The sequence below is a fragment of the Nicotiana attenuata genome, chromosome 10 (assembly GCF_001879085.1).
Source record: "Nicotiana attenuata strain UT chromosome 10, NIATTr2, whole genome shotgun sequence".
In the NCBI taxonomy this organism is placed as follows: domain Eukaryota; kingdom Viridiplantae; phylum Streptophyta; class Magnoliopsida; order Solanales; family Solanaceae; genus Nicotiana; species Nicotiana attenuata.
This window is the reverse complement of record NC_031998.1, coordinates 20,739,275-20,808,523: the sequence shown is the minus strand read 5'-3', so window position 1 is coordinate 20,808,523 and position 69,249 is coordinate 20,739,275. Positions and strand designations below refer to the sequence as shown.

The window sequence follows — 69,249 nt, the reverse complement described above, 5'->3', positions numbered from 1 at the left end:
GATATAGTGATGAAAAATTGGATAACCGGCTCAACAGAAACAAAATCCACAAGTGGATATGTTTTTACTGTTGGTGGAGGAGCAGTATCTTGGAAGTCTTCCAAACAAACGTGCATCGCTCGCTCTACAATGGAATCAGAGTTTATAGCTTTGGATAAAGCCGGTGAAGAAGCTGAATGGCTTCGAAATTTCTTAGAAGACATTCCGTTCTGGCCAAAACCTTTGGCTCCTATTTGCATACGTTGCGATAGTGAGGCTGCAATAGGACGGGCAGGGAGCGTTATGTATAACGGAAAGTCTCGTCATATACGACGAAGACATAACACCGTTAGACAACTACTTTCTAGTGGAATTATCACTATTGATTATGTAAGATCAAAGGATAATGTGGCGGATCCGCTTACAAAAGGCTTAACTAGAGAGGGAGTTGAGAAATCATCTAAGGGAATGGGACTATGGCCGAGGACAAGTCAACATGGCGGTAACTCTGCCTAGAATTTTGGATGTTCCGAGATCTAGGTTTAAGGAGCTCAAACAAAGTTGTAATTGACCAGTTCAACATTGTCAAAATAAAATCTTTGGTCCATTCTCGTGATGAAGACAATGTTCAGTAACAAGGATAGAACTTTACACGTTCTTTAATGATTACCTAAGTTTGATGAGGTATTTATCAAATAGTGTCAATCTAAAGGATTACACGTTTAGGAATCACCTATGTAAGTGTGAAGTGGAAGCCGCTTCAATGAGAATTCTGTAAGGCCAATTCTCTACGCACTTATAAAACCAGGCGGTGTTCATGGCTAAAACGAACACAACAATAAGAATCAAAAGACGGTTAAGGGTTGGTTGTGTGACATATGGTTGTCTAGGTATACACTAAAGTTCGACGGTTCAAAGATATCAAATCTACCGATTGACCGAGTATATCCGACATATGTTCACTATACGGAAAGTTCAAAGGGAAACCTACTTATCCAGATGCAATTAATCCTTACTTGCAAAATCACATAGCTTTCATCTATGATCTTTCTTGATACAGCCATTCCCATTCATGTAGGGGATTGTTGGACTTTAAGCCATTGGGCTTTAAAGTAGAAGAAGTGTGAATTGGAAATGGAGGGAAATAAAATGGAGGGAAATTGAAAATTTGAAGAAGTGAACTTTTGTCTTGCACTTTGTCCCTCATTGGTGAGGGACAACCACATTTGTGTGCTTATATATAGAATCACTTCTTAAAGCTCTTAAAAAGAGTTGAAGAGAATGAACCCTCGCGCCGTCGTCGTCGCTCGCTCGGCTCGGCTTCGGATTTGGATTTGTCAAATGATCGATTGATAAGATTATTTTTGGACAAAATTTATTTAATTATTTAATAATTAATTAAATGCCAAATCACTGCTGAAAATATGCCAGAACCCTGTTGAAGGTTCAGAGGGCCTCTCTGACCGCGGTTCTGCCGCGACCGCGGTAGAACCGCGGCAGGCCGATTCAGAGAGCCTCTCTGACCGCGGTTCTGCCACGACCGCGGTAGAACCGCGGCAGGCAGCGTATTCTTCTGAAAAGGCACCTTTTCCAGACACCTCTTCTGATAATTGCCTATAAATTCTGAGACAAGGCTCCATTTTCTAAACACGAAAAACAATCCAGAACTTCTTTCTTTCTGAATATACTGCATCCTAATTCGCAGTCTCTCTCTCTCAAATTCGTAAGTGTGATTTTGCTCCGTTCTTTGAGTTCGTTGGTATCCTGCAGTTTGTATTGCCACTGTTGCAGGAAGGTTTATTCCGTTTTATCCTAGGAGGATTTAATCCATTACCTTGGCAACGTGTGAGGGGGTTAAAATTCCTTAAGGACACACAAGAAAATTGTGGACTCGGAATATTTCTTAAACGCTTCTATTTTTCCAGTTTCTTTTATTTTTCTAACAGTTTTTTTTTTCTGAATTTGTGTTTTAACACAGTAACGCTCACATAACTAACAGTGGCTTGTTGAAGGAGTCCAACTCAAATACAATAATGAACACTAGCAGTACATTAACATGCCCCTTTAAGCTGACATGATTGAGAATAAATGTGAAGCTTGTCACGGAGAACTGAAAACCGATGAGACGATAAACTTTTAGAGAGAATGTCTACAAGTTATATGTTAGTAGATATATAGCGAACCCAAATAGAACCAGCTGCAACATGTTCCCGAATAAAGTAAAAATTAATCTCCAAATATTTGGTACGATCGTGATAAACAGGATCAGTAGACAAATATAAAGCACTTATGTTATCACATAGTACCAAAGTGGCTCAGAAATAGAATTACCCAATTTACGAAGCTAATGTTGAATCCATGTTAATTCCACTATGGTATGAGCTAAGGCTCGATGTTCGGCTTCTGGACTAGAGCGGGAGACAATAGATTGCTTCTTACAACTCCAAGATATAAGATTTGGACCCAAAAAATGACAAAACCAATAGTTAATCAACAGGTGTCCGACACCAAGTCCAATCAGCTTCAAAGTAGGCCGTTAGAAAAAAAAATGAGGAAGAACGTAGGTTAAGGCCAAGGGTTATCATACCAACAAGGTAGCGAAGGATCTGTTTAACAACAATAAAATGAATGGTACGAGGAGCACTCATGAATTAAAATACATTATTTATATCATGCCTAGTAATAGTGAAATACTATAAGGCACCTACAAGACTACGATAATGCGAAGGATCTAGAAAACAAATCACACTCATGTGCAGATGGTCGAGAACTAGATGTAGGAGATAGAACATGTTTACAATCAAGTAAAGATGCACAAGAAAGAAGATCACGAGCACATTTAGCTTGAGATAAATGGAGACATTTAGAAGTTTTTGTAATATGAACACCTAAAGAGTAATGAAGAGGGCCGAGATCCTTCATTGGAAATTAAGATTTAGCTCTGATACCAAGATATGAACCCAGCGCACACCCTTTATGGGTTGTATTCATCTTTATATAGTGATACAAAGTACAAGCAGTATTCCTGCAGATATCTACTTAATCTTGTTGGAAGAGTCCAACTCAAATACAATAACTAATAATAGCTTGTTGGAAGAGTCCAACTCCAATACTAACAAACAGTGGCAGTACATTTACATTTACTTCATATCGAGTTATGGGATGAATTCATAACCTTTCTTGATACTTTGAGTTAAAGAGCGCCCAACTATCACCCAATGCGCTCTCAGGAGTCTTGAAATGGTGGAATAAAAACTCTCGTCAAATACAAGTGTTTTTAATTACTCTATTGAAGATTCATTCAGGGTTCGCTCTTTCATCGACCAACACTATGACTTCAATTTTGACGTTACAAGGTTTAAAGTCAAAACTCAAGAACTTTGTTCTCCAACACTATGGCACTAGATTTGGTGCTTTAGGCCTTAAGTGACTATACATTTTAACACATCAAATTTTTGGTAAATTGATCTTAACTTTGCTTAAAATGCCCATATAATAAATCGTTTGAATCAATGGAAACTAAACTTCGGCGAATACAACTATCCTTCAGAGGTCATGACCAAATTCACATCAATATACGAGGTAAGTGTAACGATCCGACCGGTCATTTAGAGCTTTAGCATTCCGTTCAATGGTTTGAAATCTTGAGTACTTTCACATGATGTATTACGACTTACCTGTATGGTTGGTTTTGATTATGAAATACATAAATAAAGGGATAAGTCATGTTAGTTTGGTAGTTAAATAGTTACAAGTAAATAGCCTTAATTCCATATGTAGTAGGAGTAGGACATGTATTATATATAAATAGAACTCATTGTATCATTGTTAGAACATGTGAATAAAATATTCTCCCGTGCTTCCTCACATGGTATCAGAGCCGTGGTGGTGAGACACATCCGGGAACGAGAATAAAGAGCCAGAAGTCACCGTGCCTCAATTTTCCGGCGACTTTTCAACGCTGTTTGCGTCATCTCTCTCTCCGTTAGTGTTGTGCAAAATCCAACACTACCACAAGATCCGTCATCGTCCGGCAACCAAACCCTAGTAAAATCTCCGACAGAAGCCTCCTCACGTGCCCTCAGAAGCAAGGGTTCTGGCGTGCGCGTAAGCTCACGCGCCGGCGAGTACAGCCACTTCCGGCCATTTTTTGACAAAAAAAAATTCAGAAGAGTTAGGTCGCCTACTAATTCCAACCCCAGCCACATTGTTTTTGTTTGATTCTGACCACTTTGAGTTTTCCGGCGAGTACACTGATTTTTTCCGGCAGCTATAGTATTTTTCGGCTAAAATAGTGTCTCCTTCATCTGTTTCAGCAAGTTTTCAATTGATTCTTTCTGTTATTTGGCGATAATTTTATAGACCTTTCTTCAATCCGACTATGTCTTTGTGAGTTGATACTTTCGGGTTTAAAAACCCGGGTTCTAGCAGTTCCGGTGTTATTATTACCTCAGAACCTTTAATGGGAAGTTCAAACTACTTAGTTTGGGCTTCGTTTGTCGAGTTGTGGTGTAAAGGTCAAGGTGTTCAAGATCATTTAATCAAGAATTCTAGCGAAGGAGATGAAAAGGCCAAAGCACTTTGGGAGAAGATCGATGCTCAATTATGCAGTATTCTGTGGCAATATATTGATTCCAAGTTGATGCCCTAGTTTCGTCCATTCCAGACATATTATTTGGTTTGGGAAAAGGCTCGCACTTTATACACTAATGACATATCTCATTTCTATGATGTGATATCGCGGATGACAAATTTAAAGAAACAAGAATTAAATATGTCTACTTACTTGGGACAAGTACAGGCAGTCATGGAGGAATTTGAGAAGTTGATGCCAGTTTCTGCTAGTGTTGAAAAGCAACAAGAGCAGCGACAGAAGATGTTTCTATTCTTACTCTCGCTGGACTTCCTAATGATCTTGACTCAATGCGTGATCAGATTTTGCCTAGTCCGACTGTCCCCACAGTTGATGAATTATTCTCTCGATTACTTCGCCTTGCTGCAACACCAAGTCACCCAATGATCTCATCACAGACACTTGACTTATCTGTTCTAGCATCCCAGACAGTGGACAATCGGGCATCTCAAACTATGAAAATAGACGAGGAGGAGGTTGTTTTGGAAGATCTAGACCCAAGTGCTCTTATTGTCATAAACTTGGACACACTCATGACGTGTGCTATTCTTTACATGGTCGTCCACCCAAAAATGCTTATGTTGCTCAGACAGAGACTACAGGTAACGAGGGATTTTCTTTATCTGAAGGGGAATATAATGAGTTCCTTCATTATCGAGCAAGTAAGCAAACATCTCCACAAGTAGCATTTATTGCTCAAACTGATACTTCTGTTGCTGGTAATTCTTTTGCTTGTATTTCGCAGTCTCCATGGGTCGTGGACTCAGGCGCTTCTGATCATATCTCTGGTAATAAATCACTTTTTTCAAATATTGTGTATTCACGGTCTCTTCCCACTGTTACTTTAGCCAATGGGTCTCAAACTAAAGCAAAAGGAGTTGGACAAGCTAATCCCTTACCCTCTGTCACTCTAGATTCCGTTCTTTATGTCCTTGGTTGTCCTTTTAGTCTTGCATCTGTTAGTCGTTTGACTCATGCCCTCCATTGTAGTATATATTTTATTGATAATTCTTTATTATGCAGGACCGCAGTACGGGACAGACGATTGGCACAGGACTTGAATAGAAGGCCTTTACTACCTTAACTCACTCAAATCCTCCAAGGCATGTCTAATTACAGATCCTCCAGATCTAATTCACAGACGTTTAGGACATCCAAGTTTATCCAAGCTTCAGAAGATGGTGCCTAGTTTGTCTAGTTTATCTACATTAGATTGTGAATCGTGTCAGCTCGGGAAACATACCCGAGCCTCCTTTCCTCGTAGTATTGAGAGTCATGCAGAGTCTAATTATTTTAGTTCATTCTGATATATGGGGTCCTAGTAGAGTCAGTTCAACCTTGGGATTTCGTTATTTTGTTAGTTTCATTGATGATTATTCAAGATGTACTTGGCTTTTCTTAATGAAAGATCGTTCTGAGTTGTTTTCTATATTACAGAATTTTTGTGCTAGAATCAAAAATCAATTTGGTGTTTCTATTAGCAATTTCGCAGTGATAATGCCTTAGAATATTCATCTTCTCAAAATCAGCAGTTTATGACTTCTCAAGTAATTATTCATCAGACCTCTTGTACTTATACCCCTCAGCAAAATGGGGTTGCAAAGAGAAAGAATAGGCACCTCATTGAAACTGCTCGCACACTTCTCATTAAATCTCATGTTCCGTTGCGTTTTTGGGGCGATGTAGTTCTCACAGCTTGTTATTTGGTTAATCGGATGCCTTCATCTCCCATCCAGAATCAGATTCCTTATTCAGTATTATTTCCTAGTCACCCTACTCTCTTCCCCCTCATGTTTTTGGTAGCACTTGTTTCGTTCATAACTTAGCCCCAGGGAAAGATAAGTTAGCTCTCCGTGCTCTCAAGTGTGTCTTCCTTGGTTATTCACGTATTCAGAAAGGATATCGTTGTTACTCACCTGATCTTCGTAGGTACATTATGTCGATGACATCACATTTTTTGAGTCTAAACCTTTCTTTATCTCTTCTGAAAACCTTGATATATCTGAGGTCTTACCTATACCAACCTTTGAGGAGTTTACTATAGCTCCTCATTCACCTTCCGCCACAGAAGTCTTACCCATTCCAACCGATGTGGAGTCTAGTGTGGCTCCTCCTAGATCCCCAGCCATAGGAACACCATTCTTGACTTATCATTACCGTCTGCGCTCAACATCAGGCCCAGCTGATTCACGTCCTGCACATGACCCTGCTCCTACTGCAGACTTGTCTCTCCCTAGCACACTGATTGAACTTTGGAAAGATATACGGACCACACTTAATCCTAATCCCCATTATGTTGGTTTAAGTTATCATCGTCTGTCATCACCTTATTATGCTTTTATATCTTCTTTGTCCTCTTTTTCCATCCCTAAGTCTACAGGTGAAGCATTGTCTCATCTAGGATGACGACAGGCTATGATTAACGAGATGTCTGCTTTACATACGAGTGGTACTTGGGAGCTCGTTCCTCTTCCTCCAGGTAAATCTACTGTTGGTTGTCGTTGGGCGTATGCAGTCAAGGTTGGTCCAGATGGCAAGGTTGATCGACTTAAGGCTCGTCTTGTTTCCAAGGGATATACTCAAATATTTGGGCTCGATTACAGTGATACCTTCCCTCCCGTGGCTAAGATAACATTAGTCCACCTTTTTCTATCCATGGTTGTTGTTCGCCATTGGCCTCTCTATCAGCTGGACATTAAGAATGTTTTTCTCCAAGGTGACTTTGAGGGGGAAGTTTATATGGAGCAAGCACTTGGGATTGTTGCTCAGGGGAAGTCTCGTGGCCTTGTATGTCACTTGTGTCGGTCACTTTATGGTCTAAAGCAGTCTCCTCGAGCCTGGTTTGGTAAGTTCAGCACAGTTATCCAGGAGTTTGGCATGACTCGTAGTGAAGCTGATCACTCTGTATTTTACCGGCATTCTGATTCAAGTCTCTATATTTATCTGGTGGTCTATGTTGACGATATTGTTATTAGCGGCAATGATCATGATGATATTACTAAATAGAAGCAACATCTCTTTCAACACTTTCACACTAAGGATCCGGGCAGACTAAAGTATTTCCTAGGTATTGAGGTCGCTCAGTCTAGCTCAGGTATTGTGATCTCACAGTGGAAGTATGCCTTACACATTCTTGAGGAGACAGGAATGACAAGTGGTAGACCGATTGACACTCCAATGGATCCGAATTCTAAACTTCTGTCGGTACAGCGGGAGCCTCTTAGCGATCCTGCAAGATATAGGCATCTGGTTGGTAAATTAAATTATCTTACAGACCTGACATTTCCTTTCATGTGAGCGTTGTAAGTCATTTTATGGATTCTCCCTGTAATGGTCATTGGGAAGCAGTTGTCCGCATTCTTCGGTATATAAAATCAACTCCAGGCAAAAGGTTATTTTTTGAGGATCGAGGCCATGAGCAGATCGTTGGATACTCAGATGCTGATTGGGCAGGATCACCTTCTGATAGACGTTCTACGTCTGGATATTGTGTTTTAGTATGAGGCAATTTGGTGTCTTGGAAGAGCAAGAAACATAATATAGTTGCTCGGTCGAGTGCAGAAGTAGAATATGAGCAATAGTTATGGCAACATGTGAGCTAATTTGGATCAAACAATTACTCAAGGAGTTGAAATTTGGTGAAATCAGCCAGATGGAACTTGTATTGCATCAAATTCGGTGTCCCATGAGAGGACTAAACACATTGAGATTGATTGTCACTTCGTTAGAGAGAAGATACTCTTAGGAGATATTGCTACAAAATTTGTGAAGTCGAATTATCAGCTTGCTGATATTTTCACCAAGTCCCTCACTGGTCCTCATATTAGTTATATATGTAACAAGCTCGGTACACATGATTTATATGCACCAGCTTGAGGGGGAGTGCTAGTTTGGTAGTTAAATAGTTACATGTAAATAGCCCTAATCCCATATGTAGTAGGAGTAGCACATGTATTATATATAAATAGGACTCATTGTATCATTGTTAGAACATGTGAATAAAATATTCTCCCGTGCTTTCTCACAAGTCCTTTGGCTTAGCAAGCAGAACCTTATTCAAAGCCATTAGCAGAAGTTATAATAACTTTTAAAGAGACATGCATGCTATCAAATAAGTGCACTTAAACTCAAAGTATCATATATAAGCTAATAAGATAAGCTCAGAGCTCATAACTCAAAACTGGTACTGTTCTCAATTTTCACAACTCTTTAGCTCAAAATGGTTATCTTACTCTTTTATGACTAAGGGAGGCATCTGCTAAGTTCTGTGTTTCTATCCTGATCAGTTAAGGCAGCTAATCATTCATACTGTATAGGAAAGTAATTCACTTTGAGTTATACACACATATAGAAATGCCCAAGCTTTAAATTATAGTAGTAGTAAGTATCTAAGTTGCTCGGACACGGATGCGGGTGTCCGACACGGGTGCAGATCTAGTGGTCAGATCTTTCGAGATGTAAATTCTAAGATTCAGGGATACGGATCCTAGTACAGACATAGGTGCGGAGATCCAACTAAAAATAATTCAAAAAAATAAAAATGTAAAAAAATCTCTAAATTATGATAAATTTTGTGGAATACTTACGTATAGCTTGTAAAGTGTGAATTTCTCTTTTTTTTTCTCAAGTTGTAGATAGGTAAAAGATTGATTTCCCAGATAAGGTATGCTATTTTCTTCAAATTTACCCTAGTTTTGGTTCTGATTCGGGAATTAAATTGTATCTCGTCTCAAATTTTTCCGTTTGTCATGGCCAAAGTACCCAAAATTGTCCGGTACGGATCCCATACCCACACCCATACTAGTGTCTTGCCGACATGGGATGCGGCCCCTCAACTTCCGTGTCGGAGCAACTTAGGTAAGTCTCAGTCAAAAACATGCTTATAAGATATAATAATAAGATTGCTCACTTGTGATAAAAACTTCTGAACTTAAGTTCGAAATCCATCATGTATGGATAAAACATTCATTGGCATTTCTTCAAACACGTACCATCCATTCATATAAAAGTTTGTCCCTACATTCTTTACAAAGCTTACTCATATGCAAGGCCAAACTTGATTGGAACATCAATTCATTTCAAGATAATGACAAGTGTACAAAACTCATGGTGATTTGGTCAGAATTTTCTATCGTAGAGTTATTACTCGCTTCAACTCCAGTTGGATCAACTATGACATTTCGTCGGATGCTGTATTTGCAAATATTTAGGTTAAGGAAATTGATATTTAATAACTCTATAATAAAGTTAGTGCTTAAATAGGAGTAAGCATGTCTAAAAAAAAAATGGAAAAAGAAGATAATTAGTTGAAGTATAATTCAAGAATGTACTAAAAGTGTACAACTAAGATCATAAAGAACAATGCTAAGGTTTTTTCAACCCAGTAGCAGAGGTCTTTATGAGGAACAGCAGCTAAAGATTAGCAATCTATTGAACCTATAATTTTCAAAGGTGAAGCTTACATGAAATATATACTTGTAGGTATTCCTCCTCCGCACTTTTGGATTCTTGACCTTACCATGATCAGTCTTCCTCGTCCTCCTCTCCTTCAGTTGTATGTTCTTCATCCTAAAGAAGAGTGTAGTTAAGTTAATAACAACAATAACAAGATGAATAAATGAAATAGAAACAAACAAGATTTCCTGATTAATATTAACTAATAATACTCAAGTAAATATAATAAGCATTGTGAAACAAAGAGAGTTAGCTGTGAATTCTTACAAATTCTTGCAACTCCTCTTCTTCCTTTGCTATTTGTTCTGCTACTTCTTTCATTTTCTTTGCACGCTGAAGAGAAGTTGCACGAAAGAAGACCCAAGATAAGACAAATATAAATGAAATAGAAACTGACACGATAACTGGATTAATTTATTTCATGTAATCGGTAATAATAAAACTCAAATGAATGTACGAATTATGAAACAAAGAGTGCAAGCTAGGTTAATCCACAAGGGGTATTTGTCATGGAGAAAAGGGATGCTTATGAAATTGAAGCAATACAATTCATTACTAATATCTCTATCCCTTTTTCTACAGTACTGAAGTTCACTGCATTCTTTTAATAGTTAGAATTTTAAAAGGGTGAAAATCATTTTGATCCCCCAACTTCACCTTAAAATTAAACTCCTCCTCTAACATTAAACAATAGACATTCTGCTCCTCGAAAATTAAATATATTTTTAAAATGCCTATTTTATCCTCAATCTTATCGGCCTTGATCTTACGATACTTTTCTTAATCTATGTTATAAATTTACCTATAGTGAAAATAATTCTTATTCAAAATTTTAAAAAATGAAAAAAGATAATCAATCATATATAATTTATTGAAATTTAATAATGAAAGATATGGGCACAATTAAAATATTATAATAATAGATCTTATTAATATCAATCAAATATTAACTATATTATGTTTTGTATATTTTCACTAACTCATATGTTCTGTATATTTTCACTAACTCATTACTAGTTTGTTATAGTTTGAATAAGTCTCCTAATGTTTTGGAACATATCTAGTAGTAGTTATTAGTTCCTATTATGTGGGAGCTTCTTTAGCAGATAGTTGCCTACACTTTAGCTTTAGTTGGTTGTAGTTCATGTATTTAAAAGCCTACTGCCAGATTCGATAAGATAATCCTTTGAGCTCTTTCTCATCTAAATCTTATATGGTACCAGAGTTTCAATAAGCTCCACCGAGTTAGATCCATTTCATTTCCTTTAAGCTTTCTCATCTATGGCTCCAGTTACCAACTCTAGTGATGTTGCTGCTGCCAGCCAGCAACCTCTGACACCACTAATGTGGTACAATTTAATCTTGTTGCTCAGTTACCTATTAAACTACAAGGTAACCTCAATTTTCCAACATGGAAAGCACAACTTGTGATGCTACTAAATGGGCATCAACTCATGGGACATCTTGATGGAACCACAACTGCTCCATCGCGTACTATTACCCAATATGATCATACTGTCGCAAATCCCAATGATTAGATCTAGTTTTCTCATGATCAATTGAATCAACAAGCAATGACGGCATCGGTCGATCCCACCATTGCCCCAACTGTTGCCACATCACCATCTGCTAACAAAGTGTGGCAACTCCTTCACACGGCTTACGCCAACAAAAGTCATACTCGCATCTTTAGTTTGCGGGATCAACTGCAAAATACCAAGAAGGCTTCTAAAACCATTGCAGAGTACTTACAGGAGGTTCGTTCTCTCTCTGATGCTCTCAAAGTTGTTGGTTCACCTGTCAATGACAATGAACTAATTGTCAAAAATCTAAGTGGCCTTGGCCCCGAGTACCGTGAAATCTCTGCTGCCATATGCGCACGAGACTCTTCTTTGAGTTTTGAAGAATTATTTCACAAGCTCACAGATTTGGAAAAATCATCCTCTATGATCACAGCTGTTGTTGCCCAGAAATCTAACACCCCTCCTCAATTCAACAGGATCAATCCTCGTTTCAACAATAAGCCATGGAAACCGCCTCAGTCTCGATAATGGAATTCCAACAATCAACAATCGAATTCCAACAATCAGCAAAACAGGAGACAATTTAAGCAATCTGTCAAATGTCAATTGTGCCAAAAGTTTGGTCACGCAGTAGATGTTTGTCGCTCCAAGTCGCACAATTGTCTTGAAGCTCAGGCTAACTTTGTGTCTGGCCTGCAATTGACCGGAAACTCTTGGGTCCTAGACTCTGATGCAACTCACTATGTCACTACCGAGCCTCACAACCTTGAAGAGTATATGGGAACAGAAGAAATATCCATGGGTGACAGTAAAACCATTCTCATTACTCACACTGGTTCAACTCTAATTAAAGTATCTAAAACTACTTTTAAGCTTTCTGACACACTTTGTGCTCCATCAATTGAAAAGAACCTCATTTCTGTTGCTAAGTTTTGTCAAGATAACCTCACATCTATTGAATTTTTTCCTTTCACTTTCGTTGTGAAGGACCTGCATAAAGCAAAAATGGACTCTATGAGTGGCCGAGTCTGCTATCCAAGAAACCATCCATTCACCTTGCCTCCACAAAAGCCCCACTTCAACTTTCGCACTGTTGATAGGGTCATCCCAATATAGAATTTTAACTTTTATTCTGAAGAAATTTTCTTTACCTGTTACTAGCAAAGAAAAGTTTGAATTTTGTAATGCTTGTTCGTCTAATAAAGCGCATCGTTTGCCATTCCAACGACTCACTTTGTCCAGTAATATTCTTCTCAAGATTGTCTTTAGTGATTTATGGGGACCATCACCCGTTTTATCGCTCTACAAAAAGTTATATTACTGCATTTTTGTTGATCAATACACCAAATGTAATACACCCTTAAAAAATAAAAGTGAGGTTGCGTCAATATTCACCAAGCTTTATTCTTTAGTAGAAAATTTCTTCAATTTATACAGACGGAGGGGGTGAGTTCATCGATCTTCAGCCCTATCTTCAAAAACATGGCATTGAACACTTAATTTCACCTCCATACACACCACAACGTGTTGCCATAGATGAACATCGACATGCCATATTCTTCAAACGGCTAAAATCCTTCTTCATGAAACAGCCTTACCACATGAACTATGGTCTTTTGCCTGTCATTATGTTGTCTACCTTATTAATCGACTTCCCACTTCTATCCTAAATAATGAGTCACCCTACCAAATATTATTTGGTCTCTAACTATAACACCCTACGAATTTTTAGTTGTCTCTGTTACCGTGGCTCAAACCTAATACCAAAAATAAACTTGAACCCCGGTCCACCCCTTGTGTGTATTTAGGTATGTCGCAAACGCAGTATGCTCATATCTGCTTTGACCCACTCCAGTCCAAAATTTTCATAAGTCGTGATGTCCAATTTTTTTGAAAAAGAATTTCCTTATAAAAAGATGTTCATCCAATTACGAAAAAATACTTCACAATTACGTTGGGAAGTTGTTGACTCCAAAGAGGACAGTCCAACAACAGTTCAATCTCCTCCCCACTCTATTCCATCACTTATCCCACTCCCTATAGAGTCCAACTCTCAAAATACTACTTATTCCAGTAGCGACGCTCACTCTAACAGCACCAACCAAGTACCAACAGTTGTAGAGACATCAGGTAATACCCAACTCCCTGCTCTTTCTTCTTCCCAACTCCATGCTCCTTCTTCTTCACAACTCCCTGCCCCTTCTTCTTCGTACAACACTGCTACAAATAAAACCTTTGCTCACATATCAGAGACGCAAAACACAGCTAGCAACATGCCATCCCAGCAACCACTCCCGACCATCAGAGAAGCCACTTGTCCACCCATATAAGTTCCAAATTCCACAAACCCATCAGTAATTGATCCCTCCCCTAAAATACCTGTTGCCCCGAATTCCACCACCACCACCAAATCGAATTATAACTAGGTCCCACTACAATATCTTCAAGCCAAAAAGCAACTATCTTTTCTGACTCATTTGGCTCCTACTCCTGTAACTTTCAAATAAGCCGATAAACATGAAGAGTGGAGACAAGCAATGAAAGTAGAGTATGATGCTTTGATAAAAATCAGACATGGGAACTGGTACCGCGAGACACGTCCAAAAGTGTTGTGGACTGCAAATGGTTGTATCGGATCAAGAGAAACACAGATGGTTCTATAGACCGTTTCAAAGCTCGTCTAGTTGCTAAAGGGTTTACCCAGCGCCCTGGCTTAGACTTTCATGAGACATTCAGTCCTGTTGTTAAACTGACAACGGTCAGGTTGGTGCTATCTATAGCTGTGCAACACAATTGGTCCATCAACTTGATATCAATAATGCTTTCCTACAAGGAAAACTGGATGAAGAAGTTTTCATGTCTCAACCCCGAGCTTTTACTAATCCGCAATTTCCGACTCATGTTTGCAAATTGAAGGAGGCTATTTATGGCCTCAAACAAGCCCCCAGGGCTTGGTATAATGCTCTGCGTGAACATCTGTTGAAAATGCATTTTGTTAAAACAGAATCCGACACCTCTTTATTTGTGTGGAAGCATGTGGCTGAAACTATTTATGTGATTGTCTATGTCGATGACATCATAATCACTGGAAACCATCCACAAGTGATTAAATTTGTCATCAGTTCCTTGGCAGAAAGACTTTCGATGCAGTGTTTAGAAAAGCGTGCGCTTCGTCGCTTTAAGCGTGAAGCGACGCGACGCGACCCAGTATCGCTTCTAGCTGCCTGAGGCGACTCGATCTGTGGAAGTGCACGCTTCAATGGAGAAAGCGACGAAGCGACGGAAGCGAAGAAGCGATCGCTTCTGTATAAAAAGCGCAGAGGGCCAGTTTTAAAAAAAAAAATTTGGGTCTGTTTTTCTATTATACATAACAGACCCCTAAATCGACAAAAATACTCTTCCCCTTCGACAAAACAGTAACATCGAGAAAACAGTCACAACACCTAGGGTTTTACCTGCTGAAGCTGAAGATCGAGAAAACAGAGACGGCATTTCCGACCCTTTCTCTCTCACTCGAGCTCGACCCATTCTCCTTTCTCACTCGCGGCTCGGCCAGTCCAGGACCCAGGTAATTTCTTCTTCTCCTTTCTTCTTCAGTTCTTCTCGTTTTTTTCTTTTTTCTTTCTTCTTCTTCTTCTTCTTCTTCTTTCTTTCTTTCTTTCTTTCTCCAATCCAAAACAGAGTAACCATTTTTCTCTTTCTTTTTCCTTTTCATTTTAGTGTATATTTAAGCATATAAATTTAATTACTATATGTATTTCATTTTATTATTATATTTCAGCATATAAAATTAATTATATATACGTTATATTTTCAGTTTATTTGATTAATTTTATATGTACTTCATTTTAGAAAATTTATTATTATTTAAATATATTATATGTATTTTCAGTTTATTTGATTATGTATTTTCTTATATCTTAATAGGGACTTCAAAATGTCTCAAAGTTCTAAAGAGAAAGACCCGGCTTGGCGATATGGCGATAGAGTTAATGAGAAGAATACAAATGTTGTATGCTAGTTTTGTAACAAGACGACAACAGGTGGAATTTATCGCTTTAAATACCATCTTATTGGTGGCGATAGAAATGTCATAAGTTGTCCGAAATGCCCACCGGAGGTGAGGGAAGAAATAACGAATTTTGTTGAGAAAAAGAAAGGAGCAAAAAAATCAAACGAGTCATCAACCAATGGTGACCAATCTTGATGATGATGATGATGACATTGAAGAATTGTCACTTCCAACAAAACGGGGAAGAGATGCAATCTCTTCAAGCCATGGATCATCGACTAAAGGACCTATAGATTGCTATTTCCCAAAGAAGCCGGAAGCAAAGATTGGTGGAAAAGATGTACAAAAAATTGCTAAGACATTATGAGGGATCGTGCAGTTAGAGCTTTTGCACGATGGGTCTATGATGCTGGGCTCCCCTTCAATTGTGTCAACTATGACACTTTTGGAGACTTTATTGAGGCCGTTGGTCAATACGGACTTGGAATGACGCCTCCCACTTATCATGAAATAAGCGGTCCTTATCTAAATAAGGAAGTGGAGGAGACTAATAAAATTGTTGAAGAGCATAAAGTTGTGTGGAACAAGTATGGCTGCTCCATTATGATGGATAAGTGAACGGCAAGAACTAGGAAACTGATTATTAATGTGTTGGTGAATTCTCCCAGGGGAAGTTTGTTTCTTGAGTCCATTGATGCTAGCGGCTCATCCACTGACCACATCAAAATGTTCACCTTGTTTTAGAACACCATCGAAAAGATTGGCCCAAGCAAAGTTGTTCAAGTGGTCACTGATAATGCAAGTGAAAATGTGAAAGCGGGTGGCATGATTGAAGGAGCGTACAAGAATGTCTATTGGACTCCATGTGCGGCTCATTGTATCAACTTGATGTTCGGGTACATTTTCAAGGAAAAACCCTTCTCTATAGTTTTTGGCCAGGGCATTAGGGTACATTCTTATATTTCTCAGCGGCCCTTGTTATTGAATATGATGAGAAGATTTACCATGCAAAAAATTTGGTGAAACCAGGCAAGACAAGGTTCGCCACTGCTTTCTTCACTTTGCATAGTATCCACTTGCAAAAAGGCAATTTGAGAAAGTTGGTCACTTCAGAGGAATGGAGCAAGAGTAAATTTGCAAAGGGAAGTGCGGGGAAAGAGGTTGCACGCATTATTCTTTCTTATTCTTTTTGGAATAATGTCCTTCATGCTCTTAAAATTGGTGGCCCTTTGATTAAAGTACTCCGTTTGGTGGATGGGGAGCAAAAACCACCAATGGGCTACCTCTATGAAGCTATGGATAGGGCCAAGGAAGCTATTCAAGCATCATTCACTGATGAGCAGACCTTTGCATGCAGCTGGACTAATTGTGAACCCGTCACTCTTTTATGATCAGCATGAGAATAATGCAAGATGGAATGAGCAACTTCATAGACCTTTGCATGCAGCTGGACTAATTGTGAACCCGTCACTCTTTTATGATCAGCATGAGAATAATTCATTGGCTAAAGAAGTGTGGACAGGATTCCATCAGGTTGTTATCAAGTTTGACCCCAGATGAAGACTTGCAAGAAAAGATAGTAGATCAGCTTGCTACTTACAACGCAGCTGAAGGACTTTTTAAGCTCCAACTTGCTATTAAACAAAGAAAGACGAAGTCGCCAGGTGACCAAGTGTTTCTATATTTTATAGCTCTAACTTTAATATATTTTTTATACTTATTAACTCTTGAACAGTTTTTTTGACTTCTATAGTTGAGTGGTGGGACCAATATGGTGTAGAGACTCCGGAGTTACAGACTTTCGCCATCAAAGTCCTAAGTTTAACTTGTAGCTCATCCGGATGTGAAAGGAACTGGAGTGTTTTCGAACACGTGAGAAATAAAAAGAATTATTTCGTGTTTTGAGATAAAGTAAATTATATCTCAATTGTCCAAACTCCTACTAATTAGTTGACACATCTTGTTTGCAGACTCATACAAAGAAGAGGAATCGACTAACCTTGAAGCGCCTCCATAATCTAGTGTTCATAAAATACAATAGAGCATTAAGGCGTAGCTACAACCACCGCAATATAATTGATCCAATTCTTTTGGACAATATTGATGAGGCTAATGAGTGGCTAACCGAAGTCCTCGAAAATTGTGAAGGTGAAGAAGTATTTGAAGGCGACTCTAATTTCACTTGGTGTGATGTTGCGGTTGGTGGTTGAATTGGGGAGAATCCTTATGGTTTAAGGAGATATACTCCAAGTTCAAGCTCAATTAGGAAGGGAAAAAGTGTGGCTACTACAAGTCAATCCCTATCCCTAATTGATGAAGATGAAAGTGATCATGAATAGGAGGGGGAAGAAGAAGATGACGAGCAATATGAAGATAATAGAGGAATTCAAGATTTTGACAATCTTGAAGAAGAAGAAGAAGAAGAGTAGAAGAATAAGATGTTGATTCTAGTAATTTAGTAGCTTTGATTTTGCTCGTCCTATGGTTTGTGGATGATTTGGTGGTACCTAGTACCTACTTTTAAGTTTTTAAATTGAAGTTTTTGATTATTTATAATTTTACATTATGTTTTTTAAGAATTGTGCTTCACTTTAATAAAGCGTGCGCTTCGCTTTTGAAGCGAGGCGAGCCCTTGTCACTTTTTTGCGCTTCGCGCTCTCAAAAACACTGTTTCATTGAAGGATCTTGGTTATTTAAACTACTTCTTGGATGTTGAAGTTAAGAAAGCATCAGATGGTCTCATTCTTTCTCAATCAAAATACATTCGGGCCTTCCTTCCAAACTGGATATGGACAATTGCAAAGGTATTTCTACTCACATGTGTTCCAGTGTACCACTTCGACTAGGTAATGGTTCTCCACCTACTGATGCCACGCGTTACCGGTGCACCCTGGGAAAGTTGTAGTATTTGTCCATCACTCGGCCTGACATCTCTTATGTAGTCAATAATATGTCGCAATTTATGCATGCGCCGACTGGTGATCACTGGAAAGTGGTTAAAAGAGTACTACAGTATCTCAAAGAAACAGCGAGTTCAGGACTTCGCATCCTTCGCAGCTCTGACTCTAATTTGTACATGTATGTTGATGCGGACTGGGCAGGCGATCAGAATGACAGAATCTCTACATCAGGTTACATCCTTTTCTTTGGACCAAATCTACTTAGTTGGTCATCAACAAAGCAACATGTTGTGGCTCGCTCATCCACCGAGGCAGAGTACAAATCAGTGGCCAATGCACTTTCGTAGCTCACTTGGGTGCGAAACTTACTGCATGAGTTACATGTTACCATTTCAAAGACGCCAACAATCTATTGTGACAATGTTGGAGTAACGTATTTATCTCAAAACCCAGTGTTTCATACCCGTATGAAACATGTTGCTGTAGATTGTGCATATGTCCGTGACCAGGTTCAAGCTCAGCAAGTTCATGTTACTCATATTCATGCTTGTGATCAACTTGCTGATACCTTCACCAAGCCACTACCTAAATCAGCATTTACTAGGTGTTGTTCCAAGTTAGGCATTATTGCACCATGCCTAACTTGAGGGGGTGTATTACCTATATTATGTTCTGTATATTTTCACTAACTCATATATTCTGTATATTTTCACTAACTCATTTACTAGTTTGTTATAGCTTGAATAAGTCTCTTGATGTTTTGGAGCATATCTAGGAGTAGTTATTAGTTCCTATTATGTGGGAGCTTCTTTAGCAGATAGTTGCCTACAGTTTAGCTTTAATTGGTTGTAGTTCATGTCTTTAAAAGCCTGTTGCTAGATTTAATAAGATAATCCTTTGAGCTCTTTCTCATCTAAATCTTATAAGGAGGAGCACAATGTCTATTGTTTAATGTTGGAGGAGTTTGATTTTTAAGGCATATTTGGGGGATCAAAATGATTTTCACCCAATTTTTAAAATAGTGACAATTATAAAGAAAAATTTAAATTTAAAAAAAAAGGGATTTCTGTTTGAAAGGGAAATTTTGCCACATAAATAGAGGCATGCATGTACCGAAAGGACAAAGGAAAACATCATTATATTTGATGGTAATATACCAATGTAAGGAATTGTAAAACGAACCTGTTCCTCAAATCCTTGGCATATGGAGTTATTTATGTCATTCACGGGAAAGGATTTATCATCTATTTGAAGTTCATCTAATCTTGGTGTGCTTATGTATCCTTGAGCAAATATCTGCATTTCACTACAATAGTTGATCGTCACAGTTTTCAGTGAGAGCAATTGTAGATCATGTTTTCTTTGGCTAAAGCTTCCCAACTTTGGTAACTCTTGTAGTTCTAAAACTTCCAATTTAGGAAAGAGATGTTTCATGCTCATTCCTTCTCCTCCTTCATCTTCTACAATTACGGCTTCAATACTGAAGCAACAACGTATCTTTAGCTTCTTCAAATTCACCAAGGCCCCGATTGAAAAAGAAGAAAACACGTATTTGATCTCGTGGCAGCCTTGAATAAATAAATTTTGTAGTTCACTGAAGTATTGTGTGTTTGAAAGTTGGTGGTACCATAACTTACTCTCTAAATTCAGGAGTACCATACTCTCCAACCCTCCAAATGAAACCTATTAAATCAATTTCAACAGCCATATTGTGATCGGGTTAATATTCCAGTAGACATTGAAGAAATTAAATCGTGCAACAAGATATAATAGTACAGGGAGTTTGCTAATATGCAATATTTCAACGAAGAGGGAAAATTGTCTATCAAGTACCAAGTGGAATAAACTTTTAATAAGTTCTGCACTCCTCACATACCAAATGATAAGGTATATATACAACTAATTGAAAATGACATTCAAGGCTAAGCGATGATTAATCAAATGCTGCAGTTTCAGAGCAATTTCAACAAAATACAGCAAAATAAATAAGTAAATAAGAGCCAACATTTGATGATGTGGATCTAGCAAAGTTCTTGCCCTTGAGGAAAGACAGTCTCAGATGGGATGCACCTCTATTTGGTTGGACTACCTATTCTAAAACCACTAATGGATTTTCAATGATCATTCTCTATCTCATATTACATTTACTTCTCAATTAAATAGTAATTTATTGAACTTCTGATACATGTGAAAAAAAGGCTTATGCTTTAGAAATTTGACCAACAGAAAGTCTTAAATCTTTTCTTCTGGAGTAAACTGAAGTTTCATAGAATCTGCATGCTAAAGCTAGAATGTTATATCTTTGCGCAACATACAAAAGTAAAGGTTATTTATTAGCTAAACAGTGCTCTTTCAAAGTAAAATGCCTATTTATTTTACACATAGGTCATTACTTTCAATTGCCAATTTTAGGGGTGGCAAACAGGGGGTCGGGTTGGATATGGGACGGGTCAGAAACGGGTAATGAAAAAACGGATAAATTATCCGACCTGACCCATATTTAATACAGATAAAGAGCGGGTTAACCGGCGGATAATATGGGTAACCATATTATCCATGCCTTCATGAATATGATCACTTTTGGGAGAATTTCTAGTCTCCCAAACTTGAGGAACCCCCAATTGAGGCTTTACAAATGTAAAAGTTAAATTCATTAACTATCCATTAGTTATCCATTTTCTAAATGGATAATATGGTTCTTATCCATATCTGACCTGTATTTAAAAAGTTATTATCCAACCCATTTTTTAGTGGATAATATGGGTGGTTAACTGTTTTCTTTTAACCATTTTGCCACCCCTAGCCAATTTGTATAGGAAAAAATAAATAAAGATTTAATACCTGGAATAGTATAAATAAAAGCTCTAAAAAAGGCATGTTTACGCACCTTACTTCCAAATAGGTAATGCATGTCACTGGATTGATCTCCATCTGTGGGAATCACAAAACCTTTTAAGTTGTTCGAGGCACTAATGTATATTTCATTCAAATTTGGGAAGTCAATGTTGTTAGCCCCCTTGCAAAAACTTACCATTGCCGGTAAATAGCTAAGTTTCAACTTCCGCAACATCGGAAACTGGATGTCACAGATCTGACTTTGATCAGCTCCTTCCACCTCATTCTCCTCTAAAACAAATACGTGTTTCATCTCATTACAAACAACAAATGACATATTTTCAACTTGCTGTGCAAAAGTCCTGGCCACAGCTAGTGAAGAGAAATGAAGTAGTCTCTTGCAGAAGCCTACATATACTGCTTTCAAGTTATAACCAAATGGAACCTTTTGCATATTTTGTGAAACAACAGACCTTAAATCTGGCAGGTCTGAGAGAATTAGACTTGTCAAATGAGGAAATAGGGAGGTTTCAGAAACCTTTTCTCCTTGTTCTTCTTCATCCTTTGCACTTGGAGCATCATCATTCACAACATCCATAAACAAACAAGGAGCCACATTCTTGCATTTCGACATACTTAAAGAGTCAAGTTTTCTGAAGCAGCATCGGGAAAGTAATTGGTTGTGAAAGAGCATTGCGTCATCCAAATCGTAGAGTTCCAGATGCCTTAAACTTCTCAATGTGTCCTACCAAATAATCATCTTTTACTGATTAAGTAGTTATAAGCAATCATGCTGGATAAATAAGAAGAAAAAAGACATGAACATGAGTGCTGATGTTATGAAGTTAAAAGATAGAGAGAGAATGTGAAGCAGACATTTCTTGAAAGCTCAAGTTTCTTACCCCCAAAGAATTCCAATTTGTAGATGGAGACAGATTCCTGCTATTATGACATTGATAAGGTATATATGGATAAATAACCTGATTTCAGTACTTGTACTACTACTAAAATATGATCTCTAGATTTGTAAGACATTCTTTTTTTTTCCCTTTGTGTCTATACTAGACGCCCAAATGATTGGAAATAGGTAAGTATCCACTTTAATCCTTACAATATTTTATCCACTAACTAAGAGGCAACAAGCAGCACTTACTTCTACCAAAAAATTTAAGTTATAGACGAAAAAGAGCCGATGTTTTGGGGATAAAAGGAAATTAATGTAAAAGTAATACAGTTGATAAGAAACTGGGCGTAAGTTGTGCACCTCTTTTCTGAAAAGGGATTGCTTGTTCGCACTATGGTTGGGTTCTGTTGAAAGGCTGTCATCATTGGGAAAGAATCCTCTGATGTTAGGTAATTTGCTGATAGTCAGGGTATGTAAGCTAGGGAGCTGGATGCCGTGAATCTCATTGCAGAAACAATTTAGTGCTTCTAAATTGTAAAGCTCTATTTTCTCCAATCTGGGGAACTTGACCTTATCAATCTGGATTCCACGTCCACCACCCAGATTTTCTTCCCCTAGGAGGAACACTTGTTCCAACTTCTTACAGCCCCACATTTCTAGAATTGTAAGAAGTGGCAAAGCCTCCGGCACTGATGGCATCGAGAGGAAATAAACAATATCCGTACAACTACGAATTTTATTGTATTCAAGGTTAGCAAAACAATCATATCGGCCTGGAGTTTTCCTGAGATTGATCAAACCCGATGTATTTGCAATATATATAACTTCATGACAGCTGTTGATTTCTAACCTCTTCACATGCTGGAAACTTTCTCTAGCCAACAAATCAATTATTTGCTTTGCCAGACTTTCTTCCAACACCAAGTGTTCAACACCCACTACAATTTTTTGAATCCAATCCACTACATGTTTTGCATTTAATACACATTGTATCGTCTTAGAGTACTGATTAGGAGGAATAGAGGACATAAGACGATTATCCGGCGTTATGCGTATGAAATATTCTTTCAGGTCCCAGAAGACTTGTATCTTTTGGGATAGCCTTGTCAGAGATGATATCAACTCTTAGCGAGGTCAAATTCTGCATCGCCTTCAATTCAACAAGTGAAACATTTCTCATCTCGTTCAACTTTGTTTCCCACTTCCCATCTAACTCTATGACAACCCATCATGTCAAGTTCTTCTAACTCAACAAAATTTGATAGAGTGCCTGGTGCAATACTTGTAATGGATTTACAACAGTTTAAATCCAACACTTGAGCTTCTCTAGCCTTCTTAATTCAGCTGGAAAAACAGTAAATCTTGAATATCTCAAGCTCAGAATCTCAAGGTTAACTAGCTCACCTATCATTGATATATTCTCCATCTCGCAATCAATCAATCTTAGCATGCGCAAATTCTTCAGCAATCCAATTGATGAAGGCAACAGCGAAAATTTCATGCGAGATATTTCGATTGTTTTAAGCGCTCTCGACCCTTGAAAAATACCATCATGCAGAGAGACAGACGTTTTCCATGTTTCTAATTCTAAGAGCTCCAATCTTGGGCAATTTAATGTTTTTGGATGCTTTACAGTTGTAGTTAAGCGTACTGAAATGCAGGTCACCTCTTCATGGTGAATATCCCTCGGCCACTCTTTTAGCTTAAAATCATGGTTTATCCCAAAAAGATGTTGTTCTCTAGATGTAATATATATGGCTATATCTCGAAAAGCATCATGCATTATGACCGAGCTATCGTCCTTGCCCTTTTGTAGCAGGAAATAGTTTGTGAGCTTATAAACTAAGAAGTTCACCCTTATCTTAGCTTCTTTAAGACTATTAACGTCTATGAACATGCCCAAACTCATTCCACGTATGGCAAGAATTTCCAGAGGTATAGAGTAGTCTTCTGGGAATAAACAACAATGTAAATATAACTTCCTCGCTTCATCACTCTCTATATGATCGTAAGAAAGCTTCAAAGATTTAAATACATCTCCCAATCCTGTGATGTTGTTTGGCAGGACTGATCTTAGTTGTGCAAGTCCACCTATCCAATTTTCCTGACTTTTGTCCTTCAATGTACTTGCAACAGTTAATATTGCAAGGGGTAATCCCCCACATTCCTTTGCAATTTCTTGTGCAATTTTATTCAGGACAGGATCGTTGATTCTGTCACCAACATTTCTTCTAAAGAGATCCCATGATTCTTTTTTGGACAATGACTTTATTGTGAAAATCTTTATCCCCTTCAAAAGCAAATAAGAGCATACTTCGTGGCTTCTCGATGTTACTATGACCTTACAACCTTCGTGCTCCTTTCCCAAGGGAATTCCTATTTTTTCCAGATCCAGCTTTTGCCAAACATCGTCTAAAACTAGGAGAATTTTATTCTTCATCTTTAATCTTGCTTTCAGTTTGTTAGCCCTCATCATCTCACTCCTTTCATCGAGCTTTAGGCCCAATGCTTCTGCAATTAAGGATTGAAGCTTTTCCATGTTGATTGCTGGGTAACTATCACGGACACAATCTTATTAAACAAAAAATTTTCCTTCGACCTTTGCAATAACTTTTTCGACCATTCTCGACTTGCCAACACCACCTGGACCACATCGCAATCATATTGATCTCCTCATCATTTAGAGATTCGATGATATTAGCCACGACTAATTGTCTTGACATACCATCATCAGAGTCTATCTTGCTCCTAATCCACGACTCAACTGGAGGAGCAAGATGGGTAAATTTCTCATAATTTCTCCCGTCATTTCGTTGATGAATGACAGTATTAGTCATCTTCTTAGCTTTCCTACTCAACACATAACGCGAAATCAAACATTGCCTTAGGCATCCTTTTCCAATATCAGCTTCACTTGGAAAAATAGTGGTGGTCACTTTTTGGATTTCAGTTGTGTTTCTTAGCCAGTCCTTAACACCATCTCCAACAATTTCCAAATTACTCTCAACCTCCTCCTTTGACTGTTCCACATCTTCTCTAAGCTTATTCAGCTTCTCCATTTCAACTTTCAGATTCTGGATGTTGCTCCTATAAGAAATCAGATAACCAAGTTGTCGTCCAATTGGTTTGACTATGTAGTCCATAATTGGCTCTAGAACAGTTGTTATAACTTGTAACGCCATTTGCTCTTCAAGCTTCGTACTGATAACTGATTCTTTCCGGTCACTATGCTTGCTTTCCTCTTTTTCTTTATCTTTATTTGTTTCCTGCATATAAATAAAGACAACATGAACAGAGATGTAGAAGTTTTCTCACATTTCACAAGCAGCAATTTCGCTAACTTTGACTCATTGTGAACAAATACAGAGAAAATCAGTGATGACAGAAAAAAAAAAAAAAAAGAGGAAAATTCCTGAAAATGATATATTGTTACTGTGAATTTGACCCCTACAATATCTACCATAATCAGGTCATGTGTCCCCAGAAGTATAATAAAAGTCAGAGTGGACTGACTATTTGAATTTGAGTAAAAGATCAAAATATGAAAGATTAGACGAACTCGTTTTTGGGATGTGAAACTTTTGTCTGTCCTTTACCTTATCAAACGCATAAACATAACTGGAGGAAATTCTAACTTCTGGTAGGATAATTGGACTGGTCTTTGGAAGCTTGCTCAATTAGCTCTCCTAATCAGTTGGACCATCTAATTTGGACAGCCAATACAGATGGAAAATTTAGTTGTAAATCAGCAACGACAACAAAGAACCCAGTATAATCCCACTGATTGGTGTATGGACAAAGGGATTAAAAAATTAGAGGTGTAATGTGACTCAAAACATTTGGTTGACTGGATTCTAAATAATAGTGATCCTCCATGGAACCTATGGGATACAGTGATAAAGATCATAAACCAGTTGAATCAGCTTGACATATGGAGAATAAAACATTGTTGCAAGGCGGGCAACAAGGTTGCTGACAGCTTAGCAAATTGGGTCAGAAATGCAAAGAGCTGACATGGATCATAGATAGCCAACAACTTCCCAAAGAAGCAAAGGGTGAACACTAAACATAGATAGATTGCAATTTTCATCTTTTAGAATGAAGCTTCACAAAAACTCTTTCTTTTTGGATAGTAACATGTATTGAAAGATAATGTATCTTTCTGATGTTCCTTGAAGGTGTACTATGTATAGGAGAGGCCAAGGTCATACCTCTCAACATAGTTAGAATTTTTTGAGAGCTTACACTGAAATCCTTCTAACTATTTTAAATAGAGCATGTTTCATTGTAAGTCAAAATTGTATTTGTTGATTAATATATTACATCCATGCTCTAGCAAGTAGAGAGGATGATTTAACCAGAAAAAAAACAAAAGACGGTTAAGGTTAGCTATACAAAACATTTCTTGCATCACTAGAGGATATTTAGGCCGTGAAAACAAGAGAGTTCATCTCTTTTATGAGGATTCACAACGATTGGTAAATAAAGTCGGGGTCGCCATAAACTAGCTTTTACTTTGAATTTCTTCATCGTTTCTTTCAAATGTAAAGCTTGTAGGTTTGTACTACGTATAAAAATCCATTTTCTCTTGTTAAAGTTGCTCGAGCTTATCTCCTCTCGATCATTTCACTTCTCGATTTCTTCCATTGCTCTTGAAGATAGTATTATTGAATGTCCACTAACTGAAACAATGGGCTTGGAGTTATGCTAGGGTTAGGTTTATTTTAAATAAAAAAAATATCATTTTCATTGCACAGGAGGGTTGGGAATGGGGTAGCGGGATTGAACCACACCTATTTTGTGGGAGACTCCCGCCAATACCACTAGACTAAGCTTTGGCAGTGAAAAAAAAGAAGCTCTGTGTTATAAAGTATTGCAGAGAAAGAGAGGGAGAGGGAATTCTTATTGATATGAGATGATTTACAATGGGGTAAGACCCCTCTATTTATAGGGGAAAAATGACTTAGTCACAAAGTAAAACTCTCTACAAGATAGACATTCACTCCAAATAGAATTCTATTCATAACACTCCCACTTGAATGTCTACTCAATAAGTAATGTGCCTCATTAAAACCTTAACTAAAATAAAACCCAATGGGAAAAAAATTCTAGAAAAGGAAAAAGAGTACACATATCTAATAATACGCCTTTTGGTTGCCTCGTTAAAAACCTTGCAAGGAAAACCCAGTAGGACAAAACCTTGTAAGGGAAAAAGAGTACAACGCGCATTAACTCCCCCTGATGAGAGCATCAATTCACATCCTTGAGCCTTCGCATTCCAATCTTGTGCACCATCTTCAAAAGATCTTTGGTAGAGATTTGATGAACAAATCAGCCATATTAACTTGAATGAATATATTGCACCTTGAAATCATCATTCTTGATAGATATATAATGTCTTCATATAATGTCGTGGAATGGCTTTTCAATATCTCCATAGAGATTCACGCTATCATATTATCATGCTTATAATTATAGCAAGATACATATATGCACAAATTGCAATGAGGATGTGGTACTTCATGATCAAGAATTGTATATGCTTCAAGCAATTTAAATCCTTCATGGATTGTCATATAAGTTAAGTCATGTAAGCCATATAATAGACTTTAGATGCATATCAAGTTTTCATGTCATGCTAGACATATAAGATATTGAAAACTGTTTGCACATATCATTGACTTTATACTTTCAAATATTTGAACTACATGTTCAAAATTGCATGTCTTTCATATGAATTCAAATTATACTTGAATTGTGGCTCTTCCATTTGGCCAATATTTTTGTGTCTATATTCAATAGACTTAAGATCCTCATATATCTTAGCGCTATGATAGATGTCGTCGACAAATATTTTATATCGGTTCCAACCTCCTTATTTTTCATAAAGACATAACATAGAGATCTCTTCATTCATATATTCAGGTACCTGAATCTCTCATGAGATTTTATGAAGTGTTATGTCATGTGATCTTCTCGATCACTTGCCTCCTTTATTATGATCATTTTGATCATTTGCTCATCTTCTTTATCAAGAAGTTTATTTGAAACTGATTGTCTATACGCTTTAAACTTACCATAGACTTTGTCCTTCTAGGACTTATATTAATAGGAGCATTTGCAATGAGAATATAGTTACTTTCTTTGGGTCAGCAAATGCGTCTGGCATGCTTTGCAATAAATTGCACATGAATTATCCTCTTATGAACTTCAAGTTCATATTAGTTTATTCGAGGATCTAGATGTACACATGATAATTCATTCTACGTAACTTTTTCTCAACTGTTTATCTTGTCTCCCCCTCATGTTAGAAAAACTAACTTGTTTCCTCAACTTTGAGAACCCATCTTGTGCGTTATGGTGTTAATCAAAATATACACCGCACATCAATGATAATAAGATAGAATTATTTGGTTCCTGACCATGAACCACTTTTGAGGGGAGGAATTAATATACTTTCGTATATAACGTATATCAAACTGATATACAAAACTTTGTTCTCATAAGCAAATGTTTAGCTATTAAGTGGAGCCACTCAATAAATCATTTTGCTAAATTAGCTGCGATGTAGACCAACTTATCAAGATGAACTTCTTGAATAGAAAATTTGGAATATGCTCTAAATTAAATTATTGAGCAAGTTACCTCGCAAACACCATGTTGCGGGTTAATAATAATCGCACATGTAACCATCTCATAGATGCATCTTATGTGGTATACATGGCAGGTGAATGGGCCCATATTCACCTTTGATATTTCCAGCATTCATGGGATTCAATCCCAATTTTAGTTGATCTATTAATTAATGAGAACAAGCAATATAAGAGAATTCGTAAAGAACTTTCTAGTTCTTTAATATTTACCCATGTGAATTCTCTATTATTTTTTTCACATCATACTTAAATTGACATGGCTAAACCAATTATGCCAACTGAATAAATTATCAATATTGATAAACTTCAGATTTACACCATGACGTGTGTAATTATCAATAAACTTCAAGTTTATTATGATATGGATTTTTATATCAATGAACTTCTCTTTATTGTGGCATTCTTTTGTTTGTGTAGTACAAACTGGAGAATAAAGCGGGTAGCTTTTCACACACATATTACCCCACTACAAGTTGTAGTAATAGAAGATATTAAATCTTTCTTTTATTTATAGTCTCAATATAATCAACCGCTTTCGCGTATACTTTGGAAATTGAATAAGTTTCTTTGAGACTTACTACACCACAATATTCATCATGAATTTAATCATGGCAAGGCATAGAAATTTTACCACAATCATACATGAATTTAATCATATGGTTAACGTCTCTTTCAAGGAAAAATTTGTACCAGTATGGTCATGGTGAAAATCATTATAAGCAAGATATGTTGCTTCAACTACTTTTGCCCTGTAATAATTACATTACCAAAATATTTTGGCATAACCACAATAGGTAGGTGGTCAATGACCATTCATGCAATAATAATAAAATTATTTTCTTATTTCCTCTCAAATCTCCTTCTAGAGGTGAGTGTGGCATATTCACTACCACTAGCACGTTTATATTCTTCCAAGAATGAATATATATTCATAAATCAGATGTTGTCACATTCACATCGTGAATGGACCATAATCATCTATATGTGCTTTATAAAGTCTCATGTCAAATTGATGACAAATATTACTTTCACATAGTGAAGGATTATTTTAAGAATCCTTATTATTCTCAGTATCACAATGATGACGATTATAATTTCGTCTATTGCCACGTCCACATCCATTGATACCTTCATAGTAATAATTTTTGTCTTCTTTCAGACTTATCACATACTGCTATCACATTCTCTAAAGGGAATGAGAATAGAGCAAATTCAATGAGACGGATTTTCAATTCTTTGCCCACAATCATACATGAATTTAATCATGGCAAGGCATAGAAATTTTACCACTTTGGGTGGTTATAATTTCTTTCAAACTCCATTAGAGTTGCAAACAAAATTTATCGTCTTTGCTGGTATATAAAATCAAATTATAGAATTTCAAGAATTTAAAATTGAAAAATAAAGTAAAATACTTACCTTAAATCCAGAATTTAATCATGAAGGAAGTTCATAGAATAATTGACAATCATTATGCTCAATCCAAAGCTTCTACTCAATTGGTTAGAGTCTCGTGCTGATAACGTGTTATAAAACATAAAAGAAGAAGAAGAGTATTGCAGAGAAAGAGAGAGAGGGATTCTTATTGATATGAGATGATTTACAATGGGGTAAGACCCCTCTATTTATAGGGGAAAAATGACTTAGCCACAAAGTAAAACTCTCTACAAGATAGACATTCACTCCAAATAGAATTCTATTCATAACACTCTGCATATTCTTCCTTCCTCTTTCTTTTTTTCTAATTTTTATTTGAAGAAAAATAAAAAATGATAAATAAGTACAACATTGCCATACTTTTCTCTTCAATATTCTAGGTTTTCTTTATTTGTTTCTCGGTTTCTCTTAACCAATCCAGAGAGGTGGAAAAGATACTTCAAAAGAAAAAGATAGACAAATATGAATGAGAAAGAAAATTCCACAACAGGAACAAAGGAACAATTCTTGAACATACCTTTATCAGTAATGCAGAAGAAATCTTAACTGGAATGAAATTCTGCTAAAACAAAACGATGATTCTTAGCCAATTGAGAGTTTCCTTTCTGGTCCAAAAACAAACAGGGAGTGTATCTGAAAACAAGAATAAACTGCCAGAAAGTTAAACCAATTTAATTTTACCCTAATGTTGATAAATGGAAGAAATCTAATCCAGTCGAATCTAATAAAAGAATTTGAACATCCAACCCAAAATTTCAACAACAACGAGCAGTTAAGACCTCTATGTGCTATCATTTGGGCTAAAAAATTGAATCGTATGCATAGTAAAGGGCAACTTATGGATGAGTAAAGAAAGTTCAATCAACTTAATTTCATATATGATCATTAAACTTTACCTATTTTATTCCTAAAGTCACAAACCTAGTTTTAGCTCAAACAATGACTCGCAAAAAATCCTAACAAAAAGCAATCGGTTCTTTGAATCTAACCTTTTAGAAGTCAGATTATCATTATTTATATTGAATTTGAGATTAGTTATTTAATAGTACACTGATTCTTATAGTACTAAATTCAGATATGTTTAGTATTTTTAAAATTTTCTATAACTGTGGGCTTAACTTCAAAGAAGTGACGCTTTTCTTCGCGAGCTTCAAGCACCAAGGACCTTGTCGCTACAAACCCCAACACAGCCACCATTTGAACCATTCCCCCTTCACCCTCAGCACCAAACCTTGAATCTTCGAACCAACTTCTCCAGCATTACTCATTCACAAACAATACCTTCTACCCCATTCGTTGGAAATTTTTACTAAATGCTCTATAATAGGTTTTACTCCGTCGATTGGTGAAGCTTCAGCTAAGTTGCCGACGAAGATGAGAAAATAAACTAGTGCGAAACCTCCATTGTGCATTTTGGGGACGAAGGCATTGTCAAAATGTTTACGTTATTTCCTGGTGTCCGAAGTTTGACTTTCTAGTAAATGGTACCCCTCTGCTCCCCCCCTTTTTTTTTAAGCCCACAATATTTAAATTTTTTCAAATATCAAGAAATAATTAACTTCGTTTTTCCAAAGTTGCCTTTGGAGTAAAGAGTCTAGGAATAGTATGTTATATTTTTAATGAGCAAATTAAATTTAATATGGTCAATTTCATTATTAATTAATATTAAAAGGTGAATTCCTTAATATGTGTAAAAAGAACAAAAAATCACTTAAAGTGAACCGAAGGAAATATTTTTGAGAGACTAATACATAGTTCATTGATTTTGTTGAGATAAAAACAATTATTATGACATTAATGATGCGATTGGTAACGTTTAGTGACCATAAGCGAAATTGATCCTATGAAAGAAAAATTTAACCCCACACTATACAAGGTTGAACTTATTATCTATAATAGCATTGTAGTCATCACGGGTATTGTCATAGCATGTCATCGTGATGCCTTTATATTATTTGATTTTGGTTTTACTTATTCATATGTGCCATCATACTTTGCGTTGAACATGATCATTCCTTTTGAATAACTTGAAATTTGTGTTTATGGCTCTACACTAATTGGGGATTTTATTATAGTAGATTGAGTATATCGGTCTTGTGTAGTTACTGTTCATGGGCACAATATGTTAGTGGACCTCTTGCTGCTTGATATAGTGGACTTTGAGGTAATTCTTGATATAAATTAATTGTCTCCGCATCATGTGATCTTAGATTTTCATACCAAGATTATTACTTTGGCTACACCTGAGGTACCTAGTATGGTATAGGAGGGGTACACTTAGTCTCTTCACGATCGGTTTCTTTCATGAAGCCACAACTAATGGCAGAGAATGAATGTTTGGCTTACGTAACCTTCATTCGAGACACTAGTGTGGAGACTCCTACTAATTCAGTACCTGTTGTAAGGAAGTTCTCATATTGTATTTTGATTTCGCCCAACTCTAGTCCTAAAAAGGATAAGCGGTCGCTGCAAATATAATCCGATCTAAAAGTTCGGAGTCGAATCCCACAGAGAACTAAGGCTTAGCTATATCTGTTTAATATCACTAAGAAGACAAGCTTGAACAATTTCCTAAATTATAAAGATTGAGATTTATATTTCTAACTAATTAACTAGCAAATACTACAAAGCGGTAAAATTATCAACTAACGAGACAAAGGGTTGGAGAATAAATTAAGCAGGTCTAGAGTTATGATTTCCCCAATTGTCGGAATCCTTCTAGCTATGTTCCCTACAATTTTTGCCAATGTATTCTCTACTGATCGTGAGCACTTTAGGTGTTGTAATTCTCTCTCGAGCAACTACAATAATTTACTAGACATATTCTCTTGAACTACGCTAGTTAGCTTTATCTACCCGCTCATTATGACCACGTCAAGGCTTTGTTATTTCTAAACCTACCTTTAAACCCTCCGTATTGATCTCTCACATACGTTAGGAGTGATGTTGTTCAACAACTACCTAAATATGTATCCTTTCCTAAGCAACACATAATAAATAGGCACGGTCAATCGATGGCCATTCAATCAACAACAATAAACACGTAGTTGAACAAGTAGAGAAATCCAATGGCTCAATTATATAAAAACATAACAAGAATTTATCCTACAAAAGGTTCTATCAAAACCCTAGATAACAAATTAGTTATTTATAATAGTATGTAAAACTACAATACTAAAAGTCATAACCAACAATGAAAAATAGAAAGAGGAAAGAAAAACTCGTAGAAGAATTCCCCGCCTTGCTCCTATTGTGTCTCCTATTTTTTTCCTTGTTCTAAACCCTAAAAACTTATCCCCTGCTCCTTTGGACGAACTAAACCTTTTATAGGTTGAGGGGATTGGTCTTGAACTTCCAAAAGTACCCTTCAGATCTGTTTTTCCGTCTGGACTAGCGCGGCCGCGCTAAGGCCGCGCTAGTTGGGTTATATTCTGTCTCCGTCCGCGCCAGGTCCGCAGTTGCAGTTTCAATCGCGTTTTTCAACCTGTTCTGTTTGGTATTTGAAAAAACGTAAAACATGAAAGTTGTAGGCCTTTGAGTTAGCTTTCCAACCATATATTATGGAGCCTAAATGGAGTTCTGAACAAAAAGTTATATCCATTTTACTAGACAGTACGCGATATGCCTACTCGATTCTTCGTTCGCTCTATCATCCGTTGACCCCCAAACACGATCCCGGCTTAATTCCTTGAGCTTTTACTCAGACATCAAAGCTCCAAATCACTTGAATTCATTCTATAACATCTACATAGCTCGGAATCACTCCTACATGGCATAAAACACACAGTTAGCGCAAGACACTAGCGATTAAAGCTCAAACTCAATTAAAGTGCAGTAAATTAGAGTGTAATAAGCGACTAAAATACGTAATTATAGCCTATTATCATATTTGCTATAGAATTATCAAGTATTGCACGTGACAACGATATTAATTTTTGTACCAGGCATTCAGTCCATATCTATCCCACCTCACAGTATGGCTCCTGTAGAGTTGAAAGAGTTCAAGGAGCCGTTGCAGGATTTATAAAATAATGGTTTTATTAGAACAAGTATTCTACCTTGAAGTTCCCTCGTCTTGTTCGTGAAAGGAAGGATGGGCCTATGCAGATGCATATTGATTAGCCACAGTTAAATAAGTTCACCATAAAGAGAAAGTACCATTTTCCGCGCATTGATGAATTATTTGATTAATTGCAGGGTGCTAATTTCTTTTCTAAGATTGACCTGAGGTCGGGGTATCATCGATTGAAGATAAGGGAGTCTGACATTGCTAAGATAGATTTTAGGACTCGTTATGGGAACTATAAGTTTTTTGTCACGTAATTTGGATCGACTAATGCTCCAACAGCCTTTATGGATCTAACAAATAGGGTGTTCAAGTCTTATCTTGATTCTTTAGTTATCGTATTTATTAATGATTCTAGTGTACTCTCGCACCAGAGAGAAGCACGAACAAGTAAACAACACTTACAAGACCATCTTTAGACACTCATGTGACATCAAGTTTATTCCAAGTTCTCAAAGTATGAGTTTTGTTGGATACTACTTGATATTCCTGGGTCATGTGGTGTCTAGTGAAAGCATCAAAGTTGATCTTAAGAAGGTGGAAGCAGTTTAGAATTGACCAAGGCCTACTACTCCAATGGAGAAATGTAGCTTCTTAAGCGTGACAGGGGACTACAAATGGTTCGCAAAAGAATTTTCATCTATAACTACCCCTTTGACTTGGTTAACACCGAAAGGGGTAGAAGAGCTTTTAGAAACTAAAGATCGTGACCATAGCCCCAGCTTTTGACATTGCCTATAGGTTCTAAAGGTATATGATATATTGTGATGCCTCGCAAGTTGGACTTGGTTGTATCTTAATATATGATGGTAAGGTAATGGCATATGCTTGGAGGCAGTTAAAGACCCATGAAAAGAATTATCCCGCTCATGATTTGGAATTTACAACGGTTGTATATACACTTAAGGTTTGGAGGCATTACTTATATGGTGAGTCTTGTGATATTTACATACACCGTGGCAGCCTATACTACATATCTAAGCAGAATGATTTGAATTTGGAGTAGCGTAGATAGCTTGAATTTCTGCTGAGATGCGTCGCTCAGCCTAGGAGGTTCAGTTATTGGCTAATAGACTTGTTAGGATAGATATTTCAAAACTGAGAGGGTACTTGCTTCTGCGGTAGCACAATCCTCTTTACTTGAGTAGATCAAGGCTAGGGCAGTATGACGATCCACGGTAAGTTATACTTAAGGATAAGGTGCAACGAGGGATATTTTCACTCTTTGGACAAGATGGCGCATTGAGGCTTAATGGTAGATTTGTGTTCTTGATGTAGGATTTGTGCTCCTGACGTGGGTGATTTTAGAAGGCTTATACTTGTAGTGGCACATAGCTCGTGGTGTTCTATATACACGGGCTATGAAAATGTATAGGAATTTGAAAGAGTATTACCTGTGGAAGAAGATTAAGAAGCATATTACAATTGTATAGGTCAAAATTTGGACGACCACGACCGCTACTGAGTGTAGCAAAGAACGAGGTCCTTATGATGTACCGTCCTTTGATCGTTATGAATGGTGACAACCAATAGCGGTTAGTGAATGCACGGCGCCTGCAGTAGTGTTAGCATGATAGGGAACAATAGAAATATGTTTTTCCAATATTCCTTGTGGTGTACCTTTTTTAGGGTAAAAAAGGGGATTGTCCCCTATAAAGAGGGGGAAAAACACTCTGTAAGGGGGGATGAAAAAGTGAACACAAACAGACAACTTTGCTCACTAAAACATATCTGAAACATATTCATCATCATCCATCTTGCCAATCGCATTCATTGCAATATTCCTCTATATTTGAGGTTATCATATTTATGAGCAATCATTTGGTGCCGACATATTGACAAGCATTATTCATCTTATTCTTCTCTTGCATCATTTAATCTAGATGTTATTACACTTGGCTGAGATTTACCTCTTAATCTTCATTAATTGATTTAATCAAAGAGGTTTCAATATCTTTTGGTCAAACAATTTGGCGTCGTCTGTGGGGATTTCTTTAGCCAAGATCTTAGTTTCATCTAGATCATAGAAAAGGATAGTCACCTCTTCCCAGCTTTGCACAAACCAACAATGGCAGGAAAGGGAGACGCAAGGTTAAAAGCAATAACATGTGTCACAACCAACCTTCAGGATTCCATCAACGAAGCCGGTAGGAAGGATAACTAAAACACGACACCGAATGCTACACCTGAGGGAGATACCTCACCTTCCCCGCACGAAAGCGTGATTGCTTCATGCGGAAAGGAAGCCTCCACATCTGCAACAGGAGAAGCACCACCAGTTGTGAAAAGACTATTGGAAGAGTGGCTGGCAAACAATCTAAGTATTATACTTGATAAACCCGTTCAAAGGGATATCGGAGGCACAATACACGCAGACGCCGCAACAGTCACCGGCAAACTAGATACTCCACACACAGGTAACACTCATACTGTTGTTGATGCAGGTAACAACGCACTTGCAGCCATCCTAAAGAAAATGGAGGAAATGGAAAATGAGAACAAGGTGCTCCGTGATCAGATGAAGGAGCATCAATAAAGGGTTGATAAAATACCAGGCGCTCCGAAGTTGCTACCAAAACGGGACGTCGGTCGATTCGTCGAGCGACCATACAATGAAGGGGCAGCCCCCCATGCCATTCCAAAAACCTTTAAAATCCACCATACTTGAAAATATATGATGGTACTACAGACCCAGAAGATCAAATAATCCACTACGTCATAGCCGTAAAAGACAACGATCTGTTGAAAGAACAAGTGTCATCGGTGCTGCTAAAAAAGTTCGGCGAAACCCTGACAGGGGGAGCGCTGACTTGGTACTCACAATTGCCAGCATGGTGAATATCCACGTTCGAAGAAATGACAGACAAATTCGTCATCGCTCATGCAGGAGTGAAAAAGGCAGAAGCCAGGGTAAATGACATCTTCGCCGTTAGACAGACGACGGGCGAGGGACTCAGGGACTTGCTAGCCAGATTCAACAGGGTGAGAATGAGCCTACCAAACATATCAGAAGGGATGGCGGTAGCAGCCTTCCAAAAAGGGTTAAGCAGGAGTGAGTCGAGAGCAACCAAAAAGCTATTAAATAGGCTCATGAAATACCCTCCCACCACTTGGGAAGAAATCCACAACGCCTATTATGACGAAGTAAGGGCAGACGAGGACGACCTCAATGGTTCGATCCAACGGCTGACATCAGTCCAAACAGAAATAAGGAAAGATTGCCGCAACGATGGCCGAAGGGATCAACTGCCCCGTCTCAATCGAGAGAGGCATCAGCCTTACATCCGGACATCCATCCAACCTCCTCCATGACACGCAGACATCACTCTTCGACATGTCGCGCCACATCGAAACGAAAAAGGTATGCCTCCACTATTATCTCCTCATAACTTTTGTGTTTCTCCTTCAGAAATAGTGTATACACTAGAGAAGCTCGGCACAAAGGTGCAATGGCCACAAAAGATGAAATCCGACCCGAGCACCCGAAAATTGAACGTTCTGTGCAAATTCCATCTGAAAAGAGGGCATAAGACCGAAGACTGCATAGGCCTGCGGCAGGAAGTAGTAAGAATGCTAAACCAGGGACACCTGAAAGAACTGATGAGCGACCGAGGATGGTCTAACTTCGTTCGAGGGAGCGATCAACCCCAGGGACCCCTAAGACCACCTTCACCCGCTCGTACTATACAAATGATCATCAGCGGTGGCGATGATACGGCAATCAACCACGTAAAGTTCACCACTACACACAAACTCAAATGGTCAATCGCTCACGAACGGTACGATGACCTCGAATATAGTATCATCTTCGATAAGTCAGATGCCGACGGTTTGTCTTTCCCTCATTATGATGCTCTTGTTATAACTTTACGTGTTGCGGATACCGATGTAAAAAGAATAATGGTGGATGACAGAAGTGGTGCATGTATTATCCATCCTCGAGTCCTCATACAGATGAGACTCAAGGATAAAATAATACCACGTTGCATAACACTAACAGGTTTTAATAATGCAATTGAACGAACCTCTGGAGAGATATTGCATCCGTTCTGGCTGGAGGAGTCATTGTGGAAACAACGTTTCACGTCATGAATCAAGAAACAGCCTACAATGCTATCATAGGGCGCCCATGGATACACGCCATGCGAGCCGTCCCATCAAGTATCTATTAAGTCATCAAATTTCCTACTCCTTGGGGAATATTCAGCATTCGGGGCAAGCAACGCACCGCACAAGAATGCTACTGTATCGCCCAGGATTGTGCACACACCTAGCAACTAAAAGGAGAAAGTGCGGAGGCATAGCAGTCAGCCATATCGGGAACCAAACCTGACGTACAAATAGAGGCTATCAAAGACCTGGACGCCGTAGAAGCCTGCGAGGCAACCATAGAGGACCTCGATCCCGTCCAACTGGACTATAATGACATCATGAAAAAAAACTTATATCGGGCACAATCTCTCAGAACCAGGTAAGTTCCATAAATTGTTAACTGACAATGCCGATTTGTTTGCCTTCTCCCATTCAGATATGTCGGGCATCCCAAGAGACATCGCCACACACAAGCTGAATGTTGACCCCCTCTACCCGCCCGTGCGTCAAATGAGGAGAAAGTTCAACGCCGCAGTCAGCGAAGAAGTCGATAAGCTGCTCGCCAATGGCTTCATCCGAGAATCAAAGTATCCTCAGTGGGTCGCCAATGTGGTCATGGTGAAGAAGAAAAATGGAAAGTGGCGGATGTGTGTTGACTTTACCGACCTAAACAAGGCATGCTCGAAAGATTCCTTCCCATTACCACACATCGATCAGCTCATCGACGCAACAGCGGGGCACGAGTTGCTAAGCTTCTTAGATGCCTATTCTAATTACCACCAAATTCTAATGGCAGAAAAAGATCAAGAAAAGACTACTTTTATCACTCACAGAGGAACATACTGCTACAGAGTCATGCCAATCGGACTTAAGAACGCGAGGGCAACATACCAAAGGTTAGTCACCAAAATGTTTAAAGATCAACTCGGTAAGACCATGGAGGTCTACATCGACGACATGCTGGTGAAGTCGAAAAGGAAAGAAGATCACATCGATCATTTGAAGGAAGTCTTCGACATATTGAGGCAATACGGCATGAAATTAAATCCCGAAAAATGCTTAAGTTCCTCGACTTCTTGGTGTCGCAAAGAGGCATCGAAGTCAACCCATATCAGATCAAGGCCATCGAAAGAATACAGAAACATTAACCAGGAAAAAGCAGGTACAAAAATTGACAGGACAAATAGTCGCCCTGTCGAGGTTCATCTCACGGTCTCAGATAAATGCCATAAATTTTTTAATGTATTAAGGAAGGATCATGGACTTCAGTGGAATTCAGAATGCATCGATGCCCTAAGAAAACTAAAAGCATACATGTCCTCATTGCCATTACTCGCCAAAGCAGATCCAGGCGAGTGCCTCTTGGTCTACCTAGCGGTCTCCGAAGTCGCGGTAAGTGCGGTTTTAGTCCACGAAAACAAAGGTACGCAATCTCCAATTTACTATATCAGCAAAACCTTAATTGATGCCGAAACAAGGTACCCCCACGTTGAAAAGTTGGCTCTAGCGTTATCCATAGCTTCACGAAAGCTTAGACCATATTTTCAATGCCACCCCATAAAGGTGGTAACAACCTTCCCCCTCAGGAGCATCCTGCACAAACCCAAGTTATCGGGTAGGTTGGCCAAATGGATAATAGAATTGAGCGAGCATGATATAACATATCAACCGCGAACTACAATAAAGTCGCAAGTGCTCGCCGATTTCGTTGCCGATTTCAGCGCAGAAATACTGCCTGAGGTTGAGCAAGAAGTGCTTCGCACTTCTGGACGATCCGACCTCTGGGTCCTCTACACCGACGGCGCATCTAATGCGTCGGGATCGGGACTGGGACTTGTCCTCGAAGTCTCTACGGGCGAAGTGATTCTCCAATCCATACGGTGTCCTGAAATGACTAACAACGAGGCCGAGTATGAGGCCGTAATTGCAGGATTGAAATTAGCCCTCAAGTATGGCGCTCGACGACTCTTCCTTCACTGTGACTCTCAACTCATGGTAAATCAAGTCACAGGGACTTTCCAAATCAAGGAACAGAGACGGCAGAAGTACCAGACAGAAATTCACAAACTACTACCAGAATTCGACGAATGCTGCCTCGACCAAATACCCCGTGCGCAAAACATCAAAGCGGACGGTCTCGCCAAACTAGCGGCAGCTACCAAAAATATCAGCAAAGAAAATGTGGTCACCCTCCTCCATTCCTCAATTGAGTATTACCGGTGGAAGAAGATGAAGAAGCACATTATAATTGTATAGGTAAAAATTTGGACGACCACGACCGCTACTGAGTGTAGCAAAGAACGAGGTCCTTACGATGTAGCGTCCTTTGGTCGTTATGAAGGGTGACAACCAACAACGGTTAGTGAACGCGCGGCGCCTGCAGTAGTGTTAGCATGATAGGGAACAGTAGGAATATGCTTTTCGAATATTCCTTGTGTTGTACCTTTTTTAGGGTAAAAAGGGGGATTGTCCCCTATAAAGAGGGGGAAAAACACTCTGTAAGGGGGGGGGGATGAAAAAATGAACACAAACAGACAACTTTGCTCACTAAATACATATCTGAAACATATTCATCATCATCCATCTTGCCAATCGCATTCATTGCAATATTTCTCTATATTAAGGTTATCATATTTATGAGCAATCATTTAGTGCCGACATATTGACAAGCATTACTCATCTTATTCTTCTCTTGTATCATTTAATCTAGATGTTATTACACTTGGCTGAGATTTACCTCTTAATCTTCATTAATTGATTTAATCAAAGAGGTTTCAATATCTTTTGGTCAAACAACAATTATGTATCTCGTTGCTTGAGCGGTAAACAAGTCAAGTACGAGTACTAGAGGACGAGTGGTTTGACCCAAAGTTTGATTATTCCCGAGTGAAAATAAGAGCGTATTACTATGGACTTTATAGTAGGCTTACCACGTACTTTGAAAAAGTTCGATTTCGCTTGGCTCATTGATAAATTAACTAAGTCTGCTCACTTCCTACTTGTCCGGACTACGTACTCTCTGAGAAGCTTGCTTTTATATTCGGCAAATAGTGCGGCTGGAAGAAGTGACTATTTTTGTCATTATCGGAGGACATAGTTGAGGGCTCATTTGGTGATCTATGCATAAGGCTATGGGTACTCAGGTTGAGCTTAGCACAATATTTCATCCACAAACTGATGGTCAGTCCGAGCCATTATGGCTTAATGTAATTGGGTCGTGACAATACGATTCAATATTGCCATATGTATATGATTCGATCTTGCCTCCTCCTCCTCCTCCCCCACCACCACCACCTCTTCACAAGTTTGTCATCATAGTCTATCTTAAATGAATTACTGGTTCAGGAGTATGCATTCTTCATGTTAATGATTTTTCAACACTTCATATATAGTATTAGTTTCTACAATCTACTTTTTGAGAACATTATGTCAAATATTTTCTTATAAACTATTTTAGAGGATTGCAAAATGATTTTCTTAATTGTAATAGTTTTTAGACATGTTTATTGCTCCTTATAATTTATCTTGCCAATCTGTCGAGTTTGTTCCAAATTAATTTTATACTTGATACTTGTTTAATGTATTCTTAACTTTATAGGATCTTTGTTTTGTTTATTTTGATTACAATTTACGTAACTATATTTAGTATAGGGGCAAAATTGATTCGCATGCATAATACAAGGATAAATCTTGACCAATGTGACGTAATTAGACATATGTCAGAAGAAGCATCTGACTACTTCATGCATGCTCCACTTGGCTCGGGGGATATTTGGGCTAAAAAAAGCCATGAGGTCCAATATGCCAAATTCCAAAAGCACAATTTTGAGCCATTTTGATAATGTTAGGGATAAATTTGAGACCAACTTCTAATGGAGGATAATATTATTCAATTTCGAGTAGTTCAGACTTCATAGGCAGTTTTGACCATTTTCCATTCTAAGTGTTGAATGATTCGACATATGATATGTATGCGGCAAAATCTGACCAGACAGGAATCAGCGCGAGAAGGGACAACAAAAAGTTACTTGGGACTGTCGTATCCATACCACGTTGTAACGATACGCACCTCGACTAAGGCCGAGGTCATGTATTAAAAACGCTTGAGCGACGAATTGGATATTACGACATCTCAAGGGCTCAGCCCGTAATATAGTCAAACAACTTGAGTACTAGGGGTAATGACCGTTGGCTAAAGGAGAAGACCTACTATATAAATTATGTGAGAAGAAGAAGAAAGGGGGCGGAAAAACAGAGACACACACACAGACATGCTCTCTGAGAGAGGGTAAAATCCACATTTCTCTTCCACTCTCTCTAAAGAAGGAAGAAGTAAGGAAACTCATATCCTCAATTCATATCATCAGCCTCACCATAACAAATGTATGGCATCTCACCTCGTTAAAGATTGGGGACCCGCTTCATCTATGTATTTTTCATGGTTGCTCAACGTTATGAAAATCATCATCTTCTTTTATATAATGGGATTTTATCGATGTTAAAGTTAAATCTTATGTGTGCTATGCTTCTTTACTCGCATCTTCTATCTTAGATCTAGAGTAAATTATTGTTGGTTAAGATTTGCCTAAAGTCCTCTTATTTTATTAGTTTAACAAAAAGCTCAACACTTTTTGGTCAAACAATTTGGCGCCGTCTGTGGGAATTTCTTAGCCAAGATTTTAGTTTCCTCTAGATCTAAAGTCAGCCAAAGTATCACTTCCCGGTTGTCATAGCATCACCATCTCAGTATAAACACCAACTTGAAAAAGTGGTAGACAAGCTTTTGAAATAACCAAACCAATCCGGGTCAGACCTTTGCATGAAATCGAAATTATGTCTGATATCTACACAAAATCCGCGTCTCGCTGTAGCGATGGGTTCGGTACGTTGTACGAGCACTCAAAGCGGGATTACAGCGACTATGCACTTAGCACGTTCGCGATCCTATTTGTTATATTAGCGTTATATATCGATCTATTGTTCCACCTCTTAGGGAAGGACGATAGCCTACTGTGTGGCTCTTTGAAATAACCGGCTTATCCTGCCTTATTTTGTACCCGTATGCACAGTGAGTAATTTGTGTACGGAATATAACTTTTGTTTCCCTTATTTTTGCGCACATCGGACGGGATTGGACCGGGACCCAAGCTCGAGACCCCAACGGGGAAAGTACGTTCAGCCTATAAGAAGCCTAGACGCGACTAACGAGTCATCTTACAGCGCCTTTCTCCCTCCGCCGACCTATTAGGTCAAGGTAACAGGCAGTTTCATTTGGGCTTAACTTGTCATTTTTTCTTTTTTTGGATAGGGATAGGAACACAAGAATTCACACAGGTGCGCGAACAAGGAACAAACGCTACCGAACACATCAGGACAACGTTCCGCACCATACCATCCCGCAGGCAATGGTCGAGCAAGACCCTCCACAACGTACCATATTACACAAACCGGGACTCATCCTGACGCACGCATAAACAATGCAGCAACGAGTAATGTTCTCCAATAAAAGTAATGCAACATGAAAATCTCACCATCCCACCAAACCCGCACATCGCCAAGTGAAAGGAAAGTTCGACTTCGCTCGAACTCACAATGGTTACAATTCCAACCTCGCTCGAATTGACACCCTTAAGGTCATTGGCCATCGCCAAGTGAAAGGAAAGTTTGACTTCGCGCAAACTCACAACGGGTTACAATTCTGACCCCGCTCGAATTGACACCCTTACGGCCATCGGCCATCGCCAAGTGTAAGGACAGTTCGACTTCGCTCAAACTCACAACGGGTTACAATTCTAAACTCGCTCGAATTGACACCCTTACGGCCATCGGCCATCGCCAAGTGAAAGGAAAGTTTGACTTCGCTCGAACTCACAACGGGTTACAATTCCGACGCCGCTCGAATTGACATCCTTAGGGCCATCTGCCATCGCCAAGTGAAAGGAAAGTTCGACTTCGCTCGAACTCACAACGGGTTACAATTTCGACCTCGTCCGAATTTACAACCCTACAGCCCCCGACCATCGCCAAAAGGAAGTCTAAATTCGATCTCGCTCGAATTGACAAATCAAAGTTCGACCTCGTTGAACTCATAATGAGTCAGAAATTGACCTCGCTCGAATATACAAGTCAAGACTAACTTCGCCCAAGTTGGCAAGTTTGAATTCCGACCTCACTCAAATTGACACACTTACGTACATCGGCCGTCGGCCATCGCCAAGTGAAAGGAAAGTTCGACTTTGCTCGAACTCACAACGGGTTACAATTTCGACCTTGTTCGAATTTACACCCCAACGGCCCCCGGCCATCGCCAAACGGAAGTCTAAATTCGATATCGATCGAATTGAAAAATCAACATTCGACCTCGTTGAACTCATAACGGGACAGAATTCGAACTCGGTCGAATATACAAGTCAAGATTAACTTCGCCCAAGTTGGCAAGTCTGAATTCGACCTCACTCGAATATACAAGTTAAGACTTACTTCACCCTAGTTGGCAAGTCTGATTCAACCTCGCTCGAATATATAAGTCAAAACTAATTTTGCCCAAATTGGCAAATCAGAAGTCAACATCGCTCGAATTTGCAAATGAAAAGTGACTTCATTCGAACTCACAAAACGAGATCTGATCTCGCTTGGATCGGGCAAACTAGATTCAACCTCATTCGAATTCCCAATTAAATATCAGTGACTCATTACCGGGAATTCCAAAGATCTTTTTCAAAAAAAAAGGAGGAGAAAGAAAGAAAGTTAAAAGATATGTAACCAAAGGCAAAGCGACTATTTTATTCAGAAGATGTACATGTGCAACAGCTGCGCCTTACAAAAGGCCAAAAGCAGGCCCCCAATAAAAAGATAAAAACAAACAACAAAAGAACAAAAAAAACTAAGTACAAAAGCTGTCAAAAAATTTTCACTCGGCATCAATGCCACCGTCGTTCTCCCCATCATTGTCATCATCAGAAGGAAGCCCATCTTCAATCTCAGCACCCTCACCGGCCTCCAGCGTCGCAGGGTCATAACTGCAGGCAAGACGAGCCTCGCATGCCTTCGCCCGGGCATCTTCAAAAGTGGCCTGAAATGCTCCCCGCCTCCGACAAACCCTTGTATATATCTCGTTGGGCCTCAGCATGGACCCATAGCTCATACAAACGGCGGGGGACAGTAGTAAAGGCAGATTCCTAAGGGGGAGCCTAAGCCAACAGCTGCGCCTTCTCGGCCTCGAGAGCCGCAAATCGGTCTCCCAAGCTCGAAACATCCTAATCAAGTTCACCAATCCGCTCCTCGAGTCGCGCCTCCCTCAGTGTGGCCTTCGCCCTCTCAAATTTTTGCTCAAATCTGAGGACGCGGATAGTGTATTCTAGCACCGCTGCCCTTGCCAAAGCCGACATTCGAGCCCCCTCGGCTCTCTCCAACTCGATCACCTTCTTTTCTAGCTCGGCCACCTTCTCCGTCCATACTGCACTTAAATCGGCGACTCTAGTAGCATTTTGCTCAAGCATAGCTCGTAAAGACAACAGCTTCGCCTGAAGATCCTCGCATTCCGTTACAACCCATTTGCCCACCTCGAGCTCCTCGTCTTTGGCATTAAGTAATTCCTCGAGCTCGCTGCATCTGCGGATAGACCGCATTAGTTCCTCATCTCTTTTCTCCAACTCCTCCCAGACAGATTGAGTATTACCACCCGCCCTGAGTTGCGCATGCATCTCACGGCACTTGTTGTAGTACCGATGATACTTCGCGGCCATTTTAAGAAAGACTTCGGCCCTAGTATCAACCCTACGAGCACTCTCGATCTCCAACATGTAAGTCTAAAAAAAAGAGAGAGGGGAGGAGTCAGGAAAGCAAAATAGCACAAAAAACAGAGAAAATAGTGAAAGGAAACTCACCATCAAGGCCATCCCGTCCACACCGCGTGACAAAGCGGAATCAGTGATCTCTCGAAGAGGCTCACTTTCGGTGGTGGAACACGGAAGATGAATTGAGGCACCAACTCCACCGTGTCCTCCAACAAGTTAAAATTCGATTGAATCTCGAGCACACGAGAAGGACCTTCCGCCCTTACATCGACCCTGGTAAATCCTTCCTTAAATATCCTCATGTCCTCAAGATCGATGTCGGAATCAGATTCGTAATCATCCACCACCACGCCCTTCAATCTTTCATTAGCAGAAGAGAGGGTGCGACCCTACTGAGATGACGATGGACCGCTCGGAACAATTGCGGCGGCCCCCGAACTCCGTCCCCCTTCCACGGTGGTCCCTTCCACGACCAAAATAGACATCGCCTCTGCACCAGGCCAGTGTCACCGCCAGCTTCAGATACCGCCGAAGTAGGGTTGCCCCTCGATGACGTCTCAACCAAAGACGCACCCCCCAATAGCCTCTGCCTCTTTGATGGTGCCTCTTCACCACTGTTGCGAGAAGGTTCACCCGTTGAACAGACTGTGAAAACCGGAGTGTCCGACCAGGGAGCAACCTCCAAACGAGCAGATCCAGCCACGGACGTGGCCTGTCGAGCAACCAAACTTGGGGTGCTATCACCCGCAGTTGCCCTTTGAACGGGCGGGGCAGAGGAAGCCGGCTGGCGGAAAATAAGCATAGGAGCCCTCGCCCTTCTCACTCCTCTCCAACATGCCAATAAGAAGAGATTCGATCAAATAAAGATAAGGTCAAAGAAACTACGGAGCAAAGAACAAAGCAGATCACAATGATCCGACTCACCAACAAGAGGCTTGCACCCAAACTTCTCATGGAAAGGTGCCCATTCGCGAATCCCCATCGTATGGGGGAGAATCACGCTCACCCACTCGTGAATATCAGCAACTAGCGGAGTACTCTCTCGGCTACAAAAACAAAAACAAACCCTCAACGAGGTCATTAAAGGGAGACGACCGACGATCATCTTAAGAAAAAAATGCATAAAGTAAAAAAGAAAGGAAGACCTACGGGCAAAATTCCACGTCTTAGGAAACCCCGCCAGGTTCATCACGACGTGTTCTGTTCGAACGTAGAAGAAGCTCTCCCAAAAGCGGCGATTTTCCTTGTCATCCATCTTCACCACCAAACTCTTGGCTCTTCGGTGACGCAAATGAATCATCGTACCCCTAAGAAAATGGGGAGCGAAGAGGTGAAGCATGTGTTGTCGAAAAATCCCTCGATCGTCTAGCTCCGCGTACTTGATGAGCATAAGGAAAAGCTTGTACGCGTATGAAGAGAGTTGAGCCGGACACACCTCATAGAAGCGGTAGAAATCCACCACTAAGGAAGGTAGGGGAAGCGTGTACCCGATGACAATGGGATACGCATAAAACGCGCAGTAGCCCGGACGGTGTATATGGACTATGTCCTGATCCGTCGGAACCAGTTCAATGTGATCAGGGATCCCCTATTTGGCTTTGAACGTCGTGAGCGCCGCAACATCCATCGTAGAAAAAACGAGTTCCGGCTCATCTCAAGCAGGGCTATTGAAGTCGGTCCTCGCCTTCCCTGGGCGGGAAATCACCTCATCTACCGTCGGAAAACCCTCATCTTCCGCCATTTCCACTCCCTCTTCGAGCAGGGGTACACTATTTTTCGACGTCGGAGCACTAACAACTCTATCAGAGTTGGAAGAAGCACTCATCTTTTCTTTGGTCAAAAGAAACGGGGATGATAAAGGAAAAAGGGTAGTGGTCACAGCAAATCCTAACAGAAGCAAAAATATGAGAAACTGAAGGAGAAGAAGAAGAGTTGCAAAAATCTCTTTTGAGCGATTAAGAAGCGTAACATTCAAATGAGAGAGTCTCCCCTAATTATAGGGATATAAACGCCCTGAGTGAGAAAACCAAACACCGCTAGTCAGAAAACAAAAAGGGTACGGGAAACGATGCAATGCATAGAAAACGTGCACCATAATGACGCATGAGAAGTATTAATGACATTCTGAACTGACGTGACGGTCTGACACAACTCTCGAAGCAGCACGTCGCTACCTCACCATGAGTTGCTCGTCCCTTGCATCAACAGAGTCCACCCATCGAGCTCGCCAAGAGGCGACCTCAACGAGCGGAAGAACTAACTGTGTGGGTCAAAATCTGACCAGACAAGAATCGACATGAGAAGGGACGGCGAAAAGTTACTTGGGACTGTCGTATCCATACTACGCTGTAATGATACGCATATCGGCTACGGTCGAGGTCATGTATTCAGAACGCTGACGAATCGGATATTACGGTATTTCAAGGGGTCAGCCCGTAATATAGTCAAACGACTAGAGTACTAGGGGTAATGACCATTGGGTAAAGAAGAAGACCTAGTATATAAACTAAGTGAGAAGAAGAAGAATAGGGGCGAAAAAACAGAGACACGCACACTGACATGCTCTCTGAGAGAGGGTAAAATCCACATTTCTCTTCCACTCTCTCTGAAGAAGGAAGAAGTCAGGAAGCTCATATCCTCAATTCATATTATCAGTCTCGCCATAACAAATGTATGGGGTCTCACCTGTTTAAATATTGGTGACCCGCTTTATCTATGTATATTTCATGGTTGCTCAATGTTATGAAAATCATCATCTTCTTTTATATATGGGATTTTATAGATGTTCTAGTTAAATCTTATGTGTGCTATGCTTCTTTACTCGCATCTTCTATCTTAGATCTAGAGTACATTATTGTTGGTTAAGATTTTCCTAAAGTCCTCTCATTTCATTAGTTTAAATAAAACTCCACACTTTTTGGTCAAACATTATGTGCAGTGGCGGATCCAGACTATTATGCAAGCAAGTTCAGACACACACACACACACACACATATATATATATATATNACCAACCAGGCCCTCAGCCTCAATATCAATACAATACCGCTGCGGCGCACAGCCCGAGCCATCCATATTTCCAGAGATCACTATAACACTGCTGCGGCGCGCAGCCCGATCCATGCTCAGTCCAGAAATGCACATAAGCCACTTGGGCAATATTAAAATAATAGTTCTCAGCTCAAAACGTCAATAAAATATTGTTTGAGTTTTCAAATCTTAGAAAAACGGCTGAGTTTGCAAAACAGTATTAAAACCTTGGATCGAGATCAAATGATATGCAAAGTAATGCGAAAACAGTGATATCAATCCCTGAAGGATTCAAATAATCGGCACGAAGCCCAAATATGGTAATTTGCCCAAATCATGAAAATATCAAATAAGTTTAAGTCAATTACGCGGTAAAATCAACAACCGGGACGGACCAAGTCACAATCCCCCAACGGTGCTCTACCCCACGCTCTCTATCCGACGTGCAAGTCACCTCCATATAGCACTATGGGTGCAAATTCGGGGTTTCAAACCCTCAGGATATCATTTACAATCATTACTCACCTCGAACCGGTGAAATCTCTAGCTCGCGATGCCTTTGCCCCTCAAATCGGCCTCCACGCGCGTCGAATCTAACCAAAATCAGAGCGAATACATCACAATATGCTAAAGGAACAATACCCAATAGAAAACAATCGAAAATTAGCAAAAATCTCGAAACTAGCAAAATCCGAGCCCCGGGCCCACTCCTCAAAAAATTATAAAATTCACATCAATGGATTCCTCATCTCGCCACAGTCTATACATACCAATTTTACCAAAATCGGAGTCCATTTGACCCTTCAAATCCCAAATTTTCATTTCAAAAGTCAAGCCCTAGTTCTTCCAATTTTACTCAAATTTCCATGAATTTAAAGGTTGATTCTTCAATAAAATGATGTTTCTAGGCCATAGGACTTACCTCCAATCAATTCCCGTCGAAACCCTCTTCAATTTCTCCCAAAAAGCTCTCAAGGTGCCCAACAATGGAGGAAAATGGACCAAGCTTCGCGGATGAAATAATATAAAAACCCTTCTGCCCAGGTAAATTTTACTCTATGCGAACGCGGTCAACACCCGCGTTCGCGAACGCCTCAACTACGCGAACGCGTCCCCAAGCACGCGAACGCGATGAACAAAAAACTCAGGGCCCAACTTCCTTCTATGCGATCGCGGAAGCAACCTCGCGATCGCGATGCTTCGCCTTTCAGAACTACGCGAACGCGACCCTATGCCACGCGAACGCGAAGACCAAATTTCCATGCCCTCAAATTCCCTCTACGCGTTTGCGACATCACCCATGCGAACGCGAAGAGCAATTTTCTTCTGCAACACAAATAGCTTAACCTTCAATCTTTAAGTCCAAATATGGTCCGGTTGACAATCCGAAACCACCCCGAGGCCCCCGGGACCTCAACCAAAGGTACCAACACATCTTAAAACATTATTTAAACTTGTTCCAATCTTCAAAAGACATAACACAATGCTAAAACCATTAAATCACATCGGATTCAAGCCTAAGTTTCTTAAAAACTTCCGAAATACGCATTCGATCAAAAACCCAACCAAACGTCGTCCGAATGACTTGAAATTTTGCACACACATCACAAATCACATATCGAAGCTACAGCAACTCTCGGAATTCCATTCCGACCCTCGGATCAAAATCTCACCTATCATTCGGAATCCGCCAAAATACTAACTTCGCGACCTAATTCTACACCGGACCTCCAAAATCAATTCCGATCGCATTCCTAAGTCACAAATCATCCCCCGAAGCTAATCGAATCACCGGAAATCACATCCGAGCCCTATAACTCATAAGTCAACGTCCGGTTGACTTTTCCAACTTAAGCCTTCCTTAAAGAGACTAAGTGTCTCATTTCTTGTCAAAGCCAATCCAAATCAACTCTCACACACCACATACCAATAACGAAACATGAAGAAGCATAAAATGGGGGAAACGGAGCGGTAACTCATGAGACGACGGGTCGGGTCGTCACATCCTTCCCAACTTAAACTAACGCTCGTCCTCGAGCGTACCCAGAGTTGTCCTAGAAGCCAACCAACAGCTGAATAACCTTACCAAGCATATACCCGGGGGTGATCCCACGTCACCCTATCTCGCATAGGTTCGATAACACAACATAGCTGAAATTTCACAATCCATCTAGTCCATGAACCATAGAACCACATTGCACTTTCCGAAATCACACACAAGATCAGAACCTCACATCTATACTCAGAATAAGCCCGAACCAGCTGTAATAACCCATACCTGCAACCTCAGGTGAGACCATCTGATATACCACATAATCCAAACACTCGAAACGATAGCCTCTGTTCACAGCAGTTGCCCACAATAACCAAATACCGATAGAAAACCTCTTATTAGCTAAAGTCTTATTCCAACACTTTCATATTCTGCCAACGATAAATAAAACACGCGATAAACCGTAACCATTTCTCAGATCAACCATTCATGAAGCCACTTCCCTTTTGACTAATACCACAACAGATTTCCGAGCCGAACCTCGATATTACCCTTCTAACAAGCTGAAATCAAATTTGTTCGTATTCACTAATGACTCCAACGATCACCTCGATCCAACACGCCACTCTGGTGATACGACACCTCAATACAGGCCTAAGCCACAACTTGCATAATACACGCACCAATAAGAAACGGTCTGAACATACTCAAATCATGACAAATGACTCAAATGAAAGAGCTGTACCTCAAGCTCATCAGTACTATTACAACACAAGGCTGAGACCCCGTCTCACATCATAGAAATAGAATACCTGAATCTACCTCGAAGGGTCATACCCCCGCGTGGCCTCGCCACAATGTGCGATCCTATCCAAACACCGTTACACATGAAACACCTCAAGTCACCATGATCAAAAATCGACAGCCACGCACATTTGATGTCTGGAACCAAAGCAATTCATTACATCCACGGTGAAACAAATAACATATGACTCGACACCCGATAGGTCATAACCAATACTCCATTTACCAAGCAACACTCAATTACTCTTCCCGCTCAACTTTCTCCCTGAATCCTCAATAGAACCGCACCACATATGCCCATACCCAACAAATCATAACGTCTCACAGCACAGAAAAGCAACTCATAGATCTCCCCAGATCACTAGCAAGTTCAATAACGATCGAATGAACCTACCCCTCAACAACACAATTCGGGGCCAACCAAGCCAACTCAAGCTAAACACGTATCCAATCAGCCTACCAACGAACTCATTACCAAGAAGCCTGAAGCTGCTCCTTCCGCTACTATAACTCTTGCCGGAGCAGTACGATACGGTGCCCGGCACTGAATAAATACCGAAATCCACAATCTCGCCCGGCGACATGCCCGGCCACAAGAAATGCATCCGAAAAAGCCCCTCAATACCGGAACTGAATCAATGGTAGAAACCTCTGCACTGACATCCGCCACGAAGGCCCAATTAAGAAAAGCAATCCTTCCCAGCCGTCCGCTGGTCTTCGGAGTACAAACCACTCTGCTAGAACATAATCCGATGCACCTTGCCACGCAACTTGTGGCACTTTCCGACATAGCCCATAGCACAATAGTCTAGAATAACCCAACACTGAGACAACCAGTCTACACCCCAATATCATGTCCAAAATCTAGTATACCAAGCAAAGAAAGATCCACTCGGGCCTCCAAATCCCAATAGCCGCTAACGGTAACAAATACACACGATCAACAACCACTACAACGTCTGAACCTGAGAACTCCCAGTCTCCAACTCCATATAGCACACGAATCACTGTACCTGATCCCAAAGTCCGCAGTATGAATACATATTACACCTCGAGTACCCAATCACTCCACGAAAGATATTCTAAGATTCCCCTGTGCCATCAAACAAACTCAGACATCAGCAGTCGATCTAGCAAGAAGGCATCGCAATACTAACGTAGTATCATTAGTCTAATCAATTACCCTTTTTTCGAGACATATACTCTCGTCAAATCACTTCCATTTAGCAGTACCATTTCCTTGATTATCTGAGGCTACTCTTTACTTAAGAGTTTTATGAACTTCTTTTCAGAACTGAACTGTAACTCACCTAGCCAACAACTTCCACTGATCCCATTTGGAAGAGAATCATTACGCATTCCATGCTTCGCATGCCCATAGATGATATATACATCTCCAAACCACGGTGAAACCCACCAAGAATTCTTCCCCAATTCCATTTGCACAAGCTAAACTGTCAGGACTGAATCCTTCTAACTAGACCAGACTAAACAAGCTGTCAATACTCAAGAGCTTTGCTGCAAAATACCTGTAAGGGCTCATTACCTCGAACACATACAAAGAAATTAATCATATCCTTACCATACCGATTCGGTCCACTATCAAGCTATTCCATCTATCTGATTTCCTTTGTGATTCATCATCCACGTGACATTCCTTCTTGCTGTAGCACCACAATGCCTCAACCCAGGCTTACCACACGAGACTCAAACATAAGACCACACTGTCTAAGACCCATAAGCCACTGAATACTCGCTCAAATGTTCCTAGAGCTACCATATTCCAGAATACTTCACTCTGAAGAACTTCCTGCGAATCTAAATTCGTTACCTTTTCTTTCTAGATACTGATACATAGAATCCCATAATTAACATAAAAAAAAATACCACAAGTCTTGACCTTTTCCAATGAAAACACAGTCTCTAACAACATACACAACCTTAAGACACCTGATTGTCACATGTAGAATCTTGAACACATTAGAACCATTTTCGAAAGTCATTCACTCTTATTCAACTGTAAATTACCTGACTTAACGAATAGAACCACTCGTGCCTTATTAGCACTCTGACACCGCAGGATATGATTTCATTCCAATACAAACAAACATCTTCCTTCTCTATACACTGAGCATTCTTTATCAACAACAGCTCAAGACATCCTATTATTTTTCTCACATCTACGACGCACCATATAACCTTTGTCAAAATTTTTGCTTCACTCGTGCCATCCTCGGCTCAATTTCTGCAACCAGGACTGATCCGCCAGCATACCTTGAAACAGAACCAACATAGCACATAACCGTGCGATCAGCTAATCAACAACAACCTCCCCAACTTGGCTCGAAGCCATATGTTAAGACACACTCGATAACTTATAATGCTTCTACTCTAATGATTCTACCATATCATAGTGAGATTAAACTTAAATCATCTACTAGTTGTGAAAACACCGATCATCTAGTACTGTAATCCTCTACACATCTCACATTCATCTCTACATCAGTTGAGTCCACTCTCTTAAGCGACCCGAATTTTCAAATTTCAACACGTACCCCCTTCAATTATACATGAGGTCTTCTAACATACACATATGGATCATACCACTTAAGAATACTCCGCAGGAGATAACCCACCTGATTTGCCTCAATTTATTATTTCAGCATACCTTCCACCATCATATATGTTACACAGTCATTTAGTCTTCCTGAGTCTGAACTCATACCGCCACATGTAATGCATTTCACTCCCAACTAGGAGACACGAAAATATTCTTCACGTGCCCATATTCGGGCTACACAACAAATCACAATAGGAAACGAACACTTAACAGTTCATCTATTATCCAACAGACTTCTTCGTCACTACCAAGTCAAATAACTACATCTCGCAATACTAACATACTCATCACATGAATACCCAACCGCCATTTTAGCTAATAGGAACAATACCGAACATATAAGTTCAAAACACTTGCTCACACAATTAGCACCTCAGTGCTCAAGCCATAGGCATGATCTGGCCCCAAGTCCTCCAGACTGGCCCAACATCAAACTCACGGAGATTACATCTCGCCCCTTGATCGGGGAATCACAAACCATCCAGGGACATAAAATACTGAGCGCTCGCGTGCGCATACAATCGCGTGGAAGGAATTTCAAGAATTTCTTTTCAAGCTGAATCAAGGACGCACGATAAGAATTCAAGAATGTGAAGTTTTCCTAAAGGTTCCACAGCCTCTCGAGGATAAATACAGACGTCTCCGTACCGATCCGCGAGACTCTACTAAACCTGCTCATGACTCGTGAGACCTAGTAACCTAGGCTCTGATACCAACTTGTCACGACCCAATTTCCAAACCCGATCGTGATGACGCCTCTCGTGAAGACAAGGCCAGCCAACTAACCCAATTTGTCTCTTTCGAAATAATTTTAACATAAATGAATAGCAAAAACACGACTTAATGACATTAAGTAACGATATGTACAACCCAACACAGCCCGATCGGGGTGTCACAAGTCACGAGCATCTAGAATGATTTTGGTACAATTACAAAGCCTGTAATACATAGATAAAAATCTGGAATAAAAAGGAAGAAATCCGGTGCCGCGAACGCTGGCGGTCACCTTTCTCGGCTACGATAGTAAATCCTCATCCAGCTCAAACCCTCTACCGGGTAAAACAATACCTGCATCTACACGCGAGGTGCAGGGAGTAAAGTGAGTACTCCAACTCAGTGAGTAACAAAGGTAAATAATAACTGAGCATCAAGAAACCACGTAAAGCAAGCCATCATGCTACATAGGACAGTGTAACCCTTTAAGAAAATAATGAAACCGTGAAATCTTTAGAAATATCTGGACTCAGTTTAAAATCTCTTTTGAAAATATCTTTTCCAACATTTAAGCAAATGAATGCGAAACAGATAGTGCAAGTCAGCACAAAAGTCAGCCCCTCGGCACAGCACTCCATCAACAAATTACACCAGGGTATCAGGTAAGCAGTGCAATAAATAGCATAGAAGCCAATGAAATGCGAGTGCTGGAATGTCATGACAAATAATACAAATAGGAACAAATGCATGAGTGCAATGCAATGCATATGACGGTACACTCTGGTACCCACTGCGGCGTGCAGCCCGTGCCATCCATATATTTAACGTCAACGGCGCTCACTGAGGGTGTGTACAGACTCCATAGGGGCTCCTACAGCCCAAGCGCAAATAATCAAGCCATCTCGTGGCACCAACCAGGCCCTTCGGCCTCAATATCAATACAAAACCGCTGCGGCGCGCAGCCCGAGCCATCCATATTTCCAGAGATCACTATAACACTGCTGCGGCGCGCAGCCCGATCCATGCTCAGTCCAGAAATGCACATATGCCACTTGGGCAATATTAAAATAATAGTTCTCAGCTCAAAACGTCAATAAAATATTGTTTGAGTTTTCAAATCTTAGAAAAACGGCTGAGTTTGCAAAACAGTATTAAAACCTTGGACCGAGATCAAATGATATGCAAAGTAATGCGAAAACAGTGATATCAATCCCTGAAGGATTCAAATAATCGGCACGAAGCCCAAATACGATAATCAACCCAAATTATGAATATATCAAATAAGTTTAAGTCAATTACGCGGTAAAATCAACAACCGGGATGGACTAAGTCACAATCCCCCGAACGGTGCTCTACCCCACGCTCTCTATCCGGCGTGCAAGTCACCTCCATATGGCACTATGGGTGCAAATCCGGGGTTCAAACCCTCAGGATATCATTTACAATTATTACTCACCTCGAATCGGTGAAATCTCTAGCTCACGACGCCTTTTCCCCTCAAATCGGCCTCCACGCGCATCGAATCTAACTAAAATCAGAGCGAATACATCACAATATGCTAAAGGAACAATACCCAATCGAAAACAATCGAAAATTAGCAAAAATCTCAAAACTAGCAAAATCCGAGCCCCGGGACCACTTCTCGAAAAATTATAAAATTCACATCAATGGATTCCTCATCTCGCCACGAGTCTATACATACCAAGTTTACCAAAATCGGAGTCCATTTGACCCTTCAAATCCCAAATTTTCATTTCAAAAGTCAAGCCCTAGTTCTTTCAATTTTACTCAAATTTCCATGAATTTAAAGGTTGATTCTTCAATAAAATGATGTTTCTAGGCCATAGGACTTACCTCCAATCAATTCCCGTCAAAACCCTCTTCAATTTCTCCTAAAAAGCTCTCAAGGTGCCAACAATGGAGGAAAATGGACCAAGCTTCGCGGATGAAATAATATAAAAACCCTTCTGCCCAGGTAAATTTTACTCTAGGTAAATTTTACTCTATGCGAACGCGGTCAACACCCCGCGTTCACGATGAACAGAAAATCATTGACCAATATTAACTCTTCACGAACACGATGACCAACCCGCGAATGCGAACCTTCAGGAGCCTCAACTACGCGAACGCGTCCCCAAGCACGTGAACGCAATGAACAAAAAACTCAGGGCCCAACTTCCTTCTACGCGATCGCGGAAACAACCTTGCGATCGCGATGCTTCGCCTTTCAGAACTACGCGAACGCGACCCTATGTCACGCAAACGCGAAGACCAAATTTCCATGCCCTCAAATTCCCTCTACGCGTTCGCGACATCACCCATGCGAACACGAAGAGCAATTTTCTTCTGCAACACAAATAGCTGAACCTGCAATCTTTAAGTCCAAAAATGGTCCGGTTGACCATCCGAAACCACCCCGAGGCCCCCGGGACCTCAACCAAAGGTACCAACACATCTTAAAACATTATTCAAACTTGTTCCAATCTTCAAAACACATCACACAACGCTAAAACCATTAAATCACATCGGATTCAAGCCTAAGTTTCTTAAAAACTTCCGAAATACGCATTCGATCAAAAATCCAACCAAACGGCGTCCGAATGACCTGAAATTTTGCACACACATCAAAAATCACATATCGAAGCTACAGCAACCTTCGGAATTCCATTCCGACCCTCGGATCAAAATCTCACCTATCAATCAGAATCCGCCAAAATACTAACTTCGCCAATTCGAGCCTAATTCTACACCGGACCTCCAAAATCAATTCCGATCGCACTCCTAAGTCACAAATCATCCCCCGAAGCTAACCGAATCACCGGAAATCACATCCGAGCCCTATAACTCATAAGTCAACGTCCGGTTGACTTTTTCAACTTAAGCCTTCCTTAAAGAGACTAAGTGTCTTATTTCTTATCAAAGCCAATCCAAATCAACTCTCACACACCACATACCAATAACGAAACATGAAGAAGCATAAAATGGGGGAAACGGAGCGGTAACTCATGAGACGACGGGTCGGGTCGTCACAAGTTCTAATTGTTACTTCTTGTTTATTCAATATGTATAATTTAAAATTATTTAATCCGTATATTACAGCTAAAATTTCTGCATCTATACTACTCATATTTCCTTTTTCTCTATATTTACCACTTTGGTAAGCACATATTTTTTCTCTATTCTTATCACTATATTTATTTGGTTTTGCCTTCAAAACTGCTCCACATCCTTCAAAGCTCCCGTCTGTTTCTATAATTAAGTAGTCTGTTTCTAATGGCATATTTAAATTAGGGATATTTTTTATTTTTTCTTTGATTTTTTGTACTAATTTAATGTCTTCTATGTTGAAATATTTTTGTCCTGTAGAGCCTGTTTTAGCATATAGTGGTCCTGCTATTTTTCCTAAATCTTTTTTAAAATTTCTTGCATAATCTACTATTCCTAAAAACTTTTGTAGTTCTTTAGTATTGTCTAATTTATCTGGCATTTCTAGAGCCTTTTTAGCTATATGGGGTTGTAATTTAATTTTTTCATCCCCTAAAATTACTCCTAAAAAATTGATATAATTTCTACATAGTTCCATTTTCTTTTTACTAATTATTATTTCATTATCTACAAATAATCTAAATACTGTCTGTAGGTGTCCTAAATGCTCTTTAATATCCTTACTAACTACTAATATATCATCTACATACACTAAAACAAATCTCTTATATTCTCCAAATATACTGTCCATTTTTCGTTGAAAAATTGGTGGAGCTGTTTTTAGTCCGAACGGCATTACCAACCATTCGAAATGCCTTGCCTTAGGACAGTATTTTACAGACAAAAACCAAGAAAAAAGATTTAAATACTATGTAGTTATACATGGTAAGACAAATGATATTTTTCAGACATGGTTAGAAGTACTAGACTCTATTAAAAATATAGAAAAACCACTTTTCAAAGGTTTTAATAACTTCACTGAAGCATTAGACTATGCAAGAGGAATACTAGGACCAAACTACTATATCTCCCCAACACTCAGACAAAACTCAGAAAAAATTCCCCAATATAACATCCAAAAGGACAACGACAAGATAATATTGTTTGATCATTGTTCATCAATGACGGAAGCCTTCAAACGAATAAACCAGAAGAATGAAATCTTGGCATAGGAAAAAACAAGACTTATGGAGCAAGTGAAGGTACTAGAACAAAGAATACAGCGTTAAAATTTGAATTGACACAATCCTAGACTCAAGTTATATCTCAACAAGACACTGAGATGAGTAGTCCAAAACAGAGTTCTCCATCTCAAGAAAAAATGGATGAGAAGGGTGTGCATTCCCCAATGAATGCAGCAAAATCTACTGTATCGGATAATAATATAGCTAGTCCGGTTCAAACGGTAACCGGTAAAGACATATCAAATCCGTTTATGGCTGTCACTTTGTCAAAAAGTGAAGATGAAGGTTCGCCAAGACGAAGACTACCCAAAACACTAACATAGGGAGAAGCACTAAAAAAGAAGGGTATAATTTCTATTAAAAATGAGAAAATAGAAAGCATAATTAAACAGACATTAGAAAATTTCTTTCAAGAAAAAGAAAAGCAAGACAAACATATGATTAAAAGTCCCAGTTTTAATCCAAGTCCAGAAAGGTCTCAAAGCTCAGGGGAAGATGATAATGAAGACCACTTAAATTATCAAGATGCCCAAGATCCATACGAAGATGATTCTGGAATGAGTTTTGATTCAATAGCTCTACATAACTTAGACACATAAAAGGAAGCAAGATCTCAGTTAGAGGAAAATAAGAGCAACAAAGACAAAGAGCAATAATTCGGGAGACAATTGAAAAAGAAGAAGTGACATAAAGAAAAGAAGACGTGACAAAAGGTAGTACTACAAGAAAAGCTGAAATTTGAGTGGAAGAAATAGTTACAAACACTAAAGAAATCCCTGCCTAAGCCATGTGAAGATGGGGCCCAATGAAGTACCCTACAAGGCTAGACAAGAAAGATTTCTGGAAATGTTTGAAGTCCATTTTGAAATCCGTCTACAAAATTTAGCTATAAAAAGGGAAAGAAGGAAGAAGAGAAGATCACAACTACAAGAGAAAGAACACTCTCAAGAAAGCCAAGACACCAAAATACTCTCCTTCATCACCCACCATCCTCCAAATATCTTGTAATATACCTTGTAAAATATTTCCTTATGTATGCCTTAGTAGTTTCAACCTCGAGTTTGTAAAATAAATAAATCATTATGCTTGTGTGTGCCAGATCTTAATTCCCAAGTCCAGTAAAGTTTTTGGGTTTCCCGAAAGGGAAATCTCTCTCCTGTAAACATGTAAGTTACTTATTTTATCTATATTATGTTTCTGGATATTACCCCTGTTTTACAGTTTTATGTTATTATGTATAGTTTATGTTTATTATTCCTCAATTATTAGTAGGTAAATAACTAGATACCACTCTTAGTATATGGTTATCTTTCCAATTTCTTAATAATTTTGATGGATTAACCTATAAATTCCTAGGAGAAACCGGTTAAGTCAAACCCAAAATTAACGAAAAGTGGGTATATATGTTTAACCGTGGCCAGGGTGAGGTTAATGAAAAAAGAGTTTAGAAAAGATTAATTCTTTAAAAGATTGGAAAGAAGAGATGAACAGAGTGGAGTAAAAAAAAAAGAGTATAGAAAGTAAATAGGATAAGGTAAATAGGAAGTAATAATAATAGTCTAGAATAAAATAATAAAGTAAAAACGTTCTTCAAATTATAATCTTCTTCTTAGATAGTATGATCTTAAATAGTATGACTGATGATATGATAATATTCGAAATATAAGATATAGTTGTTTTCTATATATATCTGAACAAATACTATTATTTTGTTCTAAATATATAAAATGTATAGCTAAGTCTATTATAGAGTAGAATCCGGTATCTACGTCTAATTTAAATTCTTCTAGACTTGAGGTAAGACTTCTAGCAAATCCTTCTGGATGGGTATAGTTATTACGATTAATAGGCATTAACAGTAAGATTATTTAAGTTTCTAGTCTTGAAAGATTTACTGGTTCGGTAAAATAATTTTACTGGTACGGTAAAATTGGTGCGGTAAAAACGTTAAACTCTTATGTTGTAAGAGTTTAATGGGAAATCTCTCTCCCTGAAATTAAAGTAAATAGGATTACTGATTATAACTATTCTACCCATAGAGGAATAGATGATGAAACTGAAAGTACGGTAGAAGATATTGAATGTATGAATATTGAAATAATACAAGACGAATTTGAAGTAGACATAGCATTAGAAAAAGCAAGGAAACTAGTTAAAGAAAATAAGAGTAAGACGTTCCAATGTAAAGGATGAAAGCTTGGAAGATTACCCTTAAGTAAAACAGAAGAACATTTTAAGAAATGCGAATTAAGAACAAATAATTGGGGATATAGAAAAGAAAATATTTCACAAAACAAATGCGATAAATTTGATCAAATCTTTGAAGAGATGCAGGATAGTTACGAAGAAACAGAAACAGAATCCCTATTAAGTATAAAAGAATTAATGGAATCGACTAGTTCTAGTCACAGTCCATTTCAAAGAACAATCCATCAAAGTACAGTAGATACTAGCACGGGAAATGTACCTAGAAGAAGAGTATATAGACTAAATCAAGAGATAGAAACAAAAAATGTAAAACCATCAGGAAAAAGGATGCCTATAGAGGAACCTATAAGGTTACAAGAAGGAGGAAGTAAAGGTAAAATACTTAATATAGTAGCTCATGATCCACAAATGTGGAACTCGGTAATAGACCTCTGGAAAGAAATAGTAGTGGCAGATTATATAAAAACCTATAATGACACAGATGCAGAAACAATGTATAAATATATGGAGACTTTCTTAGGAGAATCAACAAAAGGATTATGGGAAGCCTATAAGTCTGAATTCCCACAAGATTTTCAAAACCTAATAGCAATGGGACCAAATCCTTATAATTTTACAAATAAAATACATAGTTTACTTACAGGCGAAGATCCAAATAGTGGATTAGTAGTATTACAGAAGAATGCTTTAATAAAATTAGAACAATTAAGTATAAGCAGTTAGTTTCACATTAAAAAGTTTTTAAATGATTATTTTTATTATTGTACTATTAGTGGAAATGCTTTTGATCAAGATTTAGGTAAAAAATTATTTAATAAACTCCCAGGAGTTTTAGGAAGAGAAATAGAAGAACGATGGTATAAAAGAGAGGGAGTAATACAAAATCCAAATACAAAATGGTCAATAGGACACAAAATACAACATATAATGGAAATACTACAAGAAAAGTGTACCCATATACAGATACAAAAACAACTAAAACAGAATAATATGAGTTTTTGCAAATCAATTGTGTATACAAAACAAAGTTATGACAAGAATGAATATAAAAAGAAAAAATATAGAAAATATAAACCTCAATATAATAAGGGATATAATAGAAAAAATTATTATCTTAGAAAATCATCAGCTAGAAAACCATATCTAGATAAAAATAGACACGTTAGAAAATATAGAACAGAAAGAAACTATAAAAATAAACTAGAATGTTTTACTTGTGGAAGTGTAGAACACTTAGCTAATACGTGCCCAAAAAGAATCAATAATAAAACAAGAAATTCACAATTAATAGAAGATTTTCAAGAAACTTTAATAAACGTAGACGAATGCATGTCAGATAATGAAAGTATATACTCTATAGTAAGTATAGATATAGAAGAAAAAACTCAAATAGACACCTCAGAATCAGCAGAAGAAGAATTAATAAATGAGATAGGATTAGAAAAATTAGATTTAGAAGAAATACAAGAAAATACTTTTGTAAACATATCGGAAGAATGTGTCCATAGTTTCGAAAGGAATAAAGGATTAGATAGTAATCAGTGCTTTATATGCAAATGGTACCCTAGTAAAGATAAAAGGGCTAAGAGCCCGTTTGGATTGGCTTGTTTTAAGTGCTTTTAAGCCAAAATAGCTTTTAAGCCATTTTGTAGTGTTTGGATAAAATAAAAAAGTGCTTTTAAGCACTTATTTTTAAGCTAAAATGACAAAAACAAGCCAAAAGCAAAAAGCTAGAATTCCTAACTTATGGCTTAAAAGCTATTTTGGCTTAAAAGTCACTTAAAACAAGCCCATCCAAACAGGCTCTAAATGTAAGCTATGCTATCTAGAGGGATGTATTTCATGCATAGAAAAGGAATTTAAAACAAAAATATACAAAGAAGAAAAATATAACCTACGGCCTTTCTGTAGGAAGGGTTGTTCTCGAGAGCACGAGCCTTTGAAAGCTTCCATTGTGCCGATCATGTAAACTCCTTTAGCAACGACTCCGAGGTCTTGCTGTCCGTGACCATGATATCTCCGAGGGCTTTGACCTGGTCGGGGATATCGGTGCCCTGTTTTGACGCTGCGGAGGTCGAGAAACTCAGTCGCCCCAACTTTGAGGGAACGCTTTTCTGGAATGAGCTTCGTGTCGTATTGCCCAGAAATGTTGATTATTTCCTGCAAATAAATTAAAGTGGTCCTCTGCGCACAGGGACTTAACCGTCATATCATTAATATACGTTTTAATTATTTTACCTGTTTATCCCTCGAGCGGAATCCCTGTCATATCGAAGCAATGCCATGTATATCATTGACAAGAAACTAAATGAGTTTTTCCTGAGAGCGGGGACTAGTCCCGTTCCCAGGTGTACCTTTCTTTTTAGCGGTTGGCTTGGTAGCATCGGGCTTTTCAGGAGCAACAGGGGTTCGAGGGTCTTCGCCTTCGGTTACCTGTCACTTCGCTTCCGTCAACACTCGGAGTCATGACCACTACTTAGCCTCCTGCTTACCTTTGGAAGTCGATGTCTTCGAGGTTAAGGGTTCCGCTGTTGGTACCACTTCCTCGATTGCGAACATCTCTCTTGCAGCATGCTATTCTCCGTGGATTGTTTTCACTCCTTCCTCTGTTGGGAACTTTACCATCTGTTGTAGAGTCGAAGGCACTGCCCTCATATTGTGTATCCACGGCCTCCCGAGGAGTGCATTATATCTGATGTCACCTTCGATGACATGGAACCTGGTGTCTTGTATGGTCCCAGCTACGTTTACAAGCAAAATAATTTCTCCCCTCGTGGTTTCACTTGCCGTGTTGAATCCATTCAGCACTCGGGACGCGGGTACAACCTGATCTTATAGGCCGAGTTATTTCACGACCCTCGATCTGATTATGTTCGCCGAGCTACCTGGATCTACTAAAATACATTTAACCTGAATTTTATTCAAAAGGATAGAGATTACCAGGGCATCATTCCTCTCTAAATAAAAAGAAGCTAGAATATTTCTTTTGATAGAGCTTTCATGTCTGCGTATCGAATCGTTTTTTGCCCTTCCGTTCTGGTTTTCTCCTTCATTGGAGCAGCTGGTGGCTCCATAGGTGCTAATCTAGCTGCAGTGCGAGCCCCACCTCAGCCTCTAACTCGGCCCAGCCTCTCGCGGCCCTGACTGGTGGCACTGGTGCCTATCTGCCCGATCTGACTGAATGTGTCCTCACCATCTGTGAGAGAATATAAGTGTAAACGTTCAAACTTTGGAGTTAATAAATCCGCACGATAAGAATGCAAGAAAGTGGAGTTTTCCTAACACTTCGGTAGCCTCTCGAAGATAAGTATAGGCATCTCCGTACCGATCTGCATGACTCTACTAAACTTGTTCATGCCCCGTAGAACCTATGAACCCATATGATACCAACTTGTCATGATCTAAAACCATCAACTAGTCTTTATGGTGCCTAACACACTTGCTAGGCATGCTGAGTATGAAAATAACGGATCATAATAACAAAAATAGCAGAAATAGTACAAGTCTAATGCTAATAACATAAATAACTATGTTGAAATACAATAATCCTCTAGAACTGGTAAATATAGTGTCACAAACCGTAAATAGAAGTACACGTATGGAATGCAAATAGCAGTATTGTTTGAATGAAAATAATAGTGCCTTAGGAAAAAGATATGCCAAGACTACGGTCGAGACGCAACTCTACCTCGTCTTCCCAAAGCTAAACTCAGCAACAAGCCTCAGCTATTGGTGGCTCGGTTCAATACTTGGATCTGCATAATTAAGTGTAGAGTGTAGTATGAGTACAACTGACCCCATGTACTCAACAAGTATAATAATTAACCTCGACGAGGTAATAGAAGCATAAATTTTTATTGATACTCGCTATTCACTTGTACAGTTCATAAATCTACTAAGTATAGATTAACAATATGATCAATTCTGGTACCACAGATAAAAACCACCTTAGTGCACACAATAACTTAACGTGCCATGCTCAATCAATAATCCAGCATATAAAGAAGATATGCAAATAGAACTGATAAACAACCAAGAAAATTGCAAGTAAAGAAGAAATGCAATAACCGAATCAAACACTGGCAAGTCTTTTCTCATACCGCGTGTACCCCATCAAGAGAGGAACATGAGAGGGTGACCCTAGGGAATGGATCCTTATCCACACGCTGCACGAACAATTCAAGTGTTGCACGGACAACTCACGTGCCAATAGTATCGCCCGCATAGACAACTCACGTGCCAATAATAACATTATCTCGGATCTGCATGGACAACTCACGTGCCAATAGTAAATAATATCTCTAATTCACACGGACAACTCATGTGCTTCACGGACAACTCACGTGCCAATAGTAAAAAAATCTCAAATCCGCACGGACAACTCATGTGCTATGATATCTTAACCGCACGAACAACTCATGTGCTACAAGTTCAATGCACCTAGAGGAAGATATACAAGATTATATGTACATGATCGATGAATATCAATTTCATACTCCAGGACTGGTATAAGTGACATGTTAAAGTGTATGCATATGAAAAGTGTGCTATCATAGATCAAATTTGGCAATTTCATCAAGAATGTACAAATTATCAAGTTCAATCAGAAGATTAACCTCTATGTGATCTCAAACATGGTTCAAATAGCTCACAAAAAGGGTAAAAATATAAGAAACATCACAACACAAAGTTTAGCAATCAATTCAAGGCATATCATAGCCTAGGCACTGCCCCGAGCATGAATAATACCCCCGATGCACGTACATGGGCCCAACCCTACACATGTGCACCACCCATAGCCCATAGCCATGACAAATAACTTAGGCAACTAGTACCTCAACCAAGTTTAGTTGAGATACTTACCTCATGCAAGCCAAATCAATACTCTAAGAAGCCCTTCCGGCGTGAATCTACCACCGGACGATTCGAATCTAGCCAACATAACTTTATAATATTAATAGACATCATAGGAAACAAGCCCAAACAATAAAGCTATAATCTTGGTTCAATTATGCAAAGTCAACCCAAAAGGTCAACCCAAGCTTACACCCCGGAACTTGACAAATCTCGCAAATTCCGCACACTCATTCCAATATGAGTCCAAATACATGTGTTTCATCGGAATCCGACCTGAAATCGACCCTCGAATCGTCAATATTTACTAAAATACCTAATTTCATCATGTAGATTCACTAATAAAACGTAAAAATCAAGGTTGGAATAATGAATAATGGACAATCGAGTCAAAAACACTTACCCCAATTCAATCATGAAAATTCCCTCCATAATTGCCCAAATTCGAGCTCTATATCTCAAAATATGTTAAAATGACTAAAACCCTCGAAAATGGAACACTTAAGATCTGCCCAGGCATACCCTTCACGATCACGGGACCCACTTTATGATCACGAAGCACAACCAAATGCCGCCTGAGAAAACCCTGCGCAAACATGAGTTCCTGGTCGCGAACGCGATGCAAACCATCGTTGAGCCTACGCAAATGTGGTCCTCCACTTGCGATCGTGAAGGCTAAATGCCTGACGCCCCAACCGGCCCCTCCTTGGAGTTTCTGTATACAACTTAAGAGAGCATAATTTGAGGTTTTGAACATCGATTTGGACTCGAATTTTAAAATAAACACATAGTTGGTCTCGTGGGGTTATGGGTCAATGAGATTAAGTCGTAAACTCAGGGTTTGACCATGTGAGTCGGGTTGACTTTCATTGACCTTTTTAGAATTGATTAAATATTAAAAGCTTTATTATTTAAAATTGATTTGTGTGACTCTATTTGACCTTATTGAGTATTATTTAGCTAGATTTGAGCCTTTTGGAGGAAATTTAAAAAAAGCAGCTACGGAAGGTTGAAGCGGTATAGGGAAGAGGTAAGTCTCTTAGCTAACCTTGTCAATAGAGAATTTACCTAAAAATGGACTTAATTTCTATGTGTTACTTGAGTTAGGGTAGTGTATATGAAAGGTGATGAGCGTATATATACAAAACAAGGTTATACCATATTTCGGATAGTTTTAGGTCTTTTTATACCTTTTTTGATTATGTATCTTCTGATACATGCTTTATTTTATTGTATGACTATGTGGGCCTTCTTATTCATGCTAGAGATCATATCTACATTTATGATTCCTTATTTGAACATGATTACTTGCTCTTGATATTTTGAGCTATGTGATTTTAGCGTAGTCATGCCTTACTCTCAAGAGCACATGCATCCGCATATTTATTTATTATATCCTTGTGCACAATGCCTATATTATCTCACACATATATGCATATATCTCTGCATATGCAATCACTTATATGAGCAAAGTTATGGCAAGATGGTACTTTCTATGCGGGTTAAGGTGATTATGGTACTGTTAGATACCTGGGCACATTGAGACATATGAGCAGATTAATGATACAGATTATTAAGCTATTATGATACCGCCACTAGATATAGATTCTTCCCTTCGGAGTCAGGTGATCACCCATGTTACTTTGGGCCCTGTGAGTGTCTACATACGAATTATGTTTGTGAGGGACATTTATTCCAGGCATCCGTACAGCGTTGAGTGTGTATGTGGATTGATACTAATGCTGTGGAAAGGTTGAGTCTGAGCATGCACATATATTATGCACTCACGTAGAAGCATCTATTTACATAATACTTCTTGTGTACTATTTATCTCATGTGAACTCGGAGTAAGGATTATGCTTTAATCATTAAATCTGAGAAGCATGCTAGTTATTTTCTTTGAACTGTAACTCATATTACTGATATTTACTATTGTTGAACTGCTCTTTCTCTTTATTTACTCTTACTGATGGTTATCTGATTATAGAAGTAAGCATCTTGTGTGTCAAATACTCATTACTACTTCTTCAAGGTTAGACTTGATACTTACTGAATATATTAGGTTGGTTGTACTTATAATACACTTTTACATATTTTTGTGCAGACCCAGGCATTGGTGCTAGTGGATCACAATAGGGTGCTTAGTTACTGATTAAGGAGAACTAATTTAGTATTTATTGTTCGACCGCAGGTCCTTGAAGTCACCTTTTTCACACCTATTTACTATTATTTGATTCAGACAGTACAGTACATATTTTAGACCTTGTTCTACTCTTAGAAGCTTATGTACTCAATGACACCATATTGGGGATGTTGTATTGTCTTGTACTTCTTATTTTGATCTGGACTTATCTATAATATTGATCTTGTTTAGACTTATAATATCCATGCTAGTGGTTTATTTAGATATTGTAATTGTTGGTTCGCCTAGCCAGTGAGTTAGGTGCCATCACGACCATTGGTGGGTATTAGGTCGTGAAAGCTTGGTATTAGAGCCTAGGTTGCACAGGTCTCACGAGTCATGAGCATCTCTAGTAGAGTCTTACGGATTGGTATGAAGACGTCTATACTTA

The 69,249-nt window shown here is 39.1% G+C and overlaps 2 protein-coding genes across 3 annotated transcripts; both read right to left on the bottom strand.

Annotated features, from left to right (window-relative positions):
- LOC109233130 lies at nucleotides 9,543-23,283 on the bottom strand. Of its 2 annotated transcripts, XR_002069042.1 has the most exons (6): nucleotides 22,601-23,283; nucleotides 21,389-22,081; nucleotides 19,684-20,184; nucleotides 10,334-10,399; nucleotides 10,075-10,180; nucleotides 9,543-9,802 (listed from the first exon to the last, which is right to left on the bottom strand). XR_002069042.1 is itself a non-coding variant. In XM_019398901.1 (5 exons), exons 1-5 carry the CDS (start codon nucleotides 23,267-23,269, stop codon nucleotides 10,136-10,138), a joined length of 1,974 nt encoding a protein of 657 aa, XP_019254446.1. In that variant the 5' UTR covers nucleotides 23,270-23,283; the 3' UTR covers nucleotides 9,915-10,135. The 2 variants fall into 2 exon arrangements, 1 of the variants encoding a protein (XP_019254446.1); XM_019398901.1 differs by lacking the exon at nucleotides 9,543-9,802 and having other exon boundaries at nucleotides 9,915-10,180.
- On the bottom strand, nucleotides 23,533-31,792 carry LOC109233633 (disease resistance protein At4g27190-like). The gene is made up of 3 exons (XM_019399512.1): nucleotides 30,848-31,792; nucleotides 24,805-25,506; nucleotides 23,533-24,773 (listed from the first exon to the last, which is right to left on the bottom strand). Exons 2-3 carry the CDS (start codon nucleotides 25,420-25,422, stop codon nucleotides 23,544-23,546), a joined length of 1,848 nt encoding a protein of 615 aa, XP_019255057.1. The 5' UTR covers nucleotides 25,423-25,506; nucleotides 30,848-31,792; the 3' UTR covers nucleotides 23,533-23,543.

Excerpts from the sequence above, each read along its gene's own strand:
- LOC109233130 (XM_019398901.1), bottom strand. The coding sequence starts at position 23,269 with ATGTCCTCTATTCCTCCTAATCAGTACTCTAAGACGATACAATGTGTA. Across the intron at positions 10,400-19,683 it reads GCCAAGGATTTGAGGAACAG|CGTGCAAAGAAAATGAAAGA; the intron begins GTTCGTTTTACA and ends ACTTCTCTTCAG. Across the intron at positions 10,181-10,333 it reads AAGAGGAGTTGCAAGAATTT|GATGAAGAACATACAACTGA; the intron begins GTAAGAATTCAC and ends ACTCTTCTTTAG.
- LOC109233633 (XM_019399512.1), bottom strand. The coding sequence starts at position 25,422 with ATGGCGTTACAAGTTATAACAACTGTTCTAGAGCCAATTATGGACTAC. Across the intron at positions 24,774-24,804 it reads TTTGTTTAATAAGATTGTGT|AAGCTTCAATCCTTAATTGC; the intron begins CCGTGATAGTTA and ends ATCAACATGGAA.